General features: G+C 46.0%; 1 protein-coding gene across 1 annotated transcript; it reads right to left on the bottom strand.

Annotated features, from left to right (window-relative positions):
• Positions 1-20,301: 20,301 nt before the first annotated feature.
• On the bottom strand, positions 20,302-54,621 carry LOC147663271 (ribonucleoside-diphosphate reductase large subunit). Its single transcript, XM_086950576.1, has 19 exons — positions 54,378-54,621; positions 50,817-50,905; positions 43,857-44,034; positions 42,824-42,924; positions 38,145-38,204; positions 35,344-35,383; positions 34,527-34,689; positions 33,740-33,881; positions 33,548-33,631; positions 27,863-28,024; positions 27,688-27,767; positions 26,565-26,766; positions 25,675-25,824; positions 24,791-25,012; positions 23,588-23,664; positions 23,242-23,377; positions 22,619-22,714; positions 21,879-22,067; positions 20,302-20,798 (listed from the first exon to the last, which is right to left on the bottom strand). Exons 1-19 carry the CDS (start codon positions 54,394-54,396, stop codon positions 20,613-20,615), a joined length of 2,376 nt encoding a protein of 791 aa, XP_086806702.1. The 5' UTR covers positions 54,397-54,621; the 3' UTR covers positions 20,302-20,612.
• Positions 54,622-72,089: the final 17,468 nt, after the last annotated feature.

Here is a 72,089-nt window from a genome sequence, read left to right as displayed (position 1 = left end):
GAAGATCTCCTGGCGCAAATCCCATGGGCATAAGAGTGCACCAACAGTGTAGCACCATCCGCTGCCGTGCTGATCACTTGGTTGGCCACAAGCGACCCTTCCGTGATGACCTCCTCAAAGTCTCTGATCCTCTTTTGGCAACCTCTTTGAAGCGGTCCAAGGAGTCCCACAAGGCTCAGTCATAGCGACCTAATAAGGCTGCTGCACTGGAGACTTTGTGACGATGCCGCAGAACCGCACACTTTCTGTCCCCAAGAGTCCTGGGACCTACTTTCTTTATTGGGTGGGACCGATGAAGATGCAGCCACAGCATGAGTTTTCCTCGCTGCCGTAATTATAACAGAATCCGCAGGCGGATCGGTCTTCAAGAACAGAGTCAGTGGAGGCAGGCTTTTACTTCTGAATCCTAGCCAGAGCGGCTTTAATCGCAGCTGGAGTCAGGAAAAGGTCCATTACGGGCTACAGGAACCAGGGGAAGTGACGGACGAGCGGCTGCTCTCTGATGCAGTCTCAAAGATAACCGTTGTAGCCACCTGAGGTGTTGACATCTTGATGTTTAGCTTCTGAGCCCCTCTCTAAAGCACATCTTAGTAGGTGTTGATGTCATTATCGGAGACACTCTAGACAGAGGGCTGTCCGAAATAGTGGAGAATAGTCCCTCTTCGAGGATCAAGTTGAGGAAGACCACGTAGGGGACCGCCTTCTCTTGCGATGGGAACTATGTCTGCGCTCCCAGGAACTGTCTGCGCTCCCGTGATCTGTCCCTTCGCGCCTCACGCCTGGGCAAATGCTATCTGTCCACTTCCTGTACCAGTCTCTGTAGAGGTGACCTATGAAGAGGACTAGCGTACTCTTGCATCTGCTGTGTTGCTCCTGTATCCTTACTCCAGAGATGCAGGGGAAGGAGAAGTCTTTGAGACAAGCGCCCAGCAGGGGAAGCTTCCCTGCGCTGTGAAGGAGACCTACGAGTCGGTATGCTTGAACGCCTTTCTGTAGAGGCAGATCTTGCTGAAGGATGTCCAGATGAATGAGGGGAAGTTTCCCTGTTCCTCGACAGAGTGCCTCGCAGACGACACCTGAACATCCCTTCGTCTCGACGTCGAACTTCGATGAGCTGGCGGAGGGGTTCTGCTCCTCGACTTAGATAGTCGCCGTGTTGACGCCGGTGGAGGGCTCTTCCTCATCGCCAATAGTCATTGAGACGGCGGAGGGCTGCGAATCCTCGACTCCGAGTCGTCGAGACGACTGCAGAGGGGTCCAGATTCTAGATGTCGATCCTCGAAGAGTTGACGATGGCGGAGAACTCCTGACCCTCGACATTGATCGACTGACTACGACGGATGGGTACCTGCCCTAGACGCCAAATGTCGAGCCGACGGCGTGGGGACTTCTATTCAGACACCGATCGTCGCTGAGTTTACGACACCGATCGTCGCTGAGTTTACGACACCGATCGTCGCTGAGTTTACGACAGCAGAGAGCTGACACTCCTCGACACAGAGTTGACGATGGCGTAGGGCTTCTGCTACTCAACGCAGATGGTCGACGGTGAGCCCGCAGTCTATGGCCTTTTCTTGGACAAATCGCCCACCAGTGGTAGATTTTTCATCGCTAAGCCTGACGATGTAGTAGAAGGGCGAGAGACCTTGCTTCTGGATGTAGATCTCGGCCTCTTGGAGCAGTTCTTAGCCGGTGACCTGTCTATGGAAGTCTTTTCTGCCAGCCCATAAAGATGGATCCTTTCTCTGTCCTTTAAAGTTCTTTTGGACAGGGTATGGCGAAGAGGGCAAGCCTTAGGGTCATGCTCCTTAGGCAAACAAAGAATACAGACCTCATGAGTCTGACCTGGCCTTTTTTCCACAAGGGCAGGGGTCAAAAAGGAGGCATTCGGAGTGGAAAAAATGCCCAAAAACTGTCAAAAAAGGCAGAACCTTACTTCAGGGGTAGAAAAACATCAAAGTAAAGAAATTCCTAAAAAGTGAAGATTATTTCTGACTAAAATCCGAAAAAAGTGGAGCTGTTTAACCAGGATCCTTCCTGAAAGAGCCTGAAATAACTGACCTAACTGTCACCCCTGAGGCATGATGGGAAGCTGGGGGTCATGACTGCCTTAAAGGCACGGTGCCAGTTTCTCGGTTGCTAGGAGTTAGCTGGTCAGCCTTTTTAAGCTAGGTTTCTGCAATGCAGCCTGGGAGCTGTATATGCTTTCAGTCCTGTGAGAGGGTTTGTGCTGACTGCTAAGCATTAAAAATGTTCTGATGTTTTCCCCCGTTTCTAATGTATTCTTTTTTGATATAAGGGGGGGAGGGGAGTCCTTACAGCATTATTCAACTCTGGTGTGTGCATTTGATATATATGTGGAGCACATATAGGATTGTGTTTCCGGGGTCCTGCGCATGGGCCGGAATAGTCTAGTGCTTATGACTATTGATGAGTATCCCCTGGAAGAGAAACTGGATCCAGAGGAAATAAGGGCTATCAATACAATCTCGTTGGATAACGTTCTAGAAGGCTTGAAAGATAGTCAAACGTCAGTCATGGATTTGGAGACACTGAAGATCTTTCAGAGTATTTGGAGAGAAGGGGCCCATGGACTGAATGGCTCACCTGGGAGCATTTTCAAATAAGATTGCTTTTGTGGGACTCCACTGATGTTCAACGAATGCCTTGCTACATCAATCATCCCGGAAGCTTGTAAAGACTCCATTTAGCATCAAATGCAAATAAAGCAGCATCCAACATAACCTGAGAATTACAGGCTAATAGCCTTATTGTAGGTCGATGGTAAAGCCTTTGCAATAGTGCTCCAGTTCGAAGACTGGATCCACACAATCAACATTCCAAACTAGCACAGGGTTCAGGCCTAACTACTCTACAATGGCGAACATGATTGCTTCCTCGTACCGGAGCCTGTAAAACTACTATGCCACCAGTATGCTCATTTTGTAGATTACAGCACCATGTTTGAGGTCATCAATCGCAACAACCTCTGGAAAAACTGGCAGGATGGTGCATACAGAGGCAACTGCTTGTGGCAATAATTGCCCCACATTGTTTAACTTACACACAGCAGATCTGGGGGGGGGGGGAGGGGGGGGATGCTGAAAAGGCAAACCTCTCCCAAATTGAGCCAGATGAAACTTTCAATAATACTGTACACGGATGATCTGGTACTACTGGATCAAACCCATATTGGGAAGAAGGCGGCCCTGGACATACATCTTTCATAATACAAGGAATGCTCTGCAAGTGAACACCCAAAAAACGTAAGTCCTGATTTTCCGTTGAGGAATCCCCCAAAAAATGTAGTAATTTGAATGGCAACTAAGCCGCTGACAACAGACAACTACGAAATACAATTACCTAGGAGTCTGGGTATCAAACACTGGAAAATCCACAATGCAGGCAATTGCGCTAGCAGGAAAAGCAGCCAAAACCACATATGCCTCATCTAAAGATACTACAAACGAAACAGTCATTCAGCAGAGACTATCCAAAGAGTCATGGGGCAAAATTACCACCAACAATAAATTCTAGCCACCTTGCTTTCCCTGGCAGGCTTACTGAGCCACTAGAGTGCCCCAACATAGCATCATACAGGAAAATATTCAGTATCCCCAAGAACCAGCGCACATTGATCAGACTGGAGTTTAATCTGGTGAACATAGACATCGAGTGCAAAAAAAACAGCAGGCAGATCCAGAGTCCTTGCGAGTAGCACCAAACAATTTTTCTGGGGAAAGAAAAAGAAAAAACAATTGGACAAAGTACCTTGGCTCGGCCAGAACTACATTAAATATGGATTCAGTATATTTCGACCGAACGAAGGCAGACGGTGAGATTCACTCAGTTTCCCCAGTACTTAGACCACGATTGCAGCTCCTAATCATTGTGCTGATCCTGGCATTTTTTTTTTTTTTTAACATCAAGGCTTGCCCAGCATTGTGATCACAAACGCGGTCTCCCCCATCTTTGTGCTGATTTCGGCCTTCTATTGACTACGGCTCCACTCACGACTGACAGTTACCCCGTGTGCTTACCCCGTGTGCTGCTCCAATTACTCTACATACTGCACCTGGCAATTCCCTTCGAATGTTTATTAAATACGCACAAGTTACTACTTGTGTAACGATATATCTGTAAAAGACATTGGTTAGTGATAGATTCCTTACCTTAGATAGATTCCTTAACTTAGAATATCCCCAGGCGTCAGACTGGATCCGGAATTTTTTTTCGGTAGGCATAGTCTGCGGCTCGACGTCTGTCGTTAGCGCCGGAATGACGTCGGAGTACTTAGACGCCGCCCATGCGCGCTGACGTCAATTCTGATACACAGCTTTTCCGTGCCAGATACGCAGAGCCATGATAGAACCAACACTGACAATTGAGATTTACGGTACTGGAGGGGTTTCCACAACGTCGTGATATGGATCCGACAAATCAGACAGAGCAGAATATTTCTGGATCAAAAAGCTAAATTCCCTACAACCATTGGGGGATGAATGATCGGATTGAATTTGTTTGTTTCTTGTAATATGCGAGACTATTATTATGATGGTCATTGGCTGATTCTATATTCTTGTCCCTATGTAGCATGCTCGTTTATCAAGTGATTCCTATTTGTTGTTCATTCATGTAGATTCATCTCAAGTCACTTTCCAATTTCTATTTATTACTTTTTGGTTTATATTTAGTTTAGCATTCGTTGGCGCAATACCATAATTGACATTCCTTGATTGTATCGTATGATTTACGCTTTCCTCACACTATCAACACGGGTGGTTTTCTATCTGATGCACACATCGCTTTTCCTTTTTCTATTTCCATTTCTAGTTCTCACTCTTTGGGTTGAAGCCATTACGTCCCCTAGCACGTGATCAGGGCTGTACGTTCTTCAGTCAAAACTTATTCGTTCACGCTGGTGCTCTTCCGTATTCCCGTGTATCATCGAGAAAGCTCAGACGCGGTTCACCCGGTCTTCGTTGAAAGTTTTTGTAATTTGAAATCTATTATGGCAGCATGTTTTGAATTGTCACACTTATGGTTTCAGTTTCTTTTCATTTGTCATCACGAAGTATGCTAGGAAGGGAACTTTGTGTACATTTGCTTGTTCGGCACGTAAACACGCTTTGTGTATTAGAGTACTCCTTTACTCTGGGAACTTTGCGGCATCTATTTTCTTTAACTTTGTTCCTCACTTCAGGAAGTTTTTATGTATCGTTCACATTGTGCATGTATGTATTGGTAGCCATTATTTTATACATCTATATTCTTGAGATGCACATTTGCAAGCCTACTAGTTTGCGCGTAATTTAATGGTATATAATGCACTGTTGAAATCCAAGTGGAGTTACTAATTTGGTCCTGTATTATTTACTTTACAGACCCCTAACGAAGGGCCTCTTTTGATGGACCTGAAATGCATTGGGTATTTGAAAGACTGCTATGAACTGGATTTGCTTCATAAGAATATCATTATGAACTAATCAAATATTTGAATAAACAACGATGAAATGACTTTTAGAATGTTGGATTGATGTTACATTAATAAATTGAACATTGGGAAGAAACTCTAGTTTCATTGAAAATTGAGCTCGCATCTTTGTGGATAGGTGATCCCTTCCACACCAAGTTGATTTGCGTTTTGAAAGGCACGGCCAGACTCCGTGTGTCAGATGTGGCGCCAACCGAAAATTTGAAAAAATCTTGGTTTAACTGGTTTATTTGAGTGCACTGGGATAACACTGTTATAGAACCAACACTGGTCAAATCCCTCCTCTGCTTCCCACACTCCCACCCCTTCAGCCCAACCCATCAGTGTTTCTACAGTGCTGGGACGCCCTTGGGTAGCCATCGCGCTTTACAAAATATCATTCCATTCCATTCCACTGGTGCCATGAAACTAGGGCCCTGAAAGGGGATGACCTTAACCCTAGATATCGGTTCGCAGAAGGGGGAGGATGGGTGATATATCGTTACACAAGTAGTAACTTGTGCATCTGAAAGAGACGTTAGTGCTAGATTCCTTACCTTAGAATAGATACACCAGCAATACCAACCCCGGCAGTGGGTCCGCGAACCAATGATCACACCAGAAAGTCCTGGAGGACGGAACGGCCAAAGAAGCCATCCCTCCGGACTTGACTGTCCAGGCAGTCGTGTCTTGCGAACGTGTGCAGCGAGGCCCACCTAGCTGCCTGGCAAATGTCCTGTAAGGGGACTCCTCGGCCCAGGGCAGTTGTTGCCGTGACTCGAGTGGAATGAGCCAGCAATCCAGCAGGGGGCTCCTTTTTGGCCATGGAGTAACATGCCTGAATACGCAAGATGATCCACCGCGAAATGGTCCTCTTGTGTACCGCCTTTCCCTTCTTCGCGCCCACGTAACAAACAAAGAGTTGGTCATCCACCCGGAACTGGCGAGTGCGATCTAGGTAACAAGAGCGCACGTTTTGGGTCCAGACGGTGGAGCCTCTCTTCCTCTTACGAGGGATGCGGAGGCGGAAAGAAGGTGGGCAAGGTAATGGACTGCCCGATGTAGAAGGCTGTGATAACCTTGGGCAGAAAGGAAGGTCTTGCCCGCAACACAACCTTGTCCGGATGAACAGAGAGGAAAGGCTCACTCACTCCTGGCAGAGGTGATGGCAACCAGGAAAGCAGTCTTCAGGGTAAGAAGACTGAGAGGACAGTTAAGGAGCGGCTCAATGGGAGCACACATTAGATAAGTGAGTACAACATTCAAGTCCCACTGGGGCATCACGAAGGGAACAGGAGGGAACATGTGTGTGATGCCCTTCAGAAACCTATTTACAATGGGGGACTTATTTATTTATTTATTTCTGAATTTGTATAGCGCCTGGTTACACTGTCAGTGTGTCCCCGCGCTGTCAGAAGAGTCAGTTGCTCCGACAGTCAGAGCAAGACGGGCTAATCTTTAGGAAAGAGGAATGTTTTAAGTTTCCTGCGGACTTGAATAAGGAAGGCTGATCAGGTAGCCGTAAGAAGGCGGAAAGAGCAGAAAGGTACCCCTTAAGAGTGCCCAGAGCAGAGCCCTGCTGGGCAAGGGAAAGAAGGAAGAGTAGAACTTCAGAAAGGGGTGCAGAGAGTGGGTCCACAGCCTTTGCTGTGCACCATGCCACAAATCTGTTCCACCTGCAGACGTATACCGACTTTGTGGCGGGACGCCTGGCTGCCAGAATGATATCACAGACTTCAGGAGGCAAGTCAAATGGCCTCAACTGCCGCCGCTCAATCTCCAAGCTTGTAGGTGGAGACTGGACAGGTTCGGGTGCAGGACCGTCCCCTGCTGCTGCAACAGAAGGTCTTCCTGAAGATGCAGACGAATCGGGGGATTGACTGACATGCTTAGTAGCTCGGGATACTAGTACCTTCGTGCCCAGTCCGAAGCCACAAGGATAACCTGGGCCCGGTCACGCCTGATCTTCAGCACTCTGGGCAGAAGTGGTATAGGCGGAAAGGCGTACAATAGACCGCAACTCCACTCGCGACAAAAAGCGTCTCCGAGCAAGTGCCGCATTGGAAATTCCAACGCGCAGAACTGATGATATTGCGCGTTCTCTTCTGTGGCGAATAGATCGAACCAAGGCTCTGCCCATTGCTGAAAGAGGCCTTGCGCCCCGTCTGAGTTCAGACGCCACTGTGATCCATCATGCACCGACGGCTGAGTTTGTTCGCCCTGGCATACAGAGCCTGCCAGGTGTTGAACCACCAGGGTCACGCCCTGACGTTCCAGCCACTGCCAGAGGTGCAGAGCCTCCTGGCATAGGGTCCATGACCCCACCCCGTCCTGTTTGTTGCAGTACCACATGGCGTTGTCCGTGAACACCTCCACTACACTCCCCCGGACAGAGGGGAGGAATGCCTTCAGTGCTAGACGAATCGCCCGCAGCTCCAAAGGTTGATATGGAGCTGGGACTCCGCCAGAGACCAAAGGCCTCTGATCTCCGCCTCTCCCATGTGGCCACCCCAGCCCTGGAGGGATGCGTCCATCACAACCACGTGCTCCGGTTGGGGTAGGGAGAGGGATCTGCCACTGACCCAATCGCGGTCCGTGAACCACCACTGCAGTTGTCTCGCAGTGCCCTCCGAGATCAAGACATGATCGGACAGGTTGCCCTGATGCTGGGCCCACTGAAACTTTAGGTCCCACTGCAGGGCTCGCATCCGCCACCGGGCGTGATGCACCAGAAGAATGCAGGAGGCCATCAGCCCCAGTGTCAACCTGACCGAGACTCAGGATAAAGGCTGAAAGATGGGAATCCGAGCCTGTATATCCAGAACCCACTGTTCGGGAGGGTAAACCCGAAACTGCACCGAGTCGAGAACCGCTCCGATGAAGAGGAGCTTCTGAGAGGGACACAGGTGCGACTTCGGCACATTGATGGAGAACCCCAGCAAATGCAGGAGGTCGGCCGTAGTCTGGAGGTGGCTGACGACTGTCAGGGGCGAGCCCGCCTTTAACAACCAGTCGTCTAGGTAGGGGAAGACAGACACCCCTAACCTGCGCAGATGAGCTGCGACCACCGCCATCACCTTCGTGAACACCCACGGGGCGCTGGTAAGGCCGAAGGGGAGCACGGTAAACTGAAAGTGCTCTTGGCCTACCGTGAACCACAGGTAACGCCGGTGGGACGGTAGGACGGGGATGTGGAAATAAGCGTCCTGCAAGTTCAACGCTACCAGCCAGTCTTCTGGGTCCAGGGCAGCTAGGACCTGAGCCAAAGTCAGCATCTTGAACTTCTCCTTCCGGAGGAAGCAGTTGACGTTTCGCAGGTCCAAGATAGGGCGCAGGCCCCCTTTGCCCTTCTTGGGTACCAGAAAGTGGTGGGAGTAACATCCACACCCTACTTCTGGCCCAGGAACGCGCTCGATGGCCCCCTTGGCCAAGAGGGCTGTGACTTCCTCTTGCAGAAGTTGCGAGTGATCCCCCCGACACGCTGTGGCATTGATGGAGGGGGTCGCCTCAAAGGGGAGTAGCCCCTTTGGACGATCTGCAGCACCCACCTGTCCGATGTGATAGTGCGCCAGTTGGAGAGGTGATGGCTAACCCTGCCTCCCACAGGCGTCACATGGGCCTGAAAACCCGGAAGATTTTGAGGTGGGTGCTGTGGAGGGAGGTGTGGACTGGCCTCGCCGTTGTCCCCGATCGCCGCCACAGCGGTTTCCACGGCCGCCACCGCGCTGTTGAACATTCTGCGGCACGTGGCTGGCATCACGTGGGGGGGTGCCCCTTCCGTGGCCAGGAAAGGCACACGATTGCTGGCGTGGTGCCGAGAGGCCCAAGGACTTGGCCGAAGCCCGGAGTCCTTAAAACGTTCCAGCGCATGGTCTGCCTTGTCGCCGAAGAGGCGACATCATCGAACGGCATGTCCAGAAGTGTGGTCTGGACAATGGCCGAGAAGTTGGCGGACCTCAACCAGGCGTGGCGTCTAACTACCATTGTCGTTGCCATTGCCCTGCCCAGTGAGTCCGTGGTATCCAGCCCACACCGGATGGAATATCGCGCTGCATCTTGGCCCTCCACAAGGGTTTGGGAGAGTTTAGCCCGGACCTCCTCCGGACATTGAGGCAGCACGTCCCCAACCACGTCCCACAGTGTGGGTATAGCGGCCCAAGAGACAGGTGGTATTGACTGACCGCAGCCCTAAGCTTAGGGACGATAACACTTTCCCGAACTGTTCATATCTCTTGGATTCCGTCGGGCGGGGCAGACAGGAACGCGGGTTGGGAATTAGAGGCCTGGATGACCAGACTCTCGGGGGTGGGATCGGTGGACAAAAAGCAAGTGTTGCCCGGGGCCGGGCAGTAGCGTCTGGCCACGTTCCTATCCACAGGCAGACCAGTGGCGGGCTTGGACCAAGTGCCCACAAGAACGTCACACAAGGCCTCATTGAACGGCAGCAGAGGCTCACTGGAGCTTGACTGCAGAATGAGGGCCTCAGTGAGTAGGTTAGTCCTCACAGCCGCGACTGGGAGCTCAAGGATTAAGGCCTTGGCCGCCTATGTCAACACTACATGTAGACCCCTCCTCCGAAGCCACTGTCGGAGGGGAGACAAATCCAGTGCCTGGCGAAGTGTCAATACCACTGGCCTCCCCAAGCTCATGTCCAGTCCTGTTGAGACTGGCACTCCAGTGCCAGAGGGTCCTCAGACCCCTCCTAATCTCCCTCGTCACCTGTGTCCTGTAAAACAGGATTAGTAGACAGGGCCTCCTCATGGAGATAAAAATCTCCAAAGGCCGACAGAATCGGTGCCAGAGTCGGACTGTAGGGAACATTGGGGACGGCGTCCACAGTGGGCGCGGGGGCGACACCCGTGGGGCTGGCGAGGTCGTGAGGTCGACCAGCAACGACCCGGAAGCGGATCAGAGGTCCTGCGGCGTCGAGACCGAAGTCGCCGGCGGCTTCGGGGCCGAAGCACCCGACCCACTAGGGCCTCCAGTCGGGACCGTTGGGCCCACGGAACCTGACTGTGGAGGGAGGGACCTCATGGTCATGAGGTCCCGCTCGATCTCCTCTGGCATCGTGCCGTGCCCAGGGACCCGGAGGTGTGGGGCAGGCGACGTTTGTGACTCCCGCGGAGCCACGTGAGCAGTGTCGCCCGAGCCCCCGGCCGCATTGAGAGCGGGTCGGAGGAACGATGATGCCTCTCCGACCTCTCATGCCTCTTAACTGAGGACTTGGAGCCTGACGACCGGTGTCCACTCATGGAGCTGCGATAACTCCGACCCCGTGACCTGTCCCTCGACCTCCCGTGGGACCGGGACCTGGAGTGGCACGGGCAGACTACCGGAGCTCGAGCCGCTTGCCGGACCGCTCCCGCCTAGCCTTGGACGTCAGGGCCCGGCAGTCGGAGCAGGTGCGGTTGTCGTAGTAGAGGCCTAAGCACTTCAGGCACCGGCAATGGGGGTCCGTAACCGACAGTCGGTCGCACTTAGAGCAGGGTTTGAACCTGGGCATCCCTACCGGCACCGATCGAGTCGAAGACTCGAAGAAATAAATGATCAAAAAAGATCAAAAGTTTAGTCAAAAAATGACTAGGGGTGGAGTTTCTCCAGATCTGCACTAGCTGGCGCGGAAAAAAGAACTGACGTCAGCGCGCATGGGCGGCGTCCAAGTACTCAGACGTCATTCCGACGCCAACCACGCAGAGCCGCAGACGCGCAGGGGTATTGCTACACAAAACAATTTCCGGATCCAGTCTGACGCCTGGGGATAGTCTAAGGTAAGGAATCTACCTAAGGTAAGGAATCTATCACCAACGTGTCTTTCAGATAGGCATATTACCCTAATGTCCTGAAGATGATCCTACTATTCAATTAAGGATCGAAACGCCGGACACAATGTACACCATATGCGTTCACTAAACTGTTATGTTTAACATGTAAGGTGTCAATGATATTCTGTCTGTTCCATTTGTAATGTGCTCATCAACACATGCTTTTTTTGCCTGAACCCTTTATTTAATGTAGTTTGTCTGTTTGTGTTAGGACGCAGGCTGTGTCCCACTTAGATTTTTTTCCCCTATTTTGTGATACTCTTATTGCATATTAAATACCAGTCCAGCTGGACAGAAATATAGTACTGATTGAGTATTAATTTGTTATGTACTAGATTGTCTAGGAACCACGGTCTTTAGAAATATATGGGAATAAAGGGCCCATTAGAAGAATATGGCCAAGGGGCATGTGCAATGTAGGCTGTATCAATACCACTCCGAATCAGCTGTTCACATTGCATGTTGCGCTGGCCTGTTACGGAGGCAAATGAAGCCAAGCACAATTTTCGTGCTGCATGGGACACAAATGCAATGAAGCACTGCTGCTAATCTGTATCACATTCCAAAGGAACTACCTCAGTTTTGGCAATTTTTTTTAGGATGCTGGAAGACTTCTACAAGAGGCCAGCCTAACAACTTGGGCTGGTATTCACAGACACAGAGCCAACTGCAATGAGGAATATATGGACTGACTGCATGCTTGCACAGCTTAAAAAGATTACAATTGTCTAGTGAATATGTATGGTTAACTGGACACTGGCATGTTCTTGGAGTACATTCATTTGCAGTGAGACCTCAGCATGTGCCGCTCTAGAATCGGCTAGTGTTGTTTGCTTAGTCTTATACACCATGGCACTTTGCCGGTCAAACCAAATAAGTAGCAGGCACATTTTTAGAGTAGACTGTCTGGTTAACAAGGCACGCTCACATTTATTTATTCAAACTTTTATATAGCGCGAACAAGATCTTTACAGATATCAGAGCACTTCACAGAGACAGGGGTAGGGGCAACAGGAGGGTGACTAAACAGACTAATGGGAACAGTATAATAGTCAGTAACATAATAGGATAGCAGTCATGTACAGATAAAATACCAATAAACAATCAGGTAGCCAGTAATATAAGACGGCGCAAAGTCATTGATCCAGCTACAATAGGGTTCAGGTAAACTTTGGCTGTAGGAATGGCTATACCATTTTCTTAGAGTTAAAGAGAACAAGGGGTGGGGGCATCAAGAGGGTGATTCAACAAACTAATGTGTACCCTATAGTGGTCGGTAGTAGGAGAGTAGCATAGAAGGGTGGCAATCAAGTAAGAATATAATGCCAATAAACAATCAGATAACCAATGATAAAGAGCGATGCAGAGTCTCTGATCCAACAACCTTAAAGTTCAGGTGAACTTGGCCATAAGGATGGTTTTCACCTTTCTTGAAGAATGCAGTGGAGGAGATAAGCCTGGTTTCAGGAGGGAGTGCATTCCAGATCCTGGGTGCCATTCCTGAGAAGGAGCGTTTGTATGTTTTTTCCTTCCGGAATCTACGAGGTTTCAGAAGTAGACTTTTCGTACTTCTGTTGGATCTCGAGCCTCCAGATATAGACAACTTTTGAGCGAGGTAGTTGGGTGCCTTGTGGTGTACGGCCGAGTGTGTCATAACGGCAATTTTTAGCTGTATTCTGGCTTCAAAAGGCAGCCATTTCAGGGATTTTAAGTCTGGGGATATATGCGAGTGTTTTCTTGAGCCAGTAATGAGTCTCGTGGCAGCGTTCAGGGAGGCTCTTAGGGGTGCGGTCGTTGATAGCGGGAGTCCGCTGAGGGCCACAATTTCATAGTCTATGCGGGGGATGACTAGAGCTTGTACAGCAGTTTGGAAGTCCTTGGCTTGGAGGAAGGGTTTAAGTTTCCTCAATGTGTTGATTTGGAAATTAGCTCCTTTCGTTGCTTTGCTAACGTGCTGCTGCATGTTGAGCTTGGTGTCAAGTGTGACGCCTAAGGATTTCGCAGAATCCACAATGGTAGGTTGGACATTGAGTGCTGTTAGGTGATTAAGCCAGATTTGGGTGGTAGTAATTTTCGCAGGGGGTGAGATCAGTAGGAACTCAGTTTTCAGAGCATTTAGTTTGAGGTGATTATCTGCCAACCAAGATTGAGTGTCTAAGTGTGGAGTTCAGAAGTTTGATATCTTCCGGGGATTGTAGCTTTAGGTAAAGTTGTGTCATCGGCGTACATATGGAATTGTACATTGGATGCTTGGAGCAAGGTGGCGAGAGGTTCCATAACGAGGTTGAACAGTGTGGGGGAAAGGGAAAATCCTTGTGGGACGCCTAGATCTACTGGCACAGGTGAAGACAACATTGTTGATCTTGAACTTCTGAGACCGGTTATGTAGTAAGGAAGTAAACCATTTGAGAACAGTTCCAGATAGACCCATTCTATTGTTTAGCAACTCCAGTAGGTTCTCGTTTGACCGTGTCAAATGCTGAGGAGAGATCAAGAAGGATGAGGAGGCAGGAATCATTGCGATCATGGATTTGGAGGGCGTCATCAATTATGTGCGTCATAGCAGTTTCCGTGCTATGTTTCGCTCGGAAGCCCGATTGATGAGGGTTGAGGAGGTCGAACTGGTCAATGTGTTTTGTTAGTTGGAGTTGTACACATTTTTCCAGCAGTTTGGCCAGGGTGGGGATATTGGTGATAGGGCGGTAATTGTTCAGGTCAGACGGGTCAGCTGTAGGTTTCTTGAGTATAGGCGTGACTTGCCCCACCTTGAGGGAGTAAGGGATGAGCCCTTGTTGAAGGAAGCTGTTGATGATTTTGGTCCAAAGTGGGAGGAGCAAGGGGATGAAGTCTTTTAAAGCATTGGCAGGTAGGGGGTCTATGAGGTGATTAGAGGGCTTCAAGGTACCGAGTAATTTGTGTATTGCTTCTTCAGAGTAGGTGTCGAAGGACAACCATGATGCATTATTCTTAGGTTGTGTTAGACATTCTGGTGTGGCTGGGGTATCGGCTTACATCATTGATGAGGTCACTTATGTTATCGGTCTTTAGCTTAAAGAAAGTAGGAAAGTCTTCACAGTGTGGGGTATCGCTTGTTGTGCTGTTTGATTGTAAGGGTTGTGTCTTGGTTTGAGTGGATTAGTGCGAACAGTTTTTTGGGCCTGTTATTTGCTTGGTCCAGCTGGAGGCTAAAGAAGTCAGACTTTGCGCGCTTTATTTTCCGAAAGTAGGCATTTCTCTTGTTTTTAAGCGTTTTGAAATGCAGTGAGGAGGGGTCAGATCTCCAGGTGCGCTCTGCCATTCGCATAGCACGCCTATCGTCATTGAGTCTGCCGTCATACCATGGGTTTGAGTTCTTGGTGGACTCTTCAGTTGCAATGGGGCGGCTTAGTTGACTATTGAGTTCATAGAGTCAAGGTAGTGATCGGTCAATGATTGAATATCCGAGGCGTTCGGAGGGGGAAGGAGGAGACTGCAGCTGTGGGGAGGCAGGGAATTGGGGTTAAAATTCTTTATGTCCCTTTTCCAGATCTTGGATTTGGTAGGTTGAGACGGGTGGAGTTTAACTTTTTCGTTGATAAAGAAAGTGATAATGTGGTGGTCTGACCAGTCACAGGGTTGGATCGCCTCCAGTTGGGTAGAGTCCTCTTTGGCGATGAGATCGAGTATCGAGCCTTTGTCGTGTGTTGGGCTGTTGCGTATTTGGGTGAGGTCAAGCGCATTAAGGAAAGTTTTGAGATTATTTACCACTGCGTCTTTCTGATCGTTCCAGTGGAGATTAAAGTCACCCAGGTAGACTTGAGTGATCTGCCGACCGGCATTTGATGTGATCGGGTCCATGAGTTGTTGGGTGAAGGTGAGGTTGTCCCCAGGTGGGTGATAGATGAGATGTAAGGCACAAACTTGTTTGCCCTCGCTGGCGATATCGAGGCAGAAGAGTTCACAGGAAGGGAGGGGGAGGTGGCTTTAGTAACGGACAGGTTGCTCCTAAAAATGCATGCAATTCCCCCGCCAGTCTTGCCGGGCCTGTCAAGTCTAATGATGTGATAATTGGGGGGGGCGGGGGGGGAACTAGTATGTCCATTATCTGTGTAGAAGCTTCAGTTAGCCACGTTTCAGTCAGAATGGCTAGGTCCAGATCCATTGTTGTGACGAGATCCGCGATGTCGGAGGAGTGTCTCTGGGCCGATCTGCAATTGAGTAGGATGCATTTGAGTCTGGGTGTGAGAAGGGTGGTCGAGCCTTCTAGAGAGGGGGATTTTTCTGATGTTGTTAGGGACGGAGCCTCTGTTGCTTAGGGTTGGGGGCCTAAGGGGATTTGTGAGAATTGTGGGTATGGGGAGGTGTGTGATGGTTGTGTGTTTTACAGGACCTGGGCCAAAAGAGCGAAGGAGAGATCATAAGTCGCGGTCCGACAGGGAGTTGAGGGCGCGATGGGGGTGGTGGGTTTTATTGAGGGCGGGGATAGTGGGCCAGCGCGGTGAGAGTTGGATGCGAGGGTATGCGGGGGTGGGGTGTTTGTTGGGTAGTGGAATAGTGGGAGGTTGACTGGGGTGTGAATATAGAAGTTCTTTGATGGTGTGGAGATCTTCTTTGACTTGTAGGAGATCTTCTTTGACTTGTTGGAGGGTGGATAAAATCATGTCCAGAGGTGGATTGGGGATGGTGTTGGTGATGAGAGCCGTGGGCGAGTAGTTAAGTAGTGAGCTGGAAAGCGAGCTGGGTACCGAGGGGGGGGGTATGCTAGCGTAATTGGAGAGTTCTGCGATATTGGGTGGGATGGCATTCGATGTGAGAGAATTTGTGGGCGAGGACTGTGGGTGAGGTAGGGGGAAGGTGGGAGGCATAGTTCGAGACGTCGGTGGGAGGCAGTGAGTTGAGGATTGAGTGAAGGCTGAAGACAATGGGGGTGGCAGGAAGGTAGTGGGGGCTGAGAATGGGAGGGGAGAGAGGGGGGGTGTTAAGGTAAGGGAGGTGGTATGTTCTGTGGGTCTAGTTGGGAGGGTGGGGAGGTGGAGAGTGAGTGGGGGGAGCTAGGGTCGGAGAAGGATCTGCCGCAGGGTGGGGGTGGAAGGGGGGGGATAAGCTCCGGACGGTGTTGTGTTCAGAGAGACTTGTGGGAGGTGTAAGGTGGGGGAAGGGGGGGTATGGAGGATGTATGAGGGAGAGTGTTCTCTGCCAGTAGATGCGGGGTGAGGAGGTGTTATGTCAGGTGTGTGACTGACTATAGCGCTGGGGGGGGGATGGGAGAGGTGGGTGTCAATCCGCTGTTGAGATGGTAGAGATAGAGGATTGGAGTTGGAGGGTGTTGTGTAGCTTGATGTGTTCGGAGTGGAGGTCTGCCGTTTGGCGATGTGTTCTAAGAAGGTAGGGAACAGGTTGTCGAGTCGGTCGAGGTTCCCATCAGTGGCTTGGAATAGTATGGTCCTGTTGTTGTAGATGGTGATGGTGGCTTTGCCTGGGAAAACTTGGGATGGCGTGATAGACAGCGTTAGGCCATGAGTGGATTTGCTGGTGGTGGAGCTAGTGAGAATGGAGAGGAGCGCTTTCCTCCACTGTGCTCTACCCAGTGTGTAGAAGATGATATCGGTGCTTGTGGCTCCATTGGCCAGTGAGAAGTAGGTGTCTACAAACGGTGTTTCAGGGTGTGCCTTCAGGAAGTTCTGTTTGTAGCGTTTGGCGTTTTTTTTTTAGAGCTCGGTGGGTAGTTTATTTTGTATGTGTGTTCGCTCATTCGTTCCATAGTGGAAGAAGCGTTGGTAGAAGAGGGGGGTGTACGTGGGTGAATGTGTGAAATTACAGGGCTGTAAACCCACGTGGAATTACGTATGGGCAGTTGGTAGGGATGACTAGTCTAAGATAGCCACCCCAATGAAGGACTAGTCAAAGATGGCCGCCAGAATAGCATAAATGGAGACAAGAGTAGAAGTCCTTTCTCTGTTGTTGGTGTGCCTTAGAGAGATAGTTTCCCTTTCTGCTTAGGGGCAGGTCGCGTTAGTTCATCTTCTGTGTTAGGTGGGGAGGAGAGAGATTAGCTTCCCTGCTGCTTGGAGGCGAGGAGAGTCTCATCTCTGTTTTGTTGACCTGTGACCACGTTGGTATGTAGCCTCATGGTCATCTGGTGGGCAGCGGAGGCGATTTATGGCTCCGGTATATGGCTCTAGCCATTTTAGGAATGGAGGGTGGGAAGAGTGAAAAGCCCGCCATGTCGCGAAGATAGTTTGCAGGCAAATAACTTTATAGGATTCAGGGCTGGGAATGCAGAGCCGGCATGTTCAGGATAAAAATTAATTAAAAGTGTGCCTGCAAATACCTTCAGGACATCATGGTTGTTAGGCTGCACTGAGGCTGTTCAAATCGGATGTAACGAGTAGATTTGTGCAGTTGAGGGTTAAGTAGAAGTAGGCACTCCATTAGTGGATACTAGCCGATGTTCGTGCTATCAGTATTCTTTTCGTTTGTTCATTGCATTTCCTGGGCAATTCCTTGGGGGGGGCTATTAGGCGCTTTCTCTCCGTGTGCAAGGCTTCGTGTGGATCCGCCGACCCACTGCCCAGATCTGCCAGCACCTCAGTCGAACCGCCGCTGAGCAGCCGCCCCACAGCTCCCGCCGTGCAGTCGACGAGAGGGGAGAGAGGCCAGATGCACCCCCGCCACGAGCCGCACGGACCAGGGCCCGATGCTCCAGTGCAGGGACCAGACCTCCGGCGCCTCCGCAGCGCCCACCGTCTTTCCTAGTCTTCTCTCCGCACTCCGCGTCCCCAATAAACCACAGACCGCACGGCAGTGAACCGCAGCCCCGGCCACAGCGCCTCGACCACAGCGCCTCCTCAATGCCCGTCAGTGACTGCAGTCCCGGTGGTCTCCAGACCATCGACAGGGGGAGACGAAGGGGGTCCAAGGGGATCCAATGGCAAATCCGCTGACCGCCAGTGACCGGCGATCCTAGCAGACAGCCACGGCAGGCAGCCACAGCACCGTCGGGGCCCCAGACAGCAGCGCCTCTCAGACGCCTGCAGCCTCCCGGTCACCAGCCGCTACAAGCCTCCTTGGCGGCCACAGTGGCTCACCCCTGATGTCTCGTGTTCTGCCGATCCTCCGGAGACAGTCGCAGGGGTCCCAGCCACCGGTGCCACAGGTAGGTGTCTAACATCGATGCTGTGCACTCCAGTTACTTTTGTGGCCAATCCAGTTACTTCTTTAACACTCCAGTTACTTGTAGTTATTTTTCTTGCAAGGAGATGGGTGCTATCGGGGATAAATCCAGAAGAGGGATCCCGAGCACTGGGAGCTCCGGACAAGAGCTCCTACCGGGCGGCCATCTTGCCTTGCTCCGAGCACTCACATTTGCTTCAAGATACCATTATGTGGTGCACTAGAATGTGTTAGCGTGGTTTGTTCAGTCCTATACATCATGGCACTTCGCACCAGGACAGCAAGCCCTAGGAGTAGCATGAGACTTCCTAGAATATTGCTTCAGATTGTTTGCAAAAGCCTGCAAATTCTCTTTCACGTCAGACTTGTATTTGCACTAAGCACTTTAGAGCATCCCTTAACATTGTAGGTCCACGGTCCCCTACTATGGCCTTCTATAATATTGCACGTTGTTATACAAGTAGGGGCATTTGCACTGATACATGGCGGATTTTGCACATTCAATTAAATAAATGGTGTGGTAGATTGCCCTGGATAACCAAGCCCTAACCAGAGCTCATTTTAACTTGCATGTGGCAGTTCGACCATTAACTGGATAATCTAGCCCGAAATTGACGTGGTAAGCAAAGCTCACATTAGCCTGCAACAACACGGTAGCGAGACCTTTTGACTTTAGAAACTGAGTACTATGGCACACATAAGACACTGCAGAGCTGTTCTAGACTACCTAAAATAACATGTGTTGTAGATTAACTTTTTACGCCATCCTTATGAAATAAGTTATTGATGCGCAAGTAGTTACGCCTTTCTGGCGCCAAGAATGCTAGATTTTAGTTGCATTCTCGGGTGGAATTTTATGTTCATTTTTAAAACAATGTATTTTAATGCAAACTTGTTTTGCAAAGATTAAGTAATCACATGTTTTATACATACTAACCTTATTGCGAAGATCTTGGACTTAAAATAAAATTTAAGCTTATTTTTTTTATAAAATTTGTACAGAACTCCTTGGAGTCATGTATCCTTAAAGGGTCAATGTTGTGCAATAAATGTCTTACACTGCTGAGTTAGGCCAAAGACTACTCGCTAATACTAAGAGCATTTGGGTTTACATTGAGCTCTGTACACTTCAGGTTAATCTCTGAACTCAGGGCATTGCATAACCACTTGGTGGCATACCATATACAGAGCCAGCACCACATACCAGGAAGTGAGTGGCATTGCAAAGTACCCACATCCAGTCTGGCGCCTCTAGATATTAAACCGGTGATTAATCTACAGGTGGAAGTACCAGACACCTGGATTTATCAAGTGCATCACCACTTAGTTTAGAAGGGTAAAGGTTTCAACACATGTTCTTGATTCAAGGACTCCATCTTTTAGTCTATGCTATGAAAGGAGGATTCAACCCACAAGCTTAAACATGTATTCTTAGCCTGAACTGTAGTGTTTGACAGGCCAAAGGAAGAGCACTGAAGTTTAGCATTTGGTAGTTTAGACTAAAATAGGAAAAGTAAATAAAAAAAAATTAATGAGCGAGGAAGTGTCAAAGTGAGGTAACACCTCCAGCCCCCCTAAAAGGAAAATCCAAAATAGTAATTCAATGGGGACCGGCAAGAAAGGCTGGAATCTAAAAGAAATACAATGGAAATTTGCACTTTGGTTGTTTTCAGAGCCAGTAATTGAAAGCCTATGTAAAGAAAGGAAGTAGAGCTAAGCCACACGGTTCAGACTAAGACGGATGTGAGATGCCTGACAAATTAGATTCCACCACAGCCTGTATACCTAATCGAATTGCCCTAATAACTGCAGCAAAAATTAAACAGATTTGCCAAAGAAGTTCATTGCCACAAGTTTGATTCTGTACAGGTTTATTTGCAACAACGGTGCGAACAGTGAATACTCGATTACAATACAAAATTCCCCTTTTCTAGGAGATTCAAGTAGTATATGTACAAAGTTCATGTGTAAAAAAAATATTCCTTGTATATTTATAATGAAGCTGATCTTGCAGAGAGCAGACAGTAACCACATAGCTCTCACAGGAAGGACTGCATCATTAGTTGGCTCACTAGTCCCAACTACACTACAAACACTTCCAGAAGGAGTGACTTGGTTTCTTTGTGACGTTTAACACCTTCGCTCAGGATCTATGCATGCTCAGATTAGGATCCACACATCAGGCACTCATCTCTGTTTTCCAAGGAACACACCATGGCTGCAGTGTTTCTTTCCTTCTCTTCTTTCTCCTCCGTTGCTACAGTCTCCTTCAGCTTCTCTTTGTTGAGAGTGAACTGAATTGGGTTGGCAGCTGGCTTGGTTCTCAGGTAGTACATACCAGTCTTTAGGCCCTGTAAGCACAAAAGCAAGTGAGATACTTAATGCGCCAATACTAACAATGTATTACATTTCAAGGGATTCATGTAAAACACTGCCAATACCAGTGATCATTTAAACAGTATCAGACTGGTGGTCAAAATTGGCCGATTTTCATGCGAGACAAATACAGGTTTATTTACATTAGTTTGCTAATGTGTTTAATGATTCCATTGGTAATATATCTAGTCAATAGCTTATGTTTTAATAATATTTGTCAGTGAATTTACATTGGTATGGATATATTTATGTGAAGTCTACAGCATCAATAATAAAAATGGTGTCTGGAAGGGAGTAAATAAACTGTTTAAACAGTCACCGAATATATTTATGAAAAAATAAAACTCAGAAAATGTACTACTAAGAATTGGCCGACATTCACAAACTCAGATGGTGGGCTTCTGATCATGAACTGTAATGACATTTGGTCAAGGTCTTTATTAGTCATAGCATCTGATGACCGCCCCTTTGGTCTAGCTATCCTCCTTACAACATTTGGGCCCATAAACAATACAAATAAAAATTATCCACTTCATGCAGATTGCAACAGTCCAAAGACCCTCAAGAACAGTTTAACAGAAGAGGGTTAAGCTACAACACAGATACTTTTAAAGATGAAAACCTGAACTGGTCTACAATTCAATGTTATGTTGTGGGTTCTCTCCAACTGGTTTACAAGTTTTTACCTATACTACGCACTGCTCAGTAACTACTTGGGTACAGGTCACATATTGAGCCTCAGCAGTTAACTGTGGGACAGATTATATAATGAAGAAATGATTCTCTTTAGTGCAGAGCTTGCGGACAGTGCACATGTTCAGGGAGGGCTGATGTCATGAGTCAGAACAATGCTTTTTACCTTGCCACAGAATGTTCTGTTAACACAAGCCCAAAACTACTGTCAGTAAAAGGTTATTCTGCCAAGGCATTTAAATGTGTTAGGAGTGACCATGCCACTGTTTTATGACAACTCGCTTGCATTGGTTTTCCCAAAGCCCCCGCCCCCCCCCCCCCCGAATTTTTGTAAATAGCCAGCCCCCTTCCGCGACAATTACCTGCTTCCAGCCAAAAAAGTGCATGCTAGTAAGCTTTCCGTAGTTTGGCTCTGCAACATGGATGTTTAGAGATTGGCTCTGATCGATGAAAGCGCCTCGATCTGCTGCCATAGTAATGATTGTTTTCTGTGAAATTTCCCACACTGTTTTGTAAAGCTCCTTAATGTCTGCAGGAATCTCTGGAATACTCTAAAAAAGAATTTAAGCGCAGAAACTTACTAAACATACTTTGATAAAGGCTATGAGAAATTAAAGCCAGAAAAAATAGCAAGTTTATACAGTCCAACAACTTCCAAAAAAGCCTTGCGTGTTAAGTATTATCAACTTGTTAAAATTGGGACATAATCAAAGTCATCCTCCCAAGAACTTAGAGGTGATCAGGAGATATCCCACTAGGATTATAGGAAACGTTAAACTCCAGATTGACCAAGGAAAAACAAAAAATAATCTGCGCTAGGCTACCTGTACCAGTTACTGCAAGCATACAAGACAATCAGCCAGAATCACAGAAGACAAACCAATAATATGTTCATAAATTAGTTAACTAAGCAACCACAGACTCAGCCATAGATCTCAAAGTACAGTGGAAATTAAAAAATACTAGGTTTGAGGAATCACAAACTAATCGAGTCACTCAGGTAAAAACAAAAAAAAAAATGGTACTTTAGACTTAAAACTATTTGAGAGATTGTACATTCTTGCATAGGGGATGTGAAGGATATAAACCTGCACCAACATACCTGAATAGAGCCGTTGCAGCCTATGATTTGGTTTTTCATTTCTTCATTCCATAAGCTTTTTTCAGTCAGATCTTTTAGCAAGTGGGGGTTTACAATCTAAAAAAGGCAGTACACATGTCAAGTAAAATAAAAATGTTAATGCAAACATCGCCAGAAAATTTAGCTCTCAATGCATCCTTCAAGGGCATAGTTTGTATTTTTTTTAAAACGTACATATATTTTTTTATATGTGCAACAGCCCTCATTAGGAGGCCCCTGCAGCGTGCACCACCCATTGCCCCTTCACACAAACAACTACTGACCATCACACTGACATTTCAGCATAATCCTTGAATCCAAAACTATATGTAGGGCTTGGGAAGTAGGCATTAGTAGTTTTTAATATATATATAAAATGAACAAACGTGTTGTGCTCATCTCCAAGACAGACATTAATACCATGTGGCAGACTGTAACAGGCGCACGTGCTGAGCACAGGAAACCACCAGTTCAAATTAAGCACTGCAGTAACATCCAACTAGACCCTTCAATGCCAGAGACCAGATGAACATAGCCCAAAGCAAAAATATCTAGCACCAATACACTGCAATGGGTGTTTAATGGCCAGCATATTATGTCATTACCTGGAACTCCCCAGAAAGAACTCTGCGTGTGTAGATGTTGCTGGTGTATGGCTCGATGGATTCATTATTACCCAATATCTGAGCTGTAGAGGCTGTTGGCATTGGTGCGAGAAGTAGACTGTTTCTAATGCCATGTCTGGGGAGTGTGAAGAGACAAGGTCACAAATGAAAAAAGGTTAAAATGTGTGCTTAAAAAATGAGGCAAACTAAATTAGGAGAACAGAAAAGGAACACTCATTTTTGTGCTCTGATGAAGACATTTTGGGGCATGGCCTGCATAACATTGGGCACATATCAAACGCGTGCAGGACGGGTTCAAGGCTGAAAGAATGTGAAAACTACTCACTTAGCAATTTTCTCCTTTAAAGCTTTCCAGTCCCACAAACTGGTAGGTGTGACGTTCCACATGTCATACTGCAAGATCTGAAATGGAACATAAAATTACCCACAGCCAAACTGCACTCACATGAAACGTGCATCTGTGGGTCTATGAAAACACATTCTTTTACTCAGCTCTTAGCACAAATCCATGCCAAATAAATGCATATCCACTGCACTACCACAAAAAGTTCATAATCTAATTCCATCCCAAGTGCACTTTAAACCCATTCACAACTGAACAAACGATAAGGAGCCACATCACACCTCCCCTACCAAGTGAATTTATGGTCCTGACACTACAAATACAAAAACTAGAAGGAAGGAGGTTCATCTTTTCCATCCCAGATGCAACAGCCTATCCAGACAAGCAGAAAACAATCCATAAACACCCGCTACAGCCAAGTTCATTTCAGGTGGCCTCTACTGGATACTAACAGGATTATCCTCCTGTGGAGGATGAAATATCGAAAAGCACATTAATCTGCTAAAATTCATTACTCAGACCTTGCAAAGCATCTATTGTGTGCAGCGCACTAATTTGAGACAAAAAAAATACAATGCCACAGAGAAAAAGCGATAACTAAAAAAGGACAAGTATATCATAGGTTTAAACTTTGGCAACCAGCTGGCATACCACAAATCATTGCAAGGGTATTTCTAGAGCAAAGCTATCCTAAGGGAACCCCTCCCACTACCCATAAAAAATAGAGGAAAAAAAAAAAACAATCATCCAGCCATTAAAGCACAGACCCATGCACGGCGCAAGCTCTATAGTTGCACATGATTTATTTTTTGACACTTGTACAGCGCTCTGTCACCCGTAGGTGTCCTGGCGCTAGATCACATAATGCAATCAATAGTAAAAATGTCCCTCCACCCTCCAAACTTACTCTGCTGTGCAGCAACTCCTAGAGAAGCAAAAGACTACATTTCTTCAAAGTTTAAATCCACAACAAAATCTACAGGATTATTAAAACATACATGTTTAAACTATCCTGTTGGATAGTTTTTGGCTTTCTTACCCATCTCTGAAACCCTCATTTGACAAAAAAAAGTTTACCATTGGCACCCAAATAATCCAAAACCCCACTGCATGTGAACCAGGTTTTAGTCCTCAAAAGCCTTGCAATCCAGCACAGTGCCTTTTCTGGTAAAGGTAAGAACTTACTCCTTTGCTGACTGGAGATCCCTCATACGTATCATAGGGTCCTAGTTCTTTTGCCAATTCACAACTGGATTCCAACGCTCCATAGTAAATGGTCTCAAAGATCTGCTTGTTCAGCAGCTGGGCTTCCGGGCTCTCAAACGGATACCTCATCAGTATAAAGGCATCAGCCAGGCCCTGAACACCAATGCCAATGGGACGATGGCGCTTGTTAGAGGACTCAGCCTTAAAAAAAATAATGAGCGAATTAGTTTGTACTTAAAAGAAGTCCTTGTACAAGAGTATTGGTTACAGCAGGAATGTAATATTGAGCCACAGGGAAAAGTCATGGTAGGTTTCGAATTGTTACTAAATTCCAGAGTAAAGGAATAAAATGATGAAGACAAAGAATAAAGAAAGGTTAAAAGCAATGCTACAATCACATGCTCATCAGCAAGCTACCAAAATAAAAGCATGAGAAATACTCTCAACCCCCAGCCCAAAGATCACTGAAAATAAAGCAAAACAAATCAGGTAGGTGACTAGCATGTCAAAGTTCCCCAGGGCATCAACCAGAAAGGGTGATTTACAGCCGATCTTTACCAAAACAAAAAGGTTTGTGTACCAGGAAAATAACCTTAGGAAAAATGATATCTATACAGTACACTGGTACTTTAGGTAAGTTTACATTCCAACCTGTCAGCATAACTATACCATAAGGCGTACATTTCTTTTCTACAACCGCAACTGACAAAACATCCAACTTGCTCTGTTCCTTAGATCAGTTTACACAGAAGGCATTTCTGCAACAATCACAGCATACAGAATACTGCTTCATAAAAAGTTATGATAACGGAGAAGACGTACACTTCTTTTTACTCAAGCTTCACACTTGGTGTCCATCTTACCTCAGGCACAGGGTAAAAGTTGATGTCAATGATTTTGTTTAGATTACGGACTATCACTTTGGTGACTTCAGCCAGCTTCTTGAAGTCAAATGTGCGATCAGATGTCACATACATGTTGAGTGCAAGGGAAGCCAAGTTACATACAGCAACCTGAAAGAGATGAACAGCCGTGTTTAGGATGAAGGATACTTTACGGACAGCTGACAATAAAAGCAATGTCAACTATTCTGAACAGTATCTTTTGAACCATACGTTCAAATGTCACCTAATTTAAAACCCAAATCCACCCCTAAGGCAAAGGAAACCAGTACTGCAAAACCAACAGGTTTGGTGTTTGTAAGACGTATGCATGTCCCTTCACACATCATACAATAAAATCTACTGTGCTAAAGTGTAGACAAAAGCATTTGAAAATGGAAGGTCCAGTCCCGCTGCTGTTAACATTCACAGTACCCCCCTATCTGCCTCAAGTCGGTCAATCTGTAGGATGACATTTTTACTGAAGATGGGATCACTGTTCCCACAGCATATGCTAGCCTCCTTTTAGATGACTCCTGCCCAGTGGTACTTTCATAAATGTCCTAGGCTCATTCGGTTTCCACCACCCAGATACGCTGCTGGCACCTAAAACGCTACGCTAAAGCTCTTGATCTGTTTAGCATACTTTAATTTCAAGTTGTCCAATAAACAAACCAGACATTAAAAGGTCCTGTCCCCAACAGAAATTAAGTTTCAGACATTTAAATTCCACACTCCAACAATTGAACAGCTCTACACTAGCAGTTCCTAAGTTGGCAAGAGTAACTATGGGCAATCATGGGCTATAACGCACAGAGAAAATCTTAGTCAATGGGGCTTTAAAAAAGTGGCAGACCAAATCATGTTCCCACCTCATCGCCGTTGGTGTACTCCACAATCTCTGTGCAAAGGTTGCTAGATTTAATCGTTCCCAAGTTCTGCTGGTTGGTCTTTCGGTTGCAGGCATCCTTGTAGAGCATGTAGGGAGTGCCCGTTTCAGTCTGAGACTCAATGATGGCATACCAGAGCTGTTGTGCCTTCACTACTTTGCGAGCACGGCCTTCTTTCTCATACCTAGACCGGAAAATTAGATCAAAAGAATACACTATATGACAGGTTTTGATTAAAGCAATCACTTTTTGCAGTTAATAGATCACATGATTACTGTAATAAAAACCTCACAAAACCCAAGGATAACTAACCTACTCCTATTACATCTAAACCAAGATTTTAAAATGAAATGCCACATTACAAATAAGCAGGGGCACTCACACGCAGGTGCCTATCAAATAAGAACAAATTTCAGTCTAGGGATGCAAAAAGATAGCAACCTATCGTAGAAAAATAGAAAGCTTGGGTGGTCAGAACACAACTTAAATATATGTTGAGTGCTTTATAAGCAGATCATGCTTGCCTAGGTCACAAGTCCATCTGCACAGCTTAAAGGAAGCCTAGCGAGGTTTGGATGTGTAGGAATAATCCTACATCATTTAAAGATTCCCTCATTCACACTTCAGGCCTGATGCCTCTTGATCGGGTGACTTAATTCAGTTTCAAACACCACAACATGGAAAGGAAACAAACTAGCAAGCTATTTTCAGTAAAGGTTAGTTACACTTATGACAGTGACAAGCCAGAAGCCCAAGAAGTTTATACACATGGGCATTTGAGGGTTTTTACCCAGAAACACGTCCATATTAAGGGCAATTACAATCAGCTGTTAAGAAATAGGATTTAATAAAATGACTGATATCAGCTTTCTTATATCAGTTACTACATTAGCTAACATTCATAGGTTGCATATTCAATGATGACATGTTTGAATTCATCTCATATTTCCACCCAACAGTAGCAATCACCTCCATGATTCATTCCTTAGATCACAATTGCAACAAAAGTAGAATTACACAGATACCCTTAACCAGCCGCCCAAATACCATTTAAGCAACAAAATTAAATGTGGATGGACGTGCCAACCAAACTAGAGACCCATACCTTTCATATAGTTCCTCAAACTTCTCTCCCCAAACATCATCTAGGCCTGGGCACTCACTCGGGCACATCAGGGACCAATCCTAAGAGAGAAGGGCAAGTTGAATGACCCAATTTATTCTGCAGACAAGCAAGCACTAGGGCTAGAGCAAACAGCATTGCACAGAAGGTAGTTCACCTCATTGTTTTCGACTCGTTTCATGAAGAGATCTGGAATCCAGAGAGCAAAGAAGAGATCTCGAGCACGCTGTTCCTCCTTCCCAGTGTTCTTTTTCAGGTCAAGAAACTCAAAGACATCAAAGTGCCAGGGCTCCAAGTAGATGGCAAATGCACCAGGCCTCTGACAAAATAAGAATAAATTACCTCAAACGGGTAGCAAAAAAGGGAGGGAGGTTACAGGGTGTAAACAAATGTTATGTTGCATGTATCTAGCCTTCTATTCTACTGCAATTATCTGGTGTAAGGGTGGTGAGAGCTGTGCTAGAAGATTAGGTCAAAGAATGGGCAATAGGGAATGTAAGATCCATTGCAACACAAGATTACTTACCTTGCAATGAGCCGTGCAAAAACCAAGATTCATGCATGACATAAGCAAATTCTAATGTGAATACCTTCAAAGGAGGGAACCCTATCAAAGGACAAGGAGGAGTCAAGACAGATTTTCAGGCTAACCAGCTACATAAACAAATTAAGTAGGCTAAATATCTATTATATATGTATTAAGAAAATCTTCCTCTATCCAAGATTAACACAAATGTTAGGGTAAGATGCAGAGAAAAAAATGCTTCCAGCAATAAAGACCTCTAATCAGCTGCATAGAAGAACACACAAAAACTGTTCCTCCCACTCCAATGCCAAGTGGCACAAGACTGCTTTATAATGGATCTGTAAACCTCTATGGCTGAGAAGTCACTGCCACTACATTACACACAGTAGGTCAGTTTTTTCAATTCCAACAAAAATGGGACTATGAGACAACTGGATACACTATGGAATTTGCAGGAAATCATACTTCCATTAAAATGACCAATTCCGCAGCCAATTTGTTTTTCTGATGGATACAGCTGCCGTTTCCACTCCCAAAGCAGTACTTATAGGAAGGTGTGAATTAAGCACAAGACCAACAGGAAGTTTTAAAGCTCTGCTTTTCAAAACTCAGCCAAATTCTTCAAGCAAGTAGGAAACACTAATGCTTCAAGGATGAATGCAAGGACCCTCAAGTACTAGCCTGAACAAGCTCTACAGTAGTGCATGCAACATGGCATAAGTCACTTCCACCCCCTTAGCCAAATTAGCTGTAAAATCATGGGGGGCCTTTTATAGCTACCGTATCACAGTTTCACCACTGTGGAACTACAGTGAGATACTCGCCATGACCATCACAACAGAAACCTAAGAAAAATTCATGACTATTTATGCTATTGGGATCAAGCATATGCAGCATCTTCTGTCATCCTTGTATCCATCTACCCACAAACAGCATTTTGAGCCAGACGAAACGCCAAAGTGATCAAAACACCTAACGGACAAACAACTCCTATCCTTGGGGAGGAACATTGAAAAGTTAGTCAAACCTGAAATTAACAGACCCTTCTAGTTCAGGTTCAAATAGAAACAATGTGTCTCAAATGGTAAGTCCATAAAAAAGGACCAAGCTTACATTCCATTGTGGAGCCACAAACTAAATAAGATTTGACAACCCATTTCATAACCCTTTCTACTACCATCATGACAATAGGCAGACACTGCCACCTAATAACCCTTAACAGCACCTAAACTGATGAATCAGCTGAAAAACAAATTGCTAAACATTTAAGTGGGTTAAGCTTTTAACCTCACTTTGTAAAAAACACACACAAAAAAAAATTTAGAACAACTGTACAACAAAGTCTTAATCGAAGGCATCTTCGTGTTAATCCTAAGGCCATACATCCTCAAAAGTGAGACATGTGAGGTATACCTGTTAAGACCCAAAAAAAAGTGTATTGACATTTGGAAGTAGCCATCCATTTTGCTGAGAACGCCCATCTGACTGGGACAAGCCATGCACATGAATTCCAACACATCTGGATACCATGGAGACAATTCTGCAACATCAGAAGAGCCATACGCCTTTTGCACTACTCCCTGGCACCTAAACACCCCCTTTCTGCACACCCTCCCATTCCCCAAGGGATTACCATTAACAGATAAGCAATTCCTCAAGTTTTACTGAGCTCTAGATTTGCAAAAAGGTTGCCTGAGAAAGTTCATACCCATACAACTCCGCTGTGATTCGCTTTGTGACATGCAACTGCTTGCTTAACAAATTCGCTCATGTGCCCAGGTATTTCAAAAGAGGAACGTAGACAATCCAATCTGCCAGTTTATGGTTCACAGGTATGGATACACAGTCTTTGTAAGGGAGCCAAAATCCTTCCATTTCAACATAACACAGTTGTGTTGATCAAACTAATTCTGCTCCCACAAATCCTTTGATGAAAAAAAAAAGCCAGTTTGCCTGATAAAACCACTTTGCATCAACCTGCACTTGGTGAAATAAATACGCAAACCTGGCATCAAAGGACCAGCCACTCTAGAAACCAAATAGGATTCTGAATAGCTGACCCACTAGCACATTGTTCTGTCCCGAAAGAAACTCAGTCTAACTTGACACATGATTAATCATGGTCATCCAGAGACATGCAGAATGGGTTCCAATGAACAACTTCATGAAGAGTGTACCCTGAACATGGGTTAATCAGGTCAGACATCGTACCAAATGTTAAGGCACTCCACTCCCAGCACAGATTAATCAGAAGGGGACCCCTTCCAACTTCTGGTTTTTAAGCTAACCCAAAGTCTAGACCAGGGTTCTCCAATCTTTTCACTAATAAGGGCTACTTATGTTCAATAGAAATCATTTGGCGCTAGTAATATTTAGTATAGTAACACTTCAAACTAGATTATATTAGTGACAACACTATGCACGTTTGCAAGCAGTAAATATGTCCCTGCATGTGGCAGGGTTGCCAGTACTAATGTAAAAAAGGCTTTGCACATTTGGGATGCCTTGTCATGGGTAATCTAGACTGCTATAGCTGCAGTGCTCCTGGCATCAAGGTAATGTTAGTAATACGTCTCCCCAATGCCAAATGAATTATCAATCAATAACAGATTTTTTAAATTTTATTTTGGAAAATCAAACCACTTGACCTGACATCCGGATATAAGTTATACAAAATAAACACATTTTCGCCTCATACACTTTCAATCTTGGTACACATTAATCCACGCAAAGGTTTCTGATTAACAAGGCTGGACTGCACACAGGAGAGCTACTTAAAGGTAGTTCATGGGCTGCCGGCTGGAGAAGCCTGGTCTAGACAGAAGCAGAAACAAGACATTTTGCCAACACAAAGTTGAAAAATTACAGCTCCATCCCTGCCAACATTGGTAGTGGGAACAAATGCAATGTGATTAGTGACAAAGACCACGAAGCTTTGCAAATCCAGTGAGCCTGTCTAGTGTGAGCTTGTACCAGAAGGGAGGTAGTGGATGTACTTTCCTTGTAAAACAGCCAGGCTTGGTATGTGCACTGTTCACATGAGCCCTGTTAGACCTGTCTGGCTTTTTGATGTAGTCCCTCCCATTTATTATTTATTTTGTCCCCTTGTTGCCCCTCATACCCTTGATAATTTTTGTCCACTGACTTTTTATAGGTGTTGGCCAAGGGGATAGGTGTTCTTTTGTCCCTCATAGTTTTTTACCTCAGGCCCAGAGGCCTGTTCGGTCAGGAAACTCCTGTATTCACAAAATGGAGGGCCCCAACTGTTTCCAACTGCCACACCTTAGTCAGCCCCATAGGATAACCTTAGGCCTTCCAGAACCTTCTGGACCCTACTGGACTCTGTGGGGGTTGTCTATATAAGGGCAGAGGTTAGGAAGCCATTTTGTGCTGACCAGAGAGTGGAGGAGTGAGGCAGTGGCGAGGAGGAGGAGGACGCACTGGGAGCAGTTAGTTTGTCCTTGTGACAGAGCCACTACAGGGAGACGTTCCCCCCTTCAACCCCTGACCAATCCCTCCCAACCACCTTCTTCTGCTGAAGAGATCGATCTGATTGTGGTGGAAGCCCCCCCTCTAAGCCTTGGCCCCATTGATCCCTAGTGGAACGCTCTTGCTGGGAGACTTTCCTAATTTCCCTGTATCAGAGCTTCACCTACCAGTGTTGAGGAGGGAGCAGATTCCAGCCAGGTGTGGCGCTCTGATTTCCCCGAAGCTTTGAGGGAGAGGCAAGTGGCTGCGGAGCCTTTGTGGCCCTGAGGAGAGAGCGTTCCGCTCTGTGCAGCGTTTCCCCTGAAGCCAGGTGAGGGGAGGAACTGTGGGCGAAAGAGCGGTGACAGAGCGGTGACAGCGCGGCGCCAAGCGGGAACACTAGTCCCTCGCGCCCGCGCTGCCTTATTCTGCATCTGTGAGGCGATTTGCGAAGCGGGCAGGAGACGCTCCAGCGTCAAGTCCGCGCATGCCCCAACTTGTGAGGCGTTCTGCGAGGTGAGCAGGCCCCCCCCCCCTTGCGGAAGACGCTTCCAGCGTCAGGCGTGCAGGACCAACTCCCAGCCGGCAACACTACTCCCCCCGCATCTGCACGAAGGGACCGGAGTGAGCAACGCCCAGACCGCCTGAGAAACGATTGGCGAGGGAGCCGGCTTTGGCGCTTCCCCTGCGTCAGTTACCCCCTTTCCCTGCTGAAGCGCAACACTGAGGAGGCGCGCTGAGCAGCAGGGAAGGGTTGAGAAACCAGTCAGATTCCCGCATTTGAGGCCTTAACTTTCCCCCGCGCCAGCCCCAGACTAAGAAGCTGGTCAGGGAAGCTGGGCGGATTCATCGGAGGCCGGCTGTCAGTCAGAAGCCGGAGGACTGTGGCAGTACTGCCACTAAGACAGTAAGGAGAGTGGGGGAGAGGAAGGAAGGTGTTGTGCCCTCGTGATTGATGATATTATTCACAGGATTTAGCGTCTAACAAGGTGTCTGACTTCCTGTCATATAAATTCCTGAGCTGTGTCCTAATAGATGAGGAGGAAGATAGTTTCATAATCCCATCCTCATTTCTTTACTGGCCTAGGAAACCTAAACTATTGTCAGAGAGCACTGACAGTATTTGTCAACGGGGGAACTCCCTTCAGGCACTTATAGTAATTGTTGTTGAGTACAGTGAACCTGTGAGATTCCTGCAGACCACTCAGAGTGTGCATTCTAGCGCTGTATTAAGGTGCAGATAAGGGGAGAGAGATCTTAACACGGTAGCCAGTGATTTGGCAGGTTAAAGTGATGGAATATATTAATGTCATTGATTATTAATGCAAAGTGACATCGCTTAGCGTAATCCTATTAAGATAATTTCAATTCCAAAAGTAAGCATTTCTGAACTCATGACAACTGAATGTTTTGAACTGTAATTTTTCCACAGCAGGAAGAGTGTTATTTACTTCTCTAGATCAAAAGGTATAATTGCTATTTGAGAAGAACTGAAATGTCTTACACTGTATAATTTGAAACCGAAGAGTATATTATTTTTATAAAGCAGTACTTATTTTTCCACATTTTTGGTGTAGCGTTTTCTTTTTGAGTGCTATTGCGTGGTTCTACTGTTGGGTGGTCTGCAACCTTTACACTGTGCCTCTGATATGTTAGTCTTGCCCTAGGCCAGGCTACCCCAGTTCCAACAAGCCCACAGAAGTAAAGATACCCATTATAAATATGACATGCTTGTTTTGTGTTTCACCTATACAACAGCTGTAATACGGGTAATTTTACCCAATTCTGTGTATGCCAGAATCAAGAGGTGTCTATGAACTTATGTTACAGCTGTACTATGTCACTTACCTTATTACCACCTTGATCCACATAGCGAGCTGTATTGTTGTACACTCTCAACATTGGGACAAGGCCATTGGAGTTCCCATTAGTCTGTAATCAGGAGAAACAGTGGTCAAAGTATAACATTCCAGTACAGGAACAGCATTACAGTCTTTCATGGCGGAAGTAGTTTATAGAGGCAATGCAAACCACACTTACCCCTGCAATATAGCTGCCGGTGGCTCGAATACAGCTCACAGCTACACCAATGCCGCCAGCAGACTTCGAAATCAAAGCACACTGTTTCAGGGTGTCGTAGATCCCCTCAATACTGTCATCCTTCATGCAGAGCAAGAAACAACTTGAAAAAAAAAGTGCAATAGTTTATTTTCCCCGAAAAGATGAAGAGAAGTCACTAGGGGATATCCATGCACTGTCCAAGTTTTAACATGGTGTGACTAGACTCTGCTTTTAGTCTTCAGTGGAAAGAATGTGCTCTCCTACTGTCTCCAGATGAAAGATCTCTGAAAATTAAGCCACAGAAGCCCTCGTGCTAATACACATGGATACTTTGAGATAATGGAGCTATGATGGTGGAACCCTCCAGCTGGGAGGAGCAAAGCTCCTTTGTACTGCTCCTGGCTTTATTACTGCTTGTTAAAACAGGGCTAACACAAACATAAAAGCCTCTGACATCTTATGGTCCTTTAAGTAGGATAGGCCTTCAGCCTTTAGCTAAAACTCTTAAGCTTCTGTAAACAGTTGCTACGAGGTTGCAAGTAACTTTTCACTGCACTTTAGAACAGTGCACCAGATCTTCCTTTCCATAGGCATGTTAATTACTTTGTTTTGGATCTGTATTTTCTGTCTCACAGATCATTCAATGCAAACTAGCTTGCAGAGTGCACTAAAATTGTGCAGATTTAAACAGTTCCCTTTCAAAAGACTCCCCAACTGACAACAAATCTACAGATACACACCACATTGCATAAAGTCTAAAGCACACCTGGAGAGCTGAGGTCGATTGGTTCCAGCATTGAAGAGAGTGGGCGATGCATGAGTAAACCATTTCTCTGACAGCAGGTTATAGGTTTCAATTGCAGAATCAATGTCATTCTTGTGGATCCCAACAGACACCCTCATAAGCATGTGCTGAGGACGCTCTGCAACTGGGGACAGGAAAGAGGAAGTTTAATTTTAAGACCTAGAACTGGCTTGAACTCAGTAAGAGATTATGGGGAACACAATCCTAAATCTAGGACACCAAGTACTAAACCTAACAAGGGTTTCTAGGATTACTGTACTTGAGTGGAGTATTAATAAGGTAAAGCACAGCTAACATGCCAACATATGGAAAAATACAAACAAAAATACCATTCTATTGTTTTGAAAGGAAACACATTTAAAATGATACGGTTAAGACTGAGTACATTCTCCACAAATCCAATTATTGTTCGACAATTTTAAGTATTCAATTGATATCCTATTTAAACTATCATAAAATGTATTTGGGATCTTAACTTATCTAGTTTTTTGCAGCCAAAAAAACACTATATTCATTTTTCAAATGTTTGTTACGAAATCTCCCTTCATAGTTACATTCCAAATGCATCAACAACATTCATAGCCGGCTATTTGTTATGAAATAGACATACAACTTATGCCTTTAAGTGAACTTGTCAGAATAAAAATGTGACATTTGCAATGCTATGCACCATTAAATCTTGTATTATATTCACCACTGCTTCAGTGTTTAAAATGTACTTAATCTGAGCTGCTCACGGTTGTGGACCACTATTGCACGTCTCATCGTAAAAACATACCTTTTCCAGAAGCTTTTAGCAGATATGACCGTTCTAAAGTCTGAAACAAAAATAAAACTGATTGTTGGATATCATAAATTACAAGACCAAACACTGCACCCAGTGAGTTTTCATAACCAAGGAAATGATCATAATGTATCTAGTAGTTACACATAGTCTAGCTGGGATGTTCAATTTAAAGCGAATCGAGGAAGTTGCTTTGGTAGGGAGGCAGAGATGATAATCAGTACGGTCTTTGGGACGAAATGGGTTGTCTTTCAAGAGTAGACTTGAGGGTATTGGAACAGTACTTTAAGGCTAAACTAGCATTGGCAAAGCAAACATGTCGTGCCTTGGCAAGTCGGTGAAACAAATAATTCTCCCCTTTCTTAATGCAAGGAAGTGCCACTGAGGAAGAAAAAAAATTAACACCTAAACGTGCAGGTCAGTCTTAAAATCGATTTTTTTTTTAAATTTTAGATTTAAAAAAAAGTAATCATTTTAAAACAGGAAAGATGTTACACATGAAGTAAAGTGCACTCGAAATGTTCAATAGTACTGCCCCCATGCTATGTTGGGTGCAAACAAATTGTGAATAACTGGGCAACCCAATGGATTTAGAAAGCAGACTAGATCATGTATATTTATATGAATTGGTTTGATTACATGTAGCTTAGACAATGTGGACTCTAGTCCATATGAAAAAAAAATTGTAGACATCTCATTTTCAGGCATGACATTATATAGAACCTTTTGGTTTTACTAAATGTATATACTGTATTCGTGGGGGTTTTAGCCAGTCCTCCTCATACAATGGTTTGCTATTGAGTTATTCACATTTTTCTTCAATCCACTTCAGCAACTGGCCAACTTCTCCGATTTGTGGCATGTTGTCATGTCACAAAGAGCCCATCCACAGACACAAAGTAGTTCCTTCAAAGACAAGAATTAATCAGGCAATGTGTGCTTTGAGACATTTTCTTAAGGTGGACAACGGCCAAGAAACAAGGTGTAAAAATAAAGTCAGAAGGCCTGCAGCTACCGCCAGATCCAATTACTTTGCCAATACTAGTTTTAAATGTCCTAACTGTTGCACGGAGTAATGATTGAAAAGCATCCGATAACAATTCCTCACATTGGAAGATGCTTAGTTTTACTTTTATTTGAAATAGGCATTAGATAGAGAGGGAATCTGCTGCCTTGGTCAATTAGTTACAATTAAATGTACCGGTATGATCCCATTAATCCATTCTGAATTGCATGACATTGCTAATTTACAAATACCCTTACAGATCAACTCAGGAGGCCAACCCCATTAGAAACCAGAAGAGCACCATCAAAAATCACCAACCACAAAAGAACCATCATCTCAAAAGCAGGCTGAACTCAGTGAATCTATTCCGCATGAAACCAGTCGGTAGGGCACAACACATTTTAGAAAATGGTGTACAAATGATTCTGCATCTCTGTACAATAAACTTGCCCTCAGACTAGTGTGACTAGAAAGTTGAGGTTGTGAACCACTCAGGAAGTTGAATTTGAAGTAAATTCTTACCGTTGAAAATGCTAATAAAGAAGCTCACTCAAATTACTGAATCTAGTTCTTATATGCAACCTTCCACCCCTACAGTCCAATATTTGGATTATACTTAACGTTATTTATATAATCTGCACCATTTACTGTGCATAACTACTTTCCTTAAACAAATTAATTCTTAACGGCCGACAATTGCAATTAAGCCCTTCACTGCGGCGGCTATTCCGCCGCAATGCTATGGGAGCGGGCGGCCGCATGCTGGTGACAGAACTGCTCCGTCACCAGCGTCGGTTGCGCTGTGCTTATGACGGAGCGGTTCAGTCATGGCCCCGCCCGCTCAATGGAACGCTCAGCGCAGGCGCAGAATTCGCAGGAGCGCCGGGCGGGCCATGACGGAACCGCTCTGTCATCAGCACAGCGTCACCGCAGCTGATGACGGAGCGGTTCCGTCATCAGCAGGCAAGGAGTTAATACCACAAACCATTCACAAGGTATCGCAGTGGTCACTTAAGCAAATAGACTAAGTTAGCAACGTTTAATTTCATTTGTGTAATTTAACTATTAGAAGTATTTAGACATGCAATGGCCAATCTAATATTAATCACCCTAGAAGGATTCTAAAAGCAAGAAGTGCGCATCTTCCGGACAAATTTCCATATCTTCTGGTTCGTGACTTTATTTAGCATGAAGAAACATGAATAAAGCAAGTAGTTTCATGAACCAGTACCTGTATGTCGTTTTCGGCTTTCAATGAAAATTACTGTTTGAAACAGGGGTTTTAGATTTTGGCAGAATAGTAGATTATGGTAGACTGTTCACTTTGTTGCCTATATCAACTCCACACCTGACCGACAGCCCAATTTTGTTAACTTTATAACAGTCACTACGCTTCCACAAATAGAGACTAAATGACTCCTACCAGCAGAACTTGGATATGATCTTGGTGCTAGCCTGCATTGCACAAGCCAAAAAATATATAAATAAATTAAGCCACAGTATTAAAACATTGGGATTTTCCATTTAGCCTACCGTGATGAATCTAGTGTCCGACAGCATGGATATAAATACTATGGCCTCAAACGTACACAGAGAAGACACTAGAGTACATTATTTTCCAATTCTTATCACAGAAAACTCAAATGGCAGGTGGTAAATCCCCACTGAGAGGCACCATAGCAAAATGTAATATTTTCCATGACAATTTACAATCATTTTCCGCCTTCCTCACATTAAACAGCTTCAGAGGATGGGTTATAAGTTTAACAGGCATTGAGCTGTTCCTTACCTTAAATCCAAAGTAATTGTAGGAAAAATCCCGATCATAGATTATGGCAGAATTCAGTCGCTGAATAAAAAAAATAAGAATAAACTGTTGCATCTGCACTGTATGGACAATTGCAAACCAATAAGACACTAAAATACTCTTAAACCTTTGCACCACAAAGTGTTCAGAAAGAAAACACAACCAGCAGGAGCACCATTTACCTTGGATGGGACAATGGTGGGGAGGGGGGCATAATGGCATGCAAGTCGTGTGCACCTTTAAGCATAATTATTTACATTTTTCAGTTACCTCCCATCTATTCACTTAGCTGATTTCAAAACTATTCTACAGGTAAAGTGGTAGATTAGGAGTTGATCCTGTGGCCGGTTGTAAGATATTGGTCAAAACATTCTGTGACCTGGTTCATTGTAGGCCCTTTCTAGTGGATATGCATTCATAATAAGTCTTATCACTTAAACAAAACAAAGGGAATCCAATAAGCCTCCTCTTGGGGACCTCTGTTATTAGATCTCAGCCAGCGCTTGCACAGTCTCGCTCCGAGACTTTGTGTCTTAGAGTGGGGCTTGAACCCGCCCCTTTTCTCCATTGGCTGGCTTCCTAAACAGAGGCCAGCCATTGGAGAGGGGCGTCTGTCCTTTTAAGCCTTGTGTTTTTGGGATTGAGGGGCATGTTTTTATAGGTTCTCTCCTCTTCACATTGGCTGGAATTTTATATTCCAGCCAATGGAAGAGGAGAGAACGAAAAACACGCCCCTCAATCCCGAAAAGGACGGTGCCTTTCTCCTAGGGATTTCTGCGTTACCTCGGAGAAAGATGGTGTCCTCTGTTCTCTGCTTGTGCGCGATTCACCGGTGACCTCTAGTCCTGCCGCCTCAGTAAATACTGGGTTTTGCAAATGTAGCGCCGTTTAAGTCACTCAAGCGTCGCTCTTCTTTGAAGTTAACATTTAGCACGTCCCACTCTTGATTTTAATCGCCACGGTTAGTTAGAGATCAGCTGCCACCCACTCCCAATCTCTTAAACCTGCAGAAATGCGCCGTGCCCTTCAGTCATGCGAAATACAAGTTGATTCCTAGAAGTTGCACTTCAGGAAACTGCATGGGGGCGAAATCGTATATTTATTCAGGATTTTAAAGGAAGAATACTGCAGTCACCAGAATATTTGTTTCTTGTCCGTCTTTCCTTCCTCCGGGCACTATCTTGAAGCAATAATATTTCCAGAGTGTCTTGTGTACTGTTTTATGCTGCGCCGTTTGCAGGAGAACTGGGCCCCTGGTTGGTATGTGCTATTTTTTCATGACCAGGCCTGCTTTGTCAGTGCTCGTTTTTGTGTAAACAAAGTTTGTTGGTTTAGCGTGGCCCTAACAGTGTGTGCCGAAATGCTCTTGTTTGCTTGATCCGTGTGTTTATTTTAACCGCTTCTTCTAGTTTCTAGTTTATTTTGTATGGCATTCAATTTATACTCCAATGTTATAGAAAGATTTAAAGTTGCTTAGCTATCTGCAAAGTACTTAAAAGCACACAAATAGCGTTTCAGTTGCTGAATGGAGCGTCTGCGGAATAATAGTATTGAATTTATCAATCACTACTACTGGGGATATTCTAGGCATGGCTGACTATACGAATTTTCATAGCTACATATTCGAAGCTGACTTCTAGAGGAAGTCTAACCCCTCAAAACTAAAAAAGAAGTGCTGATGGGTCTCAAGCCACCATACGACACCCTCTTTGGTTGCCTTCTGAGCTAGCCTGGGTGTTGCTCCTACACGGTGTCAAATTATTTGGTTCTGTTTTGATCAAGGGCAGTCCTTCACTTATCAAATTAATGGTTAGTTGTGGTTCAGGCATGTGTTTTTTTACTTCTGCATCTGCCTGACCCAGAAAATACAAGTGATGGAACATTGTTTTGAAGCCAGTTTTTCATTTTTTTAGCCCATTATGGCAGTATGGTGTGTCTGGGCCTCCTTGTCTTATCCATAGTTTCCAAATCATCCAGAACGCAACCACCCAGCTCAATCTTGTTAAATGTTGCATTCAGGACACGGTTTGTCTGAGACAGCTTCTCTGTTATCCACTAGGTTCCCTGGTTGTGATCGCTTTTTCTTGCCTCTGTTCCCTGGGGTGTTACTGGGCAGAGGTGGGCGTGTGGTGTGGGGCAGTGGGTGCCCAGGGCATGGATGCCAGCACACCAGCTGACCTGGACTGTGGGAAGCAACGGGTGAGCTCTGGGAGTTGGTGGGGGCCTCGAATAACCCATTTGAAAATAAGGGGGGGGGGGGGGGAGTCCCCGTGGTGTGTGTGTTTATGTGTGGGGGTCTCCGTGTGTGCGCGTGGGTTGCTGTGTCTGCTAATACTCCCCTATTGCCATTGTAAATGACAATACCATTTAGGTTAAAAAAAAAAAGCCATTTGCAATGCCAATAGCTCTAACTTTAACAAAGACGAGACCATTGCATTGTAAATGCTTGTTTTTGTGTGATGTGCCTGAACGGTACACTTACCACAGTTACTATTTTGACACCACTCTAGAGTCCAGCCAAGTTGATAAATGAAGACTTAATGGAGGAGACAGATTACAAACTACATTACATATAACAGTTAATAAACAAAAGTATCTAGCCATTGGCCCCATCACTAACAAAACATTGACATTTGGAAGACCTAAGATACACAAACACAAGGGACCAGTTAACCTCTTCCAGAGCAAAAAAGGAGGGCCTTGAGTGAATTTATAGCACCAAATAAGTATAGGGCTGAAAGATGAAGTTAGTTTTCTAAGCACAGTCCTCATGATGTTAAGGTTCACACCAGTGAGGGCCCTGTAAACTGGCCAATGGGGCAGAGGTCAGCTTATGAACCCAGATCAACCTACGAGCCCAGGTAAGCACGAAAGTGTCTTCGCAATGAAGATACGGAGGGAGAAATAAAGACCGTTGTTAGTACCAACAAAGATGTTCTCCAGGGATGCAAAATTTTAACGGTCCATTGGTTGAAGCATGAGAATGGACATCCACTGATTAAACCAATCCCTGTTGAGAACTAGGATTTAAAGCTATGGTGCTAGAAGCCTTTAAAGACAATATAGAAAACAGTCCCATCTAGACGGTTATCCAAATTGTCTTGATTCAGGGTGAACAGCTCCCATGAACCAAACGGCTGGAAACCCCATATAGTCTGTGGTGCTAGGTGAAGTCACATACAGGCTTCCTAATAAACTAGGGAAAGACCAATTAAATCTTCCTGGAATCATCTTTACAGTTCTTAACCTCTGGCGATGCATTGTTGGTCAGACTAGGAGGTATTCTGGTCGCAGGGTTTGTGACTCCTGGACAACTTAGCTAAAGCAGACTTCTGCAAGTCTTCCAGACAGGGTCATGCTCCTTTCTGGGTAGTTTTCCCTTTCTTCTAGTCAGGGAACAGGAGCAAAGACTTCCGCAGTGTCCATGGCTGGTCGCGAACATGAAAGGAAATCGGGACCAGCAAATTACCCTTAACTGGCAAATATCTACAATGGGACATAGATAAAGTTAACATAAAGTAGAATTTTAGAGCTGAGGGTCTAAATTTATTTTGGGGGTCTATCTGTAACCACACGCCGTACTGCAGCTTTGTTCACAATTTTAAATCTACCTCCAATCAAGAGAAATCGTAACATGGGCCTTTTGTCCTCTTACACTCCAGGCTTTTGCAGGGGTAGCCAGAAAGGCTGCTCAGAAACAATCAGGTTGTGTTCTGCAGCCTCAATGCTCCTATTGCAAGGCAATTGACTTTCCATTTCCTGCATTGCAAAAATAATTTCAGTTAAGAGAGCTTGAACTGACTGGGAGCAGAAGACTTGCACCCCAGCTATAACTAGCAAATACAATTCTCAGGAGGGGTGGAAAAATTACAGGCAGGAATATCACATCCACTGTAGGCTAAGAAGTTCCATAGAAAACATCTTTTGCATCTTACTGTACCCCAAACGGGCATCTTTACCCTATGGACCAAATTTCTGTGACATTACATGAAACTACATACAATGCATGCTAAATATTCAATAAAAGCAAAGGCAACCCATTTACATCTGGAACAATTCTGATGGTAAAGGAGCAGTCACCAGTTTTCACTCCAGTAAGGTAAAAAGCATGTATCCCTGAAACTGAGCTGTAGCCAGTGTATGCCTATTAGGGTTCAATTGGGCGGAACAATTTCAACTAGAGGGGGGTGGAGGTACACTTCCTGAGTGTGCCCCGACAACCCTCTCTCCCCCCCCTTAATCGCTGAAACGTTGCTGCCCATCTTGTGCACTTCCTGGGCGCAGAGGTACACAGATGTTCCAAGCTATACTCAGAAATTCTAGCTGTCTGATCAGAGCAGAAACTCCAAACAAGAATGATTCTGTCATGCAAGGTATGTGCTATGGTGCACAGCTACCATTTGTAGGGCACTAGATTTTTCAGAATCTGAACTGTTTTGAGATTTTCACCAAACCAATGTGTTAATGAGGATTCGTACTTTGCACACAATCCCACCAAAACGGTAGAGGATGCCCCAAGGTCAGTCTAATAAGTCCAGTGGGGTCAGAAAAAAACATGCGAGAAGGCCTTTAGCATATACTGTTGGGCACTTTTTTGGCTGTTATGATAGTTTGTGATGGGTATTAACAATGTCTCACATACACCCAATGGTTCAACCTACATCTTTGTTGGCTAAGACAATGTCAAGAGTCTCTTTGGAAATCATTGGAGAGTGGCGTGCATTGAGGGGGTTGATGTAGTTGTACAGGTCTTCCATCACATCTAAAAAGAGAAAGTACAAAACAAAAATCAGACCCTGCATTTCTAGGCAACAATGTATCTATAAAACAGTTGTGTTTTAACAAAAATGAATAGTCAAAAGTTCAACTGGGAAAAGTGGCAGGTGCATAAGAGGAGCGCTGATGCTGCAAGACAATTTGTAAACGTCTCTAAAAGAACAAGCCATATGAAAAGGAAATTGTTTAGAACTAAATAAAATTAGCTTTTCTTCACAATAATTTTCCTCCAACCCCATTACCAATGCTCCTCAAACAACGATCCATAGTTAACTTAACTGCTCATGATTTGCCCTCAAGTTGTGAAACCACAATCTAATCTGGTTACTACAAAAAGGCAGAGGCTTAACTGGAAATGTATATACACTGTCACCGCACTAGGTAGGATTCACTTCTCTCCATTACAGACCAAGAGTACCCTCAGGACTCCCAAGCCTCTTAAGCAAACAAGTGGCAATGTGCAGAGAGATCGCACTCATTCTGGGTTATAGCTACTAATAACAAACTGGCCCTCAACTAATTGATACTATTCCAGACAGATCGAGAACTGATGCTGCACTGTCAGATGAAGCAAGAGGCTCTGTATAAGCAACAAAGCAGACCAAAAACTGAATTTGCCAAGCACTTAAATCACAGGTGTTATACAACCTGAATGGTATACCGACTGCCTCTAGCAGACAAGTCAGAATGGAGAGATCGGGGGCAAGCAAAACTGCAGCACAAACAACTCGCTTTAGAGCCATGGCTCAAAAGCAGGTGTCCCCTTTATTGAATTGTTGAGAACAATCACTCCTCAGCAACATCAGCTTGTGTACTGAAGAACTCACAATAGAGTAGCTAGCCCCCCAAAAAAATGTAAGCCAACTAGCGTCCAATACTTTACACTTTCATGTCATAACATTTGAATGAGCATCTTACCGCTGAATATTTTTTTAGTTTCCTTATGCAAATTGGAAACTGCAATCCTCGCCGCCAAGATGGCATAGTCTGGGTGTTTGGTAGTAAGAGTGGCAGCGGTCTCTGCTGCAAGAGTGTCCAGTTCCACAGTGGTGACACCACTGTATAGACCTTGGATTACTTTCATCGTTATCTGCGTCTAAATAAGAAAAAGTTCTGCACGTTATCTATAATGACCAATGTCAGCATTTTAATGCATTGGTGTATTTGGAGAGCCATTTTCATGCAGGGTTAATTGAACCCCCCCCCCCCCCTCCTGTCCCCTTGCAAAAGATGAATAAGCACATCATGGAGCACATGATCAGATTGTCTTATGTCTGGGAGGCTACTGAGTACAAGTAGTATGCAGTAACAACTTTAATGAGCTGTATATCAGATACCCAATTTTCTAAGAGCAGTCAACCTGAAAAGGTCCTGCTTCCTCAATCTTGTTTTCCTGGTCTCTTTACGTAATGATGCTCACAACATTTGTTTATTTTATGTTCACTACTCTCCAGTACGTTCATGTGCCATTTTGACAAACGGGACTCATTGTATGCATTTTTTTAAGCAATCAACTCACTGGTGTAGTGATCAATCCATAAGCAGATTGTCATTTACATACACTAGTTCAAGAACTAAAGAATGTTAGTGTTGAAATGAAATGCACAACATGGGAAAAATGTAAAAACTGCTAAGAGTGCTTCCTGTGTAATCATTGCTCAAACGGAAATGTTGGAATCTGTATAACATGTTGTGATTTGGTTAAAATGCAATTACGTGAATAATGAACGCCCAGCTATAACTCAAATTCCCGAGCAGGGATGTTGTACTATCTGTTGGGAGTCGACACCTGCTGCTTTTAAAACCGGAATTGCTCCATTGCCGACTGTGTAACAATTTATTCCTTTGAGGATATTAGTTTGTTTTAATTGAAATGACATGGTTTTTTGTACATGTTTGTAGCGAAATTAGTATCCTAAGTTAATAATTCATGCTTCTTGAATTTTACACCATCGCGGATTCTATGTCAGGACTGGAGGCTTCAGATTATGCTATATCTTCCTTCGCTTTATTAACATAAAGAAACCACAGCAGCTCAGGAAAAGATATAATAAGAACAAAAAATGCTTTAAACATAAAGCATTGACGTAATGTTCAACAAAAAATCAACAACTCCCAAGAGTCTCTTTGCTTATAATAATAGTCCATAGTCCTTTGTCTCTGTCCATCATCACTATATAACCGGACTTCCCATCATCTTCCTCCTCTTTCTTCGCTGCTCCCGCAGCCAGATAAGTGCTTTTCTGTTTCGACTTCTTTTTATTGTGATTGATTGTCTTGTGTGCGGTCTTTGGGGACTCCTTGCATGGTTTATTCCCTTTCAGAGTCCCCGGTTGCGGGAACGTTCTATCGTTCCTACGCGACTTTATTCCCACTTGTGTGCGGTGTGTACATAGACCGCAAGGGGGCGGCCTGTCGTCTCGCCGACCCTCCGGCGCGCCTCCGCAGTGCGAGGAGCCACGCCGTGGGGTCTGCTTGCGCAGGGGCTGACCCTCGCGTACCCCTCTGACACCTGGTGATCCGGGTCTGTACTTTTCCAATTTTGACGCCCTCCGGGGTCTGTATAGCGGTTCTGACCGCGTGAATCGCCCTCGGGCGAGATCTGTGCACCTCTTTTCCGTGTGTGGCCTAGCGCGCTTGAGGGGTACGTAGACCCGGTCCCGGCGAGGAGGGTCTGCGCGCTTGGGGGTTGGTGCAGCCCACCTGCCACGTCAGCTGGCCCAAAAACGTGATCGCAGCCGCTGGGCCTGCCCACATTCGAGAACTTTCTCGGTTGCCGCCCTCTTGGGTGCCCCGCATTTGCCCCTTGGTTCCGAGATGGAAGGGGAGTACGATGAGGAGGCCTGCCCCTATCTGCAGGATGATGAGTTTTATCAGGCGGTGGACAACTCCATCTATCGTTGCGTGACGGAGGTGATAGGGCCCATGGAGGACCGCCTCTCTGCCCGCATCGTGGAGGAGTGTGCGAAGCTGGCAGCGGCGCAGGTGCCTCCGTCCCCCGAACTCCCGGGGACGTCCGGCGGGTTGCCACCCGCTCCGAAGAGACCCCGTGGTGAGGGACCTTCATCGGAGGCCCAAGGCGTGGACAAGGGCCCTTTCGAGCGACTTCGTGACGCCTTCCTGGCCAAGGCGACGGCGGTGCCTCCGGCGCCCTTGGTGGACCCTGGCACTTCGGGCGACGTGTCTACGGCGCCCGCCTCCCCGATCTACGACTCCCCGGACACGGATGACGACGGGGAGTCGACCCGCTCTTGGCTCCCGACACCTTCAGCGAAGGAGATGCCCCGAGACGAGTCGGGCATGCTGGACCCGGACGAGATCGTCCACCCCCGATCCGCGGCCTGGGCCCCGGGGAAGACGGTGGCGAAGTTTGTCGCGGGCAGGCTGCGCAAGCCCCTGGAGAAGGAGGCGAGGGGTTGCCTGCGCGGGGAATGCCCTCGGCCTACTCTGGAAGGGAAAGTGGCCATGACACCAGAATTGGACCCCAAAATGGCCACCTTCCTGGCGAAATTCATGAAGGACCCCAGGAAGGGGATCGACCGGTCCTGGCGGGCCTGCCAGGACAAGCTGTTGGATGCGGTCGGGCCCGCCACGAAGATCCTTGATATGGCGGAGGAGGCCCGAGCGAATGGCACCGCCATTTCACCGGAGGTGCTCTCCAACTGGGCCCAGAGGGTGATCGTATTTTTGGGCAACGCCAACTGTGCCCTATCCACGGAGAGGCGGCGTTCGCTCCTTATCAAGCTGGATCCGAAGCTGGGGGACCTGGCCTCGTCTGAGGCAGGTGCCGTGGCCCAGGGTGGCCTTTTCGGTGAACCTCTCATCCGCGAGCTGGGAAAGTTCGTGAATACGTTCACGTCGCTGGACAAGGCCCAGTCCAGCATCAAGAGGGTGTTCCACCAGCGTTTTTCTGGAGGGGCCGGTCGCGGCAGGGGCCGCGCGATCGGCCGTGGTCAGCAGACCAACAACCGTGGACAAGGCTCCGGAAGAGGTCAGTACCAGACCTCGGCCAACTACACCAACTTCTACCCCACGAGGGGACAGCGCTATGGTGGCAGAGGGTTCAAGAAGAACTCCGGACAAGGAAATGCCCCCGGTAAGTGTACTTTGCTTGGATCATGTTCCGATTGGGGGGCGGCTGGCAAGCTTTTACGGGGAGTGGGAATTGCTCACTGCCGATGCTTGGGTTTTGCAAACTGTGAGAGGTTTCCATATAGAGTTTTACGACCAGCCAACTCAGGCGAGGCCCCCGCGCCCGATGGTTTTTTCAGACTCCGACGCGCGATTGATAGACGAGGAGGTCTCAGACTTGCTGCGCAAGGGAGCCATCCGTCTATCAACGCGCCACCCACATGGGTTCCTCAGCAACGTCTTCTTGGTAGACAAGACGGATGGGGGCAAGAGGCCTGTGATCAATCTCAAGGAGTTCAATGGGTGGTTGGTCTACTGTCACTTCAAGATGGAGGGGATCCACCTCCTTCGGGACGTGCTCCTCCCTCGGGATTGGATGGTGCGACTGGATCTCAAGGATGCCTACTTGGTCGTTCCCATCCACCCCCCTCATCGTCGTTTCCTACAATTCCTGTGGGACGGCAAGGTGTTCGAATTCACCGCCCTGCCGTTCGGTCTTTCTTCGGCCCCGTGGTGCTTCACGAAGGTCCTCCACCCGGTAGTGGAGTTTCTCAGAAGTCAGGGGGTCCGTATGCTGGTATACTTAGACGACATCCTCCTCATGGGGCAGTGCCCAGAGGTGCTGGCAGGACAGCTGCGCCAAGCTGTCGGCCTGCTTCAGAGGCTGGGGTTCGTCATCAACGGCTCCAAGTCGGTTTTGGTTCCCACTCAGCAGATCACCTTTTTAGGTTTCGTGGTGGACTAGGTACAGGCGGTCTTGAGCCTTCCGGGTCGGAAGGTCGCAAAGATACGTCACCTGCTTCGGCAGACGATCGCGAGGGACCGTACGTCTCTGCGCCATGTCGCCAAGGTGGTGGGTCTTCTATCGTCCTCCATCCAGGCGATTTTCCTGGGCCCGCTGCACTACAGGGCTCTTCAGCGCCTGAAGGCGCAGCATTTGCGCCGTGGGATGTGTTACGATCAGTGGGTCCCCCTCACGGACGAAGTGAAGGAGGAGATGTCATGGTGGCTGTCTCACATGGAGGCATGGAATGGGCGAGCGATCTTCGGGTCGGCTCCGGACTTGATCATAGAGTCCGACGCCAGCAGGTCGGGCTGGGGTGCCCGGTGCGGGGATTTTTCCACCGGCGGCGCCTGGTCGTCAGAAGAACAGCAATTGCATATCAATTGTTTGGAGCTCCTGGCGGGCTCCTTCGCTGTTCGCTGTTGGACCAAGGATTCGGTCAAGGCCTGTGTCCTGCTGCGGATGGACAATATTTCGGCGGTCCGGTATGTGAACCACCTGGGAGGTCCTCGGTCCCGCGCCTTGGCGGACTTAGCGAAGGACTTCTGGGATTATTGCCTGTCTCGTCACATTGCGGTGACGGCGGAGTATCTGCCAGGCCAGCGCAATCAGGTGGCGGATTGGCACTCGACATCTCAGGGATGCCAGCCAGTGGAAACTGGATCCGGGAGTCTTCCGGTGGCTACACTCCCTTTGGGGCCCCTTCTCGGTGGACCTCTTCGCGTCCCGTCTCGACCACCAGCTGCCGCGGTTCTACAGCTGGAGGCCGGACCCTCTGGCGGAGGCCACGGACGCGTTCTTGCAGGATTGGAGTCGGGAACAGCAGTTTGCGTTTCCCCCGTTCTCCATGATCATGCGAACGGCGGCTCAAATACGCCGCCAGGGTGCGGAACTGGTGTTGGTTACACCGCTGTGGAGGTCTCAAGTATGGTTTCCGGTTCTTCTGGAACTTTCTTGGGATTTTCCAATCCTACTCCCCCTGTTTCCTCTGCTCCTGACGAGCCCGGATCAGGAACCTCACCCTCTCGTCACGCAGAACACTCTCCGCCTCGTGGCGTGGAGGCTCTCAGGAGACGCTGGACGCTCCCGGGCCTTTCGGGGTCAGCTGCGCACTTGCTCTCCAAAGCATGGGCCGATAGTACGACGAAGCGTTACAGATCCGCTTGGCTTAAGTGGATGCGTTGGTGTTTACGAAGGGATTTGGATCCCATGGTCGCCGGCCTTGTTCCCGTGCTGAATTTCCTGGCTCATTTGGCCGACAAGGGTTTAGCGTATAGGACGATCAATGCTATCCGGTCGGCGATATCTGCGGGCCATGATAACATCGATGGCCATCCGGTAGGGGGAACACCCTTTTGTATGCCGGCTTCTGCGAGCGGTTCGTCTCGCACTGCCGCCGGAACCCAGGTACTCCGTCCTTTGGGACGTCAATTTGGTTCTGAATCTGTTCCTGTCGTGGCCAGCGAATTCTTATCTGTCTCTTAAGGAGCTCTCGGCGAAATTAGCCATGTTGTTATGTCTGGTCTCTTGTAGGCGCGTCTCGGACGTGCGCGCGCTGGATGTTTCTGCACGCGTTTTTTCCCCGGATGGGGTTACTTTTACGGTGGGCCGACGCACTAAGACGTCGTCGCGTTCCATTTCTTATCCAGCCTTTACTGACACTCCTAAGTTGTGTGTCGTGCAATGCCTCAAAGCATATGAGGACCTGACTTTGGATCTGCGCCCTCCGGGCGAGCGTCAGTTGTTGATTGCCCTGCGGAAGCCACACAAAGCTGTCTCCTCCCCCACTATTGCTCGGTGGGTGCGTTGGGTCATGCAGGAAGCGGGCATCAATACTTCTCTCTTTGGAGCACACTCCGCCAGGGGGGCCATGGCCTCTAAGGCATTCTCAGTGGGTGCTCGTCTGGAGGACCTAATGCGAGCTGCGGATTGGTCCTCGGATTCCACCTTCAAGAGGTTTTATTTTAAGCCGGTGGTAGATTTGGCTCAGTTGGTGGTAAGTAAGCTTTAAACTAGCATAATCTGAAGCCTCCGGTCCTGACATAGAATCGAAATTTGCCTAGCTTACGTAACGGTAAGTTTCAATTCTATTAAGGACACGGATGCGAGGATTATCCCACCCGGACTACAGTGGTGTCTCTACCCACCCGTATAGCAGTAAGTAAAGCGTTTTCCTTTACGTTGTCAGTACTGTGTCGTTCACTGAATGCTCCTCGCCTTGTTGTCGCATTTCCTGGGCCACCTCGCTGATGCTGTTCCTTTTTTGGCAGGCAACGACGGTGCTAAACAGGACCAATGAGGCTTAAGCGTGATCTGCGCGAAGAAAGAGGAGGAAGATGATGGGAAGTCCGGTTATATAGTGATGATGGACAGAGACAAAGGACTATGGACTATTATTATAAGCAAAGAGACTCTTGGGAGTTGTTGATTTTTTGTTGAACATTACGTCAATGCTTTATGTTTAAAGCATTTTTTGTTCTTATTATATCTTTTCCTGAGCTGCTGTGGTTTCTTTATGTTAATAAAGCGAAGGAAGATATAGCATAATCCTCGCCTCCGTGTCCTTAATAGAATTGAAACTTACCGTTACGTAAGCTAGGCAAATTTCGATTCACCTATAACTCACAGACCATGTATGAAAAAGTGAATAAATGCATAATGCACTGGTTCCAGAGAACAATGGGCAACAGGGTGGTTAGAGCCAACCATTTTCTATCAGTGTGTTACATTACAAGGGCATTTCTATAGTGCAAGACATGGCAATGTGCTGGATCGCACAGCAAATCTTAACCAACCGATAACTAGCAATAACCCCAGCCTCTATGAAGAGCCTATTCTTCAAGCTCTGCTTGAGGAGGTGTGTGCTTTAGGTGGCGTGGGCAGGGCGGCAGAACTACACTAAGTTAGGCATTCGGGTAAGAGCAACTCCACCAAGATAGACCCTTAGAAGACATTCAACTTACTGGGTCAACAAAGTCAAGGTTAAGTCCATAGCAGAGCTTCTGGATACGGGAAGTAATTTTGTCAAACATGACACGCTCCTCACGCCCATCTAGAAAATAGAAGTGGTTAGTGTTTAGTATGAGAAGTAAACTGCAAATTGTAAACAATGCACACGATATTTAACAGATATCGGGGAAATGAACGCAGTTATTTAAAGAAATCTCATGTATTTAAGACTGGACTCATTTTTACTGCTCGTATAGCCTTAATGCATAAGGTCTCAAGAGACATTAGGGCTCTTCAGTTTGTAGACAGGGCAGTTGTTGTTATGAGATTCAGTGAAGTTTTCCAGATAAGTATTTGCCACAATCCATCTTCTGCATAACCGGCAAGGGAAAAAAGTGTACTTGCTCAAACAGATCAAAAGTTAGTAAAAACACAAATCACATGTTGCCATGCAGTGGCAGGCCCTTTGTTATGCAGAGACTAGTTACCTTTAGTTTGTCCATAGCTGTTCATTGTGTGCAACGGATTAATAAGTCGACATTTTCTCATCCATATAGTTTTAACATTTGTAAAAATGACAACATAGCCAATACAGCTTCACAATGTGCTGCATAAGCTGCCATTTCTTGACGCATAATTTTGTTAGCCCTACTGCTTAATATTGTTATGTCCTGTCACACAATTCCACTCTTCCTGGTAAGAGAAATTTAGGCTGCGCCAACCACAAGTACAATTAACAGGATGGAGTTAGTTTAGGCAGTGTATTTATGAGGAGCTTAAGTTTTGTAAAATGTCACAATCACCTCTTTGGTGAACACAGATTAATGTATAATCATCAAGACTATAGCAGACAACTATCTAAGGCTCTTAATACGCCATAAGTAGTGTCTACACCATTGATCTACTGCTTGTAAGAATGGTTATGGTTTTAGCAATATATACAAAGTGTTACTTACAGCAACGATATTCAAAAAGTGCATTTCACAATTAAAACGTGAAAACGACCCTCCGTAGGAGTTTGATGTTCCTGGATGCAGTCACTCAAGGCTTGCTGGACTCAAAACCCAAGAACAAACATCAACTGGGCAAAGTTTACCACAAGCCTCACCTCTGCCCTTCGTTAATCTACCAAATTGTTATTCGGGCTTAAGTAAACAAGTCAGTTATCTTTCAAGTTAAGCAGGGGCAGCCTTGAGTTTAGCATTATACCAGAACAAGCTCAGGCCATATAGAAAAACATTTCCATCGTAGAGGTTACGAACCTTTCAGAGTACAAGTCAGGATGACCATGGGCAGGCAGATAGCAAGAATTCATTTATGTAACCGTATCCTTGAAACAAGGTTACATCAATGATCCTTGGTCATAGGATGACAAAGCAGCTTGATTAAGTACTCTATATTCAGGTCAGGGGGCTTACATCACAAAGCAATGTCCCCTAACCCATGACCCGAACCAGGGATTCATGACAAAATGGCTGCTCCAAAGAATATGCATATGCAGCCAACAAGCCCTTCAAAAGCAACATTATTTTTTCAAATAGAATCGGCAGTTGCAGAAACGCTTAAAAAGAGCTTGAAGAAATAAAGGGAAATACTACTTACAAAAATCTAAATTTACAGGACTAGAGGTCCATCAATTAAGTTGAGAAGTCGCTTCATTCCAACTGCAAAAAAAGTAGTTCTGAACAAAGAAGCAATTGTTCTTGATCGCTGAACTGAATTCAGCTGTCCAACATTTCAGGAGACCCGAGTGATCATCTTGTGTGCCACCCCTATAATTTGTCAATATATAAGCTCAAAAGAGATGAAGAGCAGTAGTTCTTTGTGGAGCATATTGTCCATTGGTGGCCTACTGAATTGGGGGGACCAAGACCAATTGAGTTTCAGGATCTAATGTTACTTGGGACAGATCGTTAGTTACTGAGTCAAAGATAGGCCCAGATTATAGTACCCCGACGGGCTAAATACAATTCTCTTCCCCACAAGAACCAAATAGTAGTGAGGTTTTTGACGAGTCGCATGCTACTGGATTTTTTTCCTGTTTTATGCTGCTGAATGACATCTGGAGGGTCCCCCACATAAAAAGTGGAATACACATACCGCCGAGTCCATCATTTCTAGAGGATGGAAAGAAGGTGATGAAAAAAATGCTATTTGAGCCAGTGAAGGGCAAATCTTGTTTTGCAGACTAAGCCTAAATCATTTAGTTGTTTTGGTCGAGAAGTGTGACCCCCACTGCACAGGGCGAGAGCCAACTTGGGGGTCTCCAAAGGCCCCCTGTAAGTTGGTAAACAGCAGAATGAGGAATATGGACATGAAAAGGCAAACTGAATAATATTCATGGTGCTACTGCTGGTCCAATTTAGATTGTCTGTTGTAAGCCAGTCAAACCTTAGGTTAGTTGAAACCCGAATATTTCTAGGGTTCTCTGATCAGGAGCAGGTACTTAAAAGTAGTTGGGGTAAAACCAATATCCTGCAATTTTGTCCCCAACTTCCAACAAAAGTAGGACTATCAAGAATATACAATACTGGGACTTCCTTTCTCAGTTCCCCCTAAATAAAACAAAAACGTTAGTCATAGCCGATGTGACCACACCAGTGACCACGGTGTGCATTAATAAAAGAGGTGAGACTAAGGCAGTGTCTGCCCGGTTGATGGCCGCTTCTGGCGGGGCAGGGAGGATGCAGGAGCTCATCCTGGAGGTTGAATAATGAGCGGCGCGGGATTGTGCACCGCTCCACAAAAGGACAAAGAAGCAATCCGTCGCCAGTAACATGGCAAATTTAACAACAACAAAAAAACATTATTGTAGTTATGCAATAATCTAGAAATATGATATTGTTATATAATGAATACGTTTAGTTGATAGTGGACCATGAACATTTCTAAAGGTGAAATGGAGCAAGTGTTGTGTAAATGTTTGTACTCTGCATGTGCTCTTGCAACCCTTCCCGAGAATCCGCTGTTGTCGCCTGTCAAGCTAGCGCGCCAAACAGGACAAAGCCAGACTCTGCAGAGCTGCGAATCGCAGGGGCTACAACCCCCAACCTTATAGTGGCATTTCTTTTTATAAGGGGGGGGGGGGTCGTGGGAGTCCTTCCATGCAATAATGGGTCAATAACTTCAAAAACAGCGGAGCATATCGGGGCGTCTTGAAATAAGGCACTTGACCAGATAAATATGTTCTATAACCATGGAAAGAACATATTTGGGGGGGGGGGGGGGGGTCTAAACAAATAGGGGTCGGTAGCTGAAAACTAAAAAACAAGTCCATTTAAACTAGAGAGGACACATCACAGGAATGCGGGAACAATGGGGGGGGGGGGGAGGGGGGGGGGGGGAGTCTTAAAAATATGTTTCCCAGTGGGAGAGTTATGCAACTTGCCCCCCCGCGAAGCCTTGGCGGGAACCAGGTTGGCTTTTGCATCACGGAGACGGTTGGCCTCGCGCGCCCCTCCCTGCGGCTCGCGACTGAAAGGGCGGGAAACCCTGCAGCTGCGCCAGGGTAAGGGCTGTTGCTGCTCTGCTCCTGCAGGGGTTGGGTTACAAGAGGAGACCAGGCGCCCGCTCACCTCTCTTGATGACATGCATGTCGGCGGCGACTGGGGCGGGCTGCTCGGCCTGGGGAGGCGAAGTGGCGGCGGTGAGCTGGTGCTGGGTGTCGGCACGGGTCTCCCTCTGGTAGCAGTGGAGTGACTCGGCCTGTTCAGGCGGTGGCGGTGCTATGGCGTCTGTCGCACAGGCTGTCCTTCGGGAACTGACTTGCCGGCTCCCGCTCAGCTGTCACCGCTCGCCTGACAACAAGTGACTGAAGCCGACTCCCGCCAAAGCTCGCACCAAATTGAAACAAGAAAAGAAGGCGGGCACCTGCAGACGTCAGCCCCGCGCCACGGGCTGCGTCAGCGAAATACAAGCCTGCCAAGACCCTTCACGCGCCGGTGAATGATAAAAGAAGCGAGCAGCACGCGAGGCCGCCATCTTGGACTGGAACTTCAACCGCCAAGGTCCCCGTTATATTTAAATATAAACGGAATGACTGGGAGCGGAAGGCATCTTCAGATTTTATAAACCATTTTAGAAACTTCTTTAAACATCGTATTAGTCCGTAGGTTTACGCGATTACATTTTATACTTTTCAAGCACACAAAGGACTAACGTGGAAGTAGGATGACCAACTGGCATGAGTGCAAATTCAGGACAATGAGTGTAAAAATTAAGGACAAAGGGTCAAAATTCAGGAAAAAAATTCAGGACAGGAGGTCAAAATTCAGGACAAAAGGTAAGTTTTACAGACACATCAGAGGAGGTTGAGCAATAGTATTTAAGTAAGTAAATAGACAACCACTTAAGTACAAGTGAAAATAAGTTTATAATAGGTTGAGACAATTGTGCACTTCATGGTTTTTCAGTTTGTGCGCAGCTTTAAGCAAATGTGCAGGTCTTTTTTGTGGTAACAAAACCGCCCCCACGTACCCCATCTTTACAGCTCCCAGGGTAACACCCGATGCCCAGTCCGGCCAGCCTGGCCTTGCTGCCACCCTCCAAATGGTGCCCCTCATCTTCACATAGACCCTCTCTCATGTGTATTTAATTTCTTTTATAGTAAATGTAAATTGATACTTGTAGCGCACTTCTCACCCGCAAGGGTCTCAAGGCGCTTGTACGAATACCGCTGTGGAACCCATCCTGGCTTTCCCTGTGAGGCGTCCACTCCTGGGCACCCCCAAGGTGGAGGCCAGGCATCCTTAGCGTTGTGGTGGCTGTTGTGGAGCTTAAGCAAGCAAGCCCAGAGTTGCAGAGTGGGACTCCATGATTGGAATAGGCACCGAGGCGAGAATTATCAGGTCCGTGGAATTTTGAGCCCAAGACCCGCCGAGGCGGGAAATTGAACCCTGGTCTCGGGCCAGACCTCTGTGCTACTCATCCCAAGTATGTAGGGCAGGGTGTCGGAGTGTGTTACAACACACAGATATTATATAGAGACAATGACACATATAAATGTAAAAGTCAATGTATAGGAAATGTTGCTCAAGATAATGGGGCTTACAAGGTGTAATCATACTTTCATCCATCATTCAGTCTTTCACCATTCAGTCTGTCCTTCCATCTGTGTGCCAATACATGTCCATTTTCAATCATTTACAAACCTATCCATCACGTATCCTTCCATCCATCATTTCACTCATCCATTCCTTCATCCACCCTTTTACTCATCCATCCATTATCCATCCATCCACCCTGTTACATTCTGTTACCATATTATTTGTCCTATAGCTTTAACAAATATGAGCTTATGCTTTGGATTATGTGGTATGTGCTTTGTATACTTTCTTATGTGTTCCATGTTCCATGTAGAGTGTCAGTTTGTAGATTCCAGCTGGGTTTCAGTTGCATCTGGAGCCACAACTGGAGAGATGTATTTTGCCATTCTGTGATTAATAAACCAATTACCAAGCTTAAGAATTTCAGTGGATTATTACAATGGCGACGAGTTAAAGAACAATCCTGTCATCGGAATAGCACAGGTACGGAGTGTTTCCAGAACCTAACAGGAATTTAAGGGAAATTGTAAAATATGATATAAGGAGTATCGGAGCACAAAGGAAATACAAATTGCAAGATCAGCTCCACTGCCTTCTGTGAGGTGAAAATTACGGAGAAACCATATACAGGATATATAGTTTTGGAGAAGAAAGAAGAAGAAACAACAAAGGCATTCAAAAATAAACAAAGTACTGGTGTAACGAAGATCAGTGTGGAACGGTGCAACGAAGAAGAACGTCCATGGTCAGTATCCATCGAACAGCAGAAGCGTCAGCAACATTCGGAAGAAACAAACACGTAACAAGTGCGTCATTTGCTGACATCATGCCGCGCACTTGAGGACGCGCGACGTGGCTGCCATTTTGAGGTTACCATAACAACAAGACACAAGTAGTCGGCGATGTTAACAGAGGTGAAATAATGACATTTAAACGGAATTGTGAGGAGCGCTTCACACGGCAAGTAATTCTGAACATCAAAAGGTTCGGGTGAGTGATCGATAAAAAAAGAAAAGGAGACTATTAATTACAAAAGAGGGAAAATGCGGAGTGTGATATTTATTTAAATATACAAGAAGAGTGTGAGAGAAATATTTGTCAGTTTACACAGTGTAAAGGATTACATGATTACAAAGACAAGTATTAGATACATACCAAGTACAAAAAATTAACAAAACACTAAGAAATTTGTTGCAATTGGGATTTTACAACCAAAACTAATTTCACGAATAGCAATTTGAACCACCAGGAACATTTCTACAACACAAGGGTGATCCACCCATACAGTGGATAAGATGGAAGGAAGAATTTGTAACATACATGAAAGCCATTGATGGTGAACGAATGGGAGCAGAAAGGAAGAATAGTATTTTCTCACATTGTTTAGGATCAGAAGGGCAGGTAGTGCTTAGAGCCCTACCTCAAGTAACAGCACAAGAGGGAGAAGAAAATATAAATGTGTATGTGGAAGCAATGAAGAAGAGATTTAAACCAACAACTAACATCACACTGAACATTTACATTTTATACCAGGGCACAAAAAGAGGAAGACTCTTTTGAAGATTTTTTAACTGATTTGAGATCATTAAGTATGCATTGTAATTTCGGCATAATGGCAGATAAAATGATTAGAGATCAGATCATTGTACATGTAAGAAACAAGAAAATACAGGAAAAGCTTTGGGTTATGGGTGATCCAAAATTAACAGAAGCAATAGCTACAGCAAAAGCACTAGAGCAATCAGAAAAGTGGATGCAAACTGTGAGACAGAATGTTGTTAAGACAGATGGGGTGGAAGAAGTATGTGTGCTAAAAAACAAAAGTGAACACAAGAGTGAGGTACCACATTCAAAATTTAGTGTGGGTAAATACAACAATAGCAATTCTTTTAAATGAAACAATAGTTATGTAAATCAAAATTCATGCTACGGGTGTGGTGGTAGAACCCATATGGCATCATTCATGGGTTGCCCTGCTATTAACAGAGAATGCAGGAAATGTGGTAGAATGGGACATTTTGTTAATGGTTGCAGAGACAATAGAAGGAATTTTACTCAAACACATGGTATGGTTTCTAGCATATCTGAAACTTATATAGTAAATAACGATAGTGAGTACAAAGAAAATTCTGACTGAGAAGGGTTTTGTGGTATCCATTATTAATGATGGAGTAGATTCGAAGGAAGGGGGCATTTTGAGAGCTCCTAAATGTGTTGTATTAGTATTAGGAGCAGGACTAGAGCTTTTGGCTGATTCTGGTTCCCCTTGGACCATGATCACTCAACCGTACTACAATGAAAAAATGAGTGAAATATGTAAGATAGGCAAATACAAGCGACTGATATTGTAGCCGAAAGTTTTAATAGATCAAAAATCGATATGGAGGGATATTTTTATGTTCTATTATAATTTAAAGGAAGATGTGCAGAAGTAAAATTATATATTGCTGTGAAAGGTGTAAACGTACTAGTTTGGCGTGATCAGTGGAAGTTGGGCATCATTTTGAATCCACGATCAAAGGAACCAGTGATGTTAAGTGATGATATGAACCAAGAAAAAATTGCGAATATAAGTAGTGGTGAAAAAGAAACAAAAGGAATAAATGATTACAAGAATGTGTTTTGTTACAGGTTGGGAAAACTCAAACATTTTTAACACAGAATTGTTATAAAAGAAAATGCATGTCCTGTAAAACAAAAGTTGAGGGATGTACCAATCAATGTAAGAGATATGCTTCAGGAACTCGCAAGTGAAGGGATTATTGAAGAAGAAATTAAATCCTCTGAATGGGTTTCCCCCATTGTTTTATTGCACAAATCAGACCAAAGATTGAGGGTATGTGTTGATTTGAGGACATTACATTCAAATATCATTATAGATTGTCACTCTCTTCCCAACATAAATGAAGTGGTGTTAATGTTGGAGGATGCAAACATTTTTTCTATGTTAGACCTAAGATCCGCTTACCACCAGATCAAACTCACGGAAGACTCAAAAAAACCTACAGCATTCATTACACCTCATGGTTTGTATCAATACACAAGAATGCCTTTTGGTTTGGCATCAGCTGCATCCGTTTTTCAAAGAGCAATGTTTCAGATGTTTAGAGATATTGATCAATATGTAAAATGTTTCCAAGATGATATTTTGATTTTTTCAAAAGATGACACAGAACACGGGAAGCATTTAAATGAAGTTTGCAAGAGGTTAGAAAAACATTGTCTCAACCTCAAGGCACATAAATGCAAATTGTACAGGAAATCGGTTGAATATTTAGGGCATACTTTGTCAAGTGATGGTGTAATTCCCAAATCATCTAATGTAGATGCTATACTAAATGCACCAGCACCAAACAATAAGGATCAATTATTATCATTTGCAGGCATGTGTGAATATTATAGCAAATTTGTGATAAAGATGGAACCTTTGAGAAAACTGTTAAGACAAAATACACCCTATGTGTGGTCAAACGAACAACAAAAAGCTTTTGAGGATATACAATCAGAGATTGTTGGTGCACCCACTTAAAAGCCATTTTGTATGTGGAGGGAATGTGTTATCACAGTAGATGCAAGTTTATATGGCATAGGAGGAGTGTTGTCACAAATAAGTGGTAAAGAGGTGTGGAATGTGGCTTTTGCATCGAGAACACTAAATGAAACTGAGAGCAAGTATGCTCTGATCGAGAGAGAGTTAATTGCATGTGTATGGGCTATTGAACATTATCGATTATATGTGTGGGGCAGCAAATTTACTTTAAGGACAGACCATAAACCATTAGTCAACATTCTGTCTTCAGGTGGTGGTTGGAATTCCACGGCAAGAATCGCTAGGTTAGCATCTAGACTCCAAGAATACAACTTCAAAATTGTGTATGTTCCTGGAAAGAAAAATGTGACAGCAGATTTCTTATCACTGTTACCTTGTGTTCACAATGAGGTGAATGTAGTCAAAGATTCTGATTTTGTGGTCAATATTAATGATGTACCTGTGCAGTTTAATGATATAACTGAGAATGTGTTGGAAGAATGTGTACGCAATGGTAAGGATTGGAAGGATATAAAAACAATTGTAACATAAGGATGGCCAAGGAAGAATGAAATCAGAACAGCATTATTACCTTTATTTAATGTGGCTGAAGAATTGGAGTTTGAAAGTGATCTACTTTTTAAAGGTAGTAAATGTGTTCCTCCGAAAGGAATGTAAGATGCAATTTTAAAAATTGATCACAAAACAAATCCTGGCATTTCATCCATGAAATGGTTGATTAGTAATTATTTCTGGTGGCCCGGTATGGATAGATTTATTGATCACACAGTCAGGGAATGTGAAGTATGTGTTTTTGGTGAAAAAAAAAATTGAGAGTGAATATTCCACCTTTAAAAATGGTTGAATGGCCCATAGAACCTTGGTAAAAACTTGCTTTTGATATATCAGAACCTTTTAACATGTTACCAGAAAGTAGCGTTTTGCATTGGTCTTAGTTGTTTACCTTTCAAAATGGCCTGAGGTGAAATTTGTGTCGCAAGCAACTACATGTGCAGTTATAAGTTTCCTGAAAGAAGTCTTTGCACATGAAGGTTGTCCTTCTACTTTAATTTCTGATAATGGCATGCCATTGACCGTATCAGAAATGAAGTAATTTTTAAACAATTGTGGCATTAAATATATACTTACATCTTTATACAGACCAGTTGAACGCTTTAATAGTGTTTTGAAGAGTTTTGTTGTTGAAGCTGTCAAACAAGGAAGTGTTTGGTTAAGTGTTTTAAGGGGACAAATATGGTTATACCGTATTACTCCACATACCATGACAGATATTAGTCCTTTCAAGTTGTTGAAAGGAAGAGAACCAGCTTCCAGAATTTGTCCGTGGTGGTTCATATAAGTGTAGGAAGGATGGTTCTGAGAGAGAGTGTGTACAAGACACTGCCTTTTGAGTAAAAAAAAACAAGCAACGTAAAAGTCAGTCATTTTTTTATTTTTATTTGTTTTTATTGCAGAATTAGAAACAAGAGCACAAAATAAGGCAACCAGTACACTTATGATATCACAAAGCATACATAAAAATAATAGTAAATTCGCACACAGCCAATTAGCCCACAACCCTGAGGCCGGGCGGCGCATCAAGTCGTATGCTCAGCAAAGATGTCACAGTGGTCACCCCATAGGGGTGTCTGGTTAACAACACCATTTAGTATCTGCATTTTACCCCCCTAACCTCCCACTCCCTCTCCACACCAACAAGCATGCCCAGGCGCCCTATGTGGGTGATATCGGAATTGTAACACCTGGTCCTTCTCTTCCCTATCAGTGGACGTCTATGGTGTCTGTTCCAGGGTATTTCTATTGTTGCCCCTCGGCAACCTGCTTAACCCCTCTTGGGGACCCACTGCTGCGTACCCAGCCCTAGGTTTCAACTGCAGGTATCTTCCTGAACATTGCCTCGGTGCCTAACAACCCTTCCAAAACCATCCCTTCCTCCCTCCCACCCCCCAACTGCTGCTGATGTGGGCATATGTAATCGACATTGATAATGGAGCACGGCACAAATCGAGTATTGCATTTGTTCTTTCAAGCCTCATGGAGCCCTAGTTGTTCAATGTACTTACTCTTCATCTTCTACCATGTAGTCACGCAACGCTTGAACTATCATCTCCCATGCTCTCGCCATCTCCAAGCTTTTATCATTGTCAGTCCTGGCAGCCTGTCGCATTCTGAGCACACTTTCACACCCGGACCATTTCAGCAGCTCATTCATCCATCTCCTCACGGACGGACCCTCCTTGGACTTCCAGTGCCAGGTAATCTCTCTTTGAGCCAGCATGAGCCCTAGATCAATGAATTTGCTTGTGATTTTTGTGTTCTTTGTGTGAGGGAACCAAAGCAGTAAGCACGCCGCCATGTCAAAGTCCACCTCCCTATCAGTAACCACGTTCAGGAGTTCTCCCACTTCCGGCCAAAACGTCCCTAACTTCGGACAGCCCCACAGCAGGTGATCCAGGTCAACCTCAGGCGCCAGGCACCTCGGGCACATCACGTCGTGTACCCGAAAGTACAGCTTAATCCTTTCCGGTGTCAGGTATGCCCTGTGTAGGACAAAAAAGTGTACCTGCTGGAAACGTGCATTCCTGGTCCCCTTCCATGTCCGCTTCAAAATATGTCCCCACACCGTGTCCGGGATGAGCTTACCTATACTGTCCTCCCATTTCGCCTTTAGCGCCTGTAGTGGTTCCAGTCCCTCATTTAACATCCTATTATGGAGGCAGGTCACCGCTTTAAAAGTGCCCGCAGCCATCACCACATACTGGCAGGCCATGGTCGTTGCCGGCTCAATTAGTCCTCCCTTCCAGTGCTTTTGCATCGCCGCAACCACTGCCGCATGCAGAAGAAAATTCCCGTCTGGCAGGCCAAACTGTTCCTGTAACGTCTGAAAGGGGACCAACGTTCCATCTATGAATAAGTCCTCCACCATCTGTAAGCCCATCTCCTCCCAATCTGATAACGGGGACCAATCACCCCCATGCGGCAGAGCGGTCAGAATTCCCAGTGGTATCTCTGGTGCATACGGCCGGGCTCTCTTCGCTCTCTTCGCCAACACAGCCTGATAGTCTTTTCCTCCATTGTAAGGTCCCTCATATCTAGTTTCTGTTGCATAACTATGTAGGACAAGACATGGCGTTGGATACCAGTCCCTCGTTCGTGATCTGGTCCCCTGAACTCTCTGGCGATGTGCTGCGTGAGTATTTGAAGTTGTGCTGCTAAATAATATAATTCAAAGTCGGGGACTGCCATACCTCCCTCGAGTTTGGGTCTAATCAAAGTGTTCAATGCCACCCTGCGTCGTCCTTGACCCCAAAGGAAGTCAGTTACCATCATCCTTAGTTCTTTAAAGATCCGTTGAGGGATCCATATCGGCAGGGTACGGAAGTAATAAAGCAACCGTGGGAGCGCCCCCATTTTCAATAGCGCCACTCGACCCAGCACCGAGAGAGGGAGGGAGGCCCAAAAAGATATGCAACCTCTCAATGCGCGCATGCAACGCCCTTTATTACCCTCCAACAGATTTGCGGCCTCATGGTAGATGCGGACACCTAGATAAGTGAAGCAAGATGGCTCCCAGACCACCTCCAGCGCGAGAGGGGGACACGGCGCGCCCGCCCGCAGTGGAAAGACACAGGTTTTAGTCCAGTTCACCTGAAGGCCTGACAACTGGCCAAATCTGGATAACATGCCCACTGCTCCCTCCAGGGCCCGCTCTGGGTCCGCTAGGTATAATAACAGATCATCCGCATACAGTGATATGTAATGCGACTCCTCACCCTGCTTGATCCCCTGGTACATGGCCCCCGACCTTGCCTGCGCCGCCAGTGGTTCCATCGCCAGTGCGAACAACAGGGGGGACAGCGAGCACCCCTGCCTCGTCCCTCTACGCACTGGATAATCTGAGGATATAGTCGATCCTAGCCGTACCCTCGCTGTGGCCGATAAATACAGCACTCTTGTCTATCTCCCAAATCCCTCTCCTATACCAAATTTCACCAACACCTCATCCATGTATGTCCATTCAAGGCTATCAAAAGCTTTCTCAATATCAACCGACAAAACTGCAGGTTCTCGATCTGTGTCCCCAGCACTGTCTAATATCCGGATCAATCTGCGTATGTTCATTGACGTGTTCCTAGTAGGGATAAACCCCGCCTGGTCCCCATGCACTAGTCTAGTCATATGTGGTAGCAGTCTGGTGGCTAGAATACGGCTCAATTTCTTATAGTCCACCGTTAGCATAGAAGAGGGCCGATAAGACGTCACATCGGATGCCTCTCTGCCGGGTTTGACTAGTGGCACCACTAGCGCCTCCCTCTTTGACTTGGGCAAGTACCCCAACATTCTGGCTTCAGAGTACACCACCAATAGTCCGGGCGCTAAAATATAAATATATTTCAGGTAGAATTCAATTGGCAGGCCATCAACCCGAGGCGTTTTATTTCTTGCAATCTGTTTAATGGCCACTCTAATCTCCGATAGCGTTACAGGCCCTCCCAAGTTCTTCGCTTCCTCGTCATCCAGTACTGGCAGTGGGACAGAGGCCAAGTACTCACTTATTTCAGAAACCTCCACCCCCAGTTGGCATGCATACAACTTCGTGTAGTAAGACTGGAAGCGCGCCAGCACCGCCGCCTGCGAGTAGACTATTTCCCCTGTCTCTGTTCTTATGCTCATGACCAGGCTACCTCTAGTGTCTGGGTTGGCAAGCCTAGCAAGGAGCGTACCCGCTTTATCTCCCTCTGCATGTGCCTTGATGGTGTATTGCTTATAATCATAGCACCGCAGCCGTTCCGTTTTAGTCGCCACTACTTCCTTAGCCTCAAGTAACCGCTCCTGTAAATCCGGTCGCTCAGGCCTACGCTGTTCCTGTTCCCTCAACGCATCCTCTGCTTTCGCTAGAGCAGTCAAGACTGATGTCCTTGCATTCGAGAACCTGCCCATGCATACGCCTCTCACCACCACCTTCATCGCATCCTATTCTATCGACCTCGCGGCAGCTGAACCCTCATTCTCCTCAAAATAGCGTTCAATGCCCTGTTGGACCGTGTCACTAAACACCAGATCCTCCAATGTATCAGGCCGCAGCCTCCATGTTGGAACTGCTGATCTCGCCCGCTGCCACTGTACTAACACCAACAAGGGATTGTGATCCGAGATAGTCCTAGTCAAGTATTCCGTGTGAGTTACCACGGCAGCCAGGGGGCCACTGCACAAGACAGAGTCTATTCTGACGTGTAGTGCATGCAGGGCTGAAAAAAAGGAATAGTCCCTAGTATCAGGATGTTGCTCCCTCCACACATCTATCAATCCCCAACTCTCCTGCCATTCCCTCCTGTGTGTGGCCAACCTACGCACTGGGGAGTCAGCCAACGGTGGGTGCGACCTATCAAGTGTCACATCAGTGATTAAATTGAAGTCACCTCCTAGGATGATGGGGCCCGCCAGGAAATAGGCCAGCAAACTCGTTAGACCATCGAAAAAATGGGCCTGATCGACATTAGGGGTATATACACTACATAAAACCACATCCCTACCATACAACCTCCCCATCACCACCACATATCTGCCCTCAGGGTCCACTAGCTGGTTCGTAGCCTGGAATGGTATCCCCGCCCTTATCCATATCAGCACCCCTCTAGCAAATGCCGAATACGTGGTGCCAAACACCTGACCACACCATCTCTTCTGTAGTGCAGTGCATTCTTGCTTGGTTAAATGAGTTTCTTGTAACATTGCAATCTGGACGCCACGCCTCACCAGATAAGCATGTACATTGTGGCGTCTCACCATTGTTCGAAGTCCTCGAACATTCCATGTTAGGCATTTCAAATTAGGTAACGTCCCCATAGTAGTCATCTCCGTACCGTTTCAATAGCAACCAGTTGTTTCCCACATCATTGCAGTTGTATCCCCCCATCAGAACTACCGAAAAAACTCCCCAAACCCCACTCCCCAGGACAGGACCTAATAACCCAGCTTCAGCCCTGTTCCAAACCTGTAACACATCACACATTAGACTAATCTGTGGTCGCCACCACAGAAGGCCTTAAGGGCCGCAAGAGGGTGAGTTAGCGCCGACCCAGGGCAGGCAGAGCTCCCACCCCGCACCCTCGATCCCATACTGCATTTGCAGCACCATACCTGCCAGCCCGCCAAACACCAGGAGAGCCTGCCCCAGCAGAAGTGTCGGAATTGTTCAGCCCTCTCAATTGTCACTCATTAAAGAGTCCATCTGATGTCTGCGGGGTAACCGCTGGTCCCTTCGAGCTCTCAGATTCCAATACTTCTTCTCCAGATTTTCCTCCATCTTCGTCAGAGTCCGACCCCACCGATGCCTTCTCTTGTTGTGACCTCGTAATATTCGTTGTGGCAGCTAACGCTCCTTTCCTGTCCGCCGCCATCTGCACATCCCTCATCGCTCTTTTGAGTTTATTTCGTTTGCGGATACGCTGTGATTTTCGGATCTGGATCGGTTTATGTCTCTCCCTCTGACTTTTGCCATTGCGGTCCGTTCCGGCGCGATATAAATCGAGCCACCACCATGCTTCATCCGGGGTCTGAAAGAATTGAGTGTTCCCATCTAGGATCACTCGTAGCTTGGCCGGAAAAAGCAAGGAGTATTGGATCCCTTCCTCCCTCAGTTCTTTTTTCACAGCCAGGAAGGACGCTCTGTTCTTCTGGACCTCCTGTGTGTAGTCCGGGAAGACCGTGACCCGGCTATTGTCCACTTGAAAGGGGCCCAGTGAGCGCGCCCTCTGTATCAGCAGGTCCCGATCCTTGTAATGTAAGAGTTTCACCACCATCGGCCTAGGCGGCCGGTCCTGCATAGGTGGGCGAGCCGGGACCCTGTTTGCTCGCTCCAGGGAAAAGAAAGGAGAGAGACCCTCTGGCGCCACCACCATTTTGTACCAGTTCTCCATATAGGCCACAGCATCATCCCCTTCAATTTTTTCCGGAAGGCCTACCACCCTCACGTTGTTCCTCCGATTACGACTTTCGGCGTTCTCTGCTCGTCTCTCCAGTGTGGCTAGGCGGCTAAGGATATCTGTCAATTTGTGTTCCGCGGTCACTACCGCCGGTTTCAGCTCTTGAAGTAGTTGTTCATTCTCCTTTACTCTGTCCGAGAGCTTAGCATGGTCCGCCCCCAGGAGACCCAGCCCCGTGGCGACCTGTGCTATGTCCTGGTGCAATGACTCCTTAGTCGCGGTTATTGCTTCCAATATGTTGCCCAGTCGCTGATTCAGCCTCCGCTCCTGCTCCGTTACGTCCGGGAGGGTGTGGGCCCCACCATCTCGGACTAGCGCGGTCGCGTCTTCTCGACCGTGTTCCATGGTGGGTTCTCCACCAGCAGTGGCCATCTTGGCTGCCTCGTGCGTCGCCATATGGTCGTCGTAGGTGCTTCACCAGGCCTCGCGCCCTCCGTCACGGGAGCTTCGCCCTCTGCTCTCCGACCTCGTTCAAGCGTCTCAACAGTTCCACCCAGCAGCAAGCTCTCACGATGGTCCCGGCAGCCACCAGAGACCGGGGTCGCAGGCCGAAGGCGGGCCGCCCCTCACACGGCCGCCATGTTAGGGAGCAGTGGGGGGATGGGTGCTGTGTCAGCCGTGTACCAGGCCGATGGGAGCCCCTCACGCCTCTAGTCGCTCTCTGAGGTCCCGTTCAGTTGGACCCCCGCTCCTCGTACCTAGTTGGCAATTGTTTGCTATCTGGGTCAGTTCTGATCCGCCTCGCCCCGCAAGCAGTCTCCATCGCTCCTGTGCGCCATTTTCTTCATTCTCGGCTCGGCACCTCCGGCCTCCGAGATCGGGTCTCAGCACTATGTTCGGTCTCCTGTTGGCCCCCAGCTGCTCTCCGCTGCTTCTCCAATACCTCGTACGGGGAAACCGCCCCTCAGGGAGCGCCAATGGTGTAGTTTTCATGAGAATTAGCGGGATCAGGCGTGGAGCAGCAAGCTCACGCCGCCATCCCGATCGGCGTCCAAGCCACGCCCCAACGTAAAAGTCAGTCATGGTTTCATAACAAGTGGAGAACCAAAGTACCCTCTTTTACAGTGGGAGATTGGGTCAGGAATTTGAAGTCTGGTCTGATGAGTAAGGGTGCGAGCAAGTTTGGTAAGGCTATCCAAATTAAGAAAGTGTTTAGGAATAGCATTGCAATGCAAGATGGTGAAATATGGAATATAAGAAGGGTTGCCAAATGTCCACATAATATATTTGCAAAAAAACATGCGTTTGACATTAAAAAGAATAATCTCAGTAATGAGCACCTTGCGGTGCAACATGATATGCCGCCTTGTGTAGTTGGAAATGACTCTGTTTCCTCAAGAGTTAAGGTCTCTAATCTGTTTAGGCAATTTACAAAAAGATTATCATTTCCTGCAAGTGTTTTTTTTATTCCTCCTTTTCCCCTTTCTGTTGTTTCATTTAATGAGGGTGATGTGTTACATTATTTTACCATATTATTTGTACTATAGCTTTAACAAATATGAGCTCATGCTTTGGATTACGTGGCATGCGCTTTGTATACTTTTATGTGTTCCATGTTCCATGTAGAGTGTCAGTTTGTAGATTTCTGCTGGGTTTCAGTTGCATCTGGAGCCACAACTGGAGAGATGTCTTTTGCCGTGCTGTGATTAATAAACCAATTATCAGCTTAAGGATTTCAGTGGATTATTACACACCCTTTCACCCTATCCATCCGTACACTCATCCATCCACTCTTCCACCCAGCCATTTACCTATCCAGTCATGCTTTCACTTACTCATTCATCCACCCAGTCAATCACCCTTCCACCCATTCAGTCATCCATCCACTCTTTCTCTCTCCATCCCCTTTTCACTTAGCCATCCACCCTTCCATCCACCCACCCATCCACTCTACTCATCCACTCATGAATCCAATCGTTAAACCTATCACTCATCCATCCTTCACTCATCCATCCATCCTTTCGCTCATCCATCCACCCTTTCACTCTTTCACTTATCTAGCCATCTTTTTGTCCATCTACCCGCCCTTTCACTCACTCATCCAGCCTTACATCCACCCTTTCACTCATCCGTCCATCCATTCACCCTTTCACTTATCAATTTATCAATCCATCCATCATTTCGCTCATCCATTCCTCACCCATCATCTACCCTTTCACTCATCCATCCATCATTTCACTCATTCATCCTGCCATCCATCCATCCATCCATCCACCCATCCTTTCACTTACTCACCTTTTCACATTAATTATGAGCTGAGCCTTTGTCTGCAGAGTTGCAGACAGAAGAGACCCATCAAGAACTCCACCCTCGCTGTAGTTCTAAAGCAAGGGGTGGGGTGGGTTCACTATGCTCCTGCACATAAGCAATTTGAAAAAGTGGTAGTCATAAGTCATGCATGATACACCATGCCAGGACGTGAGGCGACTGTGACATGGTCTTGTTTCCAGAGCTTTAAGTGGGATGAAACAACTAGGTGGGTCTCTCCAAAGGGAGTGTACGATGTAATTAACGACATGGCTTAAAAACCTAATCTAAAAATCTGTGCTTAGTAAATTGTGCCGCCCGACTGGTATTTTTGTTGCTGCTTTTATTGGAACCAGATATATAACGTTACACCTAGAACAAGTAACGTTACATCTACACCAAGCCAGCACTTTTGGCTTTGCCAATGGTTGTTAATTGCATAAAATAAAAAAGCAGCAACCATGGCTTCCTTGAATATAATATTGAAAATGCGTCAGTTCTAAAATCATGAGACTCGGAAAGAACTATAATCCTTTCCTTTGAACTTCTTTCACTGCCTTCTTTTGATTAACTGGATTCTCACGTAGCAGCAGCATGTGCGTTTTTGCACTTCCATGTGACAGAATGCCCTGCCCTAGACCAAGGCTGGCGGAGGCCACCACATGCTGTACCAGCCCAGACTGACCCATTGTCATTCTGTATGTGGCAATCATCAGCCCCACACAGAATGATAATGGGCGGAGTGGGCCTGCTCTTGTGCTTAGACAAGTGAGAGCCGGCCCCATCAGGGAGCAGAGGCCTCTTGCAGGGGAACAGCTCTGCTCACTGCAGGGCCCAAAATTACGGACAAAAGGTGTCCGTAAAAGGCATCCTCACGGACAACGGACGTGAGGTCCAAATTGCGGCCTGTCCGTGATATTTAGGGATGGTTGGTCACCCTAACTGGAAAGGATGTGAATTACCACATTTGTTTCGCCCAGGTTACGCTGTACACAGCCAAGCCTGAACCATGTGAAGGCTACTTAGTAGCAGTGTATGTTTGGAGCAAGTACTGGCAAAGGCATTAGGTCTTCGATTTAGTAACTGAACTCAGAACTACGCAGCCCTGCCAAGAGCCACACATTATGCGTCAGACTCGAAAATTGTTAATCATTCCTGTAGCGTCCTGCCAGCATAGGACCTCCCCAATATTCTGCTGCATGCAAGTTAAAACTCAACCTTCTAAGCCTGCCTTCAACACATCTCTCCACCGCTTAAGTCACAGACCTACGGTGCACAGTGAGAACCAATAGAGCTCCAGCATTCTTTTATTAACAAGACACTACATCTCCTGCTTTGTTTAATAAAAAGCCACAACTTTAAAAAATAGAAACATGCATAAATAAATATATGAACAAAATACATTAATAAACACATAGATACACAAGCATTTACAATTCTAGCGTTGTGGTACCTGAATCACATGTCATGATCGGGTCACTGGGAACTGGCATTCGAAGGGTCAGAGAGCTGCACAGGTGAGGTGGAATTATCAGCAGATACAGAGTCATCAACAGTCTGCCTAGACCCAGTCTCTACATTGACATCGATGTTTGGTGAGTGATGGGCCACACGTAAAAAATTAGAGGAATCTCTCATAAGGTACTTCCCAGGACGCTGGGCAGTCACCATGTGTTCTTTGGTGTTGGTGATAGTAAAAGGTTCAACCTCAAAAGAAGCATCAGATTTCCTTCTACTGTAATGTCTAACAAGCACTCAATCTCCTCTTGTAAAATTGATGTCCTATGCATGACGTCGCCGGTCAGCAGATGTTCTCATTTTCTGTTTGCGACCAACATCCATAGTGTGAATGTCTTCCCCATGCCTCCGGGCATTCGTTGCGCTTTAAAAGTTTTATTTTCATTTAATTTTTATTCTTAGGTTTGAGGTTGGTCCATTGGGGTAGCTTGGTTATCCTGGCTCTTCCAAACAGGAGAGTTGCTGGGCTTTCCCCTGTGGTTGAGTGAGTGTACAAACGGTAATCCTGAAGAGTAGTGTTTAAAACCACTTTGAGGTCGAGCTTCTTCACTCAACAGCTTTCTTTAGAGTTCTCCTGAACTGTTCTACCAGGCCATTGGCCTTAACCAAAGAAGAGTATATTTTGCTGCTTTATATAGTGGTGATTTCGAAAGTCTTTAAATTCTTGGCTATTGAATGGTGGACCTTCGTCAGACTTCAGAACCGCAGGTACACCCTATGTCACAAAGATACCTAATTTGTGAATGACCTTTTCATATGTTGTGGATGAAAGGTCTTCCACCAATGGATAAAGGGAGTATTTATCAACAATGACTAGAAGATTATGTCCATTTTCCAGAGGACGAAATACATCAATAGCAATTCTCTCCCAAGCATGATGTGGCAAGTCTGACATGTTTAAAAGGTGCAGAATGACTTGAGAAGAAAGTCAGTTACAGATATGGCACATTTTAATTCTTTTTTTACCCTTTCGTCAAGATAGGGAAACCAGACTCGGTCACAGAAAGCTCTTCTGGTGGCAACTATTCCTGGATGGCCTTCATGGGCGACATCGATTACTTGTTGTCACAGACTCTCAGGAATAACAATTTGTGTATTTCGCAGAATGAGACCTTCTTGAGTCACTGAAAGTTCATCTCTTACAGGTTTTGAACCTCAAATACTCATTAGTGAAAGGTCTGGAGTTCTGGTTCCACAACTGATGAACAATAATTTCTTTTAATCTTGCTATGTCCCTATCTTGGCTCGTGGCGGTGACAATTTGTTCTAATGGCATGGCAGCTGGTATGCTCAATTTGTCAATAAATTTGATGTAGGCCTCCACAGGTACCAGGGCATTGTAATGACACTCTTGAAAAATAGCCAGCTGTATTCTGATCTTTCCCTAGATGATGAATAATTGTATAGTTGTATTCTTGTAACCTCAAACCCCAACATTGAATTCTAGGAGGCCTTTTGGCTTTTTCATTGACAAATATCGCCAGCAGTGCTTGATAATCAGTCACTACAGTGAAAGGCTTTCCGTACAAGAAAACATGGAAATAATAACAAGCCAAGACCAGTACCAAATGTTCTTTCTCAGGTTGCAAGTAAGAGGGTTTTGTTTGTGACAGGCTCTTATGGTGTAGGCCACGATATGTCTCTGGGCATGTGGCTGTCCACTGTGCTGTGCAAGGATTGCACACAACCCAACAGGGATTGCATCAACTACAACCTTTGTATGTAGTTTTGGACCAAAGTAGACCATTTCAGTGGCACTCTCAATGGCTGGCTTGATTCTTTGGAAGCTCTTCTCACACTCACATGACCATGAAAAGAGAAGTTCTTGTTTGTTAATATTCGACATGGTGCACTGACTATAGCAAAGTCTTTTATGTATCTCAAACAGTAACTGGCTGGTCCACAAAAAGATCATAGCATAGAAATATCTTGTTTGGGATT

This window comes from Lissotriton vulgaris, unplaced genomic scaffold, assembly GCF_964263255.1.
Source record: "Lissotriton vulgaris unplaced genomic scaffold, aLisVul1.2 SCAFFOLD_315, whole genome shotgun sequence".
NCBI classification, from domain to species: domain Eukaryota; kingdom Metazoa; phylum Chordata; class Amphibia; order Caudata; family Salamandridae; genus Lissotriton; species Lissotriton vulgaris.
The sequence above is the reverse complement of the archived record's forward strand: the minus strand, read 5'-3'. Positions and strand labels throughout refer to the sequence as shown.

Bases quoted from the DNA above. Each gene is read 5' to 3' on its own strand.
- LOC147663271 (XM_086950576.1), bottom strand. The intron at 28,025-33,547 runs GTAAGTGACATA...TTATTTTGTCAG, and splicing joins TGGATCAAGGTGGTAATAAG to AGGCCTGGTGCATTTGCCAT. The intron at 27,768-27,862 runs GTGAACTACCTT...CTTCTCTCTTAG, and splicing joins AACGAGTCGAAAACAATGAG to GATTGGTCCCTGATGTGCCC.